This window comes from Manihot esculenta, chromosome 3 (genome assembly GCF_001659605.2).
Source record: "Manihot esculenta cultivar AM560-2 chromosome 3, M.esculenta_v8, whole genome shotgun sequence".
Classification (NCBI taxonomy): Eukaryota; Viridiplantae; Streptophyta; class Magnoliopsida; order Malpighiales; family Euphorbiaceae; genus Manihot; species Manihot esculenta.
Window position 1 is genome coordinate 25936360 of NC_035163.2, and position 70500 is coordinate 26006859.

At 33.8% G+C, this 70500-nt stretch overlaps 8 protein-coding genes across 14 annotated transcripts; 4 read left to right on the forward strand and 4 right to left on the reverse strand.

Annotated features, from left to right (window-relative positions):
* The first annotated feature begins 9113 nt into the window (after positions 1-9113).
* On the forward strand, positions 9114-10089 carry LOC110612435 (stigma-specific STIG1-like protein 1). The gene has a single exon (XM_021753221.2). The coding sequence runs from the start codon at positions 9265-9267 to the stop codon at positions 9754-9756; it is 492 nt and encodes a 163-aa protein (XP_021608913.2). The 5' UTR covers positions 9114-9264; the 3' UTR covers positions 9757-10089.
* Positions 10090-12504: 2415 nt separating this feature from the next.
* Positions 12505-13071, reverse strand: LOC110611637 (stigma-specific STIG1-like protein 1). The gene has a single exon (XM_021752025.2). The coding sequence runs from the start codon at positions 13069-13071 to the stop codon at positions 12505-12507; it is 567 nt and encodes a 188-aa protein (XP_021607717.2).
* Positions 13072-13770: 699 nt separating this feature from the next.
* On the reverse strand, positions 13771-14403 carry LOC110610290 (stigma-specific STIG1-like protein 1). Its single transcript, XM_021750148.2, has one exon. The coding sequence runs from the start codon at positions 14343-14345 to the stop codon at positions 13875-13877; it is 471 nt and encodes a 156-aa protein (XP_021605840.1). The 5' UTR covers positions 14346-14403; the 3' UTR covers positions 13771-13874.
* Positions 14404-14997: 594 nt separating this feature from the next.
* Positions 14998-19029, forward strand: LOC110610613 (pyridoxal phosphate homeostasis protein). The gene is made up of 7 exons (XM_043954574.1): positions 14998-15280; positions 15367-15433; positions 16274-16320; positions 16447-16534; positions 17082-17215; positions 17521-17619; positions 18788-19029. The coding sequence occupies exons 1-7, from the start codon at positions 15059-15061 to the stop codon at positions 18866-18868; spliced, it is 738 nt and encodes a 245-aa protein (XP_043810509.1). The 5' UTR covers positions 14998-15058; the 3' UTR covers positions 18869-19029.
* A 2241-nt stretch (positions 19030-21270) lies between these two features.
* On the forward strand, positions 21271-32851 carry LOC110611636 (1,4-alpha-glucan-branching enzyme 3, chloroplastic/amyloplastic). Of its 2 annotated transcripts, XM_043954947.1 has the most exons (21): positions 21280-21669; positions 21834-21905; positions 22128-22192; positions 22435-23118; positions 23270-23442; positions 23513-23602; positions 24184-24259; positions 25099-25206; positions 25448-25538; positions 25697-25798; positions 27772-27874; positions 29178-29315; positions 29471-29542; positions 29678-29791; positions 30121-30198; positions 30335-30445; positions 30833-30913; positions 31363-31467; positions 31719-31804; positions 31900-31954; positions 32222-32851. In XM_043954947.1, the coding sequence occupies exons 1-21, from the start codon at positions 21380-21382 to the stop codon at positions 32252-32254; spliced, it is 2727 nt and encodes a 908-aa protein (XP_043810882.1). In that variant the 5' UTR covers positions 21280-21379; the 3' UTR covers positions 32255-32851. The 2 variants fall into 2 exon arrangements, 1 of the variants encoding a protein (XP_043810882.1); XR_006350208.1 differs by lacking the exon at positions 32222-32851 and having other exon boundaries at positions 21271-21669; positions 30117-30198.
* Positions 32852-34033: 1182 nt separating this feature from the next.
* On the forward strand, positions 34034-42990 carry LOC110610994 (CCR4-NOT transcription complex subunit 9). Of its 2 annotated transcripts, none has more exons than XM_021751082.2 (9): positions 34034-34350; positions 37127-37198; positions 37920-38009; positions 39056-39098; positions 39253-39359; positions 39634-39729; positions 40576-40766; positions 40897-40966; positions 42688-42990. In XM_021751082.2, the coding sequence occupies exons 1-9, from the start codon at positions 34171-34173 to the stop codon at positions 42796-42798; spliced, it is 960 nt and encodes a 319-aa protein (XP_021606774.1). In that variant the 5' UTR covers positions 34034-34170; the 3' UTR covers positions 42799-42990. The 2 variants fall into 2 exon arrangements, with proteins under 2 accessions (XP_021606774.1, XP_021606773.1); XM_021751081.2 differs by lacking the exon at positions 37127-37198 and adding an exon at positions 37245-37316 and having other exon boundaries at positions 34041-34350.
* Positions 42991-45063: 2073 nt separating this feature from the next.
* LOC110611635 lies at positions 45064-46065 on the reverse strand. Its single transcript, XM_021752023.2, has one exon. The coding sequence runs from the start codon at positions 45781-45783 to the stop codon at positions 45184-45186; it is 600 nt and encodes a 199-aa protein (XP_021607715.2). The 5' UTR covers positions 45784-46065; the 3' UTR covers positions 45064-45183.
* Positions 46066-47338: 1273 nt separating this feature from the next.
* Positions 47339-52770, reverse strand: LOC110611450 (uncharacterized membrane protein YuiD). Of its 5 annotated transcripts, none has more exons than XM_043955214.1 (6): positions 52419-52770; positions 51317-51473; positions 50970-51020; positions 49716-49808; positions 48181-48395; positions 47339-48069 (listed from the first exon to the last, which is right to left on the reverse strand). In XM_043955214.1, exons 1-5 carry the CDS (start codon positions 52577-52579, stop codon positions 48276-48278), a joined length of 582 nt encoding a protein of 193 aa, XP_043811149.1. In that variant the 5' UTR covers positions 52580-52770; the 3' UTR covers positions 47339-48069; positions 48181-48275. The 5 variants fall into 5 exon arrangements, with proteins under 5 accessions (XP_043811149.1, XP_043811150.1, XP_021607501.1 ...); XM_043955215.1 differs by having other exon boundaries at positions 52446-52767; XM_021751809.2 differs by lacking the exons at positions 47339-48069; positions 48181-48395 and adding an exon at positions 48859-49311 and having other exon boundaries at positions 52419-52759.
* Between the last annotated feature and the right edge of the window lie 17730 nt (positions 52771-70500).

The following is a 70500-nucleotide window of genomic DNA, read 5'->3' on the forward strand; positions in this document are numbered from 1 at the left end:
TGTGTATATGCATAGTATATGTACATGCCAAAATGAGTTACAGCTATGATATGGTTCTGATGTAAATCTCTTCTTTTTGTGTTTAGGTCATATATAAGATGTCATCTGACTCACAGAGAGCAATAGATGAGGAGGTAGAGAGTCATGCTCCCTCTGAGGCAGCTGCACCTGCTGCTACTCCTCCACCTGCTGCTGCTGGCGGACTAGGGCAGGATGCATTATTTCAGCAAATAGCTGAGTTGCTTAGGAGGGTTACACAAAATGTACCAGAGGTACCACCACCACCACCTGTAGCAGTCCAGGTTCCCCCACCTGTGGTAGCTAGGCCTCCAATAGAAAAACTCAGAAAGTATGGTGCAACAGATTTTAGAGGTAAAAAGGAAGATGATCCTTCAGCTGCAGAATTCTGGTTAGAAAGTACAGAAAGGGTTTTACAGCAGCTACAGTGTTCACCAGTAGATAGCTTGATGTGTGCAGTATCATTGCTAAAAGATGAAGCGTATCGATGGTGGACAACTTTAACACAGATGGTTCGACCAGAGCGCCAGACTTGGGAATTCTTTTTGTCAGAGTTTAAGAAGAAGTATGTTGGGGCCTTATATATAGAGGAGAGAAGGAGGGAGTTCTTATACCTCAGACAGGGCAGGCTTACAGTAACTGAGTACGAGCGAGAATTTGTCAGACTTAGTAAGTATGCCACAGAGATAGTTCCTACAGAGGAAGAAAGATGTAAACGCTTTGAGCAGGGATTACATGCTGATATCAGGATGTACCTCACAGCTATGCATATTAGGGAACTTTCAGTTTTAGTATAGACGGCCCACAGCCTGGAGCGAATTAAAGAAGAAGAGCAAAGTAGAAGGCAGAAAGGGCAGCAGAAGAGGAGTCAGAGCCAGTATCAGGGACAATCCTCTGCATCACAGACAAGTAGTAAGAGACAGAGGGAATTTCAGCAGACAGGGCAGAGAGGACCACCTAGGCAGATTCAGAGACCTGGGCAGAGTTCAGTAGTAAGGTCTGGACAGCAGACTACCTCAGTATCCAGTACAGGAGGACCAGGCAGAGGGTTGCCACCAGTATGTGAGCATTGTGGCAGGAGACATGGTGGAGTATGTAGGAGATTGACTGGGGCTTGCTACTTATGTGGAAGCTCAGACCACTTTATGAGGGATTGTCCTAGAGGCCAGTCAGTGCAGCCTATACAGACAGAGAGATCTTTGCCGACAGGGTCTAGAGGCAGAGGTAGAGGTAGAGGTGAATCTAGCAGTGCTCAGAGTCACAGAGTATCAGAGACAGTAGATAGACCAGACACTAGAGCACCTGCCAGAGCATATGCCATTCGTGCAAAGGAAGACCAGGACAAACCAGATGTTATTGCTGGTAAATTTTCTATCTTTGGCAAATATGTTTATGCATTAATTGATCCTGGTTCCACACATTCATACATCAGCATACCCATCAGTAATGAGAAGGGAATGCAAGTAGAACCCTTAGAACATGACATAGCAGTGATCAATCCCTTAGGACATCTTGTGATTGTGAATAGAGTTTATAGAGATTGTCCTATATGTGTACAAGGTCATACCTTTTTAGGTGACTTGATAGAGTTACCTTTTAGAGAGTTTGATGTGATTTTGGGTATGGATTGGTTGTCTAGACATCATGTCATAGTTGACTGTAAGTTAAAACGAGTTACACTCAAAACATTAGAGGGTTCTGAGGTTATAGTTGTGGGCGAGAGGTCAGATTACCTCTCTAATGTCATATCTGCCACTACAGCTAGGAGGTTGATTAGAAAAGGCTGTACAGTCTATCTGGCTAGTGTAACTGAAACTAAAAAGGAAGGGCCTAATGTGTCAAACCTACCCACAGTATGTCATTTTCCAGATGTATTTCCTGAAGAGTTGCCAGGGTTACCTCCAGAAAGGGAAGTGGATTTTGCTATAGAAGTTGTGCCAGGCACCGCACCTATTTCAATTGCTCCTTATAGAATGGCTCCTACAGAATTGAAAGAGTTGAAAATACAGTTACAAGAGTTACTTGATAAGGGTTTTATTCGACCTAGTGTTTCACCATGGGGTGCACCAGTGTTGTTTGTAAAAAAGAAAGATGGATCTCTTCGATTGTGCATTGATTACAGACAGTTGAATAAGGTAACTATAAAGAATAAATATCCACTGCCCAGAATAGATGATTTGTTTGATCAGTTGAAAGGGGCCAGCATTTTCTCTAAAATAGATTTGAGATCGGGTTACCATCAGTTGAGAGTTAAAGGGGCAGATGTGCCTAAGACTGCATTCCGGACACGATATGGACATTATGAGTTTTTAGTTATGCCATTTGGGTTAACAAATGCACCTGCATCATTCATGGATCTAATGAACCGTATCTTCCATCCATATTTAGACCAATTTGTTGTGGTATTTATTGATGATATTCTGGTATACTCTAAAACTAGGGAAGACCATGACAGACATCTAAGGGTAGTATTGCAGACTCTGAGAGAAAAGCAACTTTATGCCAAGTTCAGTAAATGTGATTTTTGGCTCAATGAAATAGCATTTTTGGGACATGTTGTATCAGCAGAGGGAATCAGGGTAGATCCTCAGAAGATTAATGCTGTTCTGGAATGGAAGCCACCAAAGAATGTTGCAGAGGTCAGAAGTTTCTTGGGTCTAGCTGGGTACTACAGACGGTTTGTGACAGGGTTTTCACTTATAGCAGCTCCATTGACTAAATTACTACATAAGAATGTTAAGTATGTTTGGGATGATAGATGTCAGGAAAGTTTTGATAGATTGAAGACTATGCTCACTGAAGCACCTATACTTACACAACCTGTTTCTGGCAAGGAATTTGTGATATACAGTGATGCTTCTCACAATGGACTTGGATGTGTTTTGATGCAAGAAGGTAAAGTGATTGCCTATGCTTCCAGACAACTGAAGCCACATGAGAAGAACTATCCTACCCATGATCTAGAGTTGGCGGCCATAGTTTTTGCACTAAAGATATGGAGACATTACTTATATGGTGAGAAATGTTACATCTATACAGATCATAAAAGCCTGAAATACTTGCCCACACAAAAGGAGCTAAACCTGAGACAGAGAAGATGGATGGAGTTACTGAAAGATTATGATTGCATTATAGATTATCACCCAGGCAAAGCTAATCTGGTAGCCGATGCACTCAGCAGGAAATCCTTATTTGCATTAAGAGCAATGAATGCGCAGTTGACTATAGCAGAGGATGGAGCTATCGTAGCAGAATTGAAAGTTAGACCCAACTTACTGCAACAAATTAAAGAAGCACAGAAAGAAGATACAGAGATAGCCTTATGGACTAGACAAGTACAAGAGGGGAAGAAGCAGAAGCATGTGATAAGTGATGATGGTTACTTGTACTATGGTAACAGAGTATGTGTACCTAACATTGGAGAGTTGAAACAGAGTATTCTTACAGAGGCACACAATAGTCCATATGTTATGCATCCAGGTAGCACTAAGATGTATCAAGATCTGAAGATGCACTATTGGTGGCCAGGTATGAAAAGAGATATAGCTGAATTTGTAACAAAATGTTTGACATGTCAACGAGTAAAAGCAGAGCATCAGGTTCCATCAGGGTTATTGCAGCCTATCGCTATACCAGAATGGAAATGGGATAGAATTACCATGGATTTTGTGACAGGATTGCCACTCACACCAAGGAAGAAAGATGCCATATGGGTAATAGTTGATAAGTTAACTAAATCAGCGCATTTCTTGCCAATCAGAATGGATTATACATTGGAAAAGTATGCAGAATTGTACATTGATGAAATTGTGAGACTACATGGTGTCCCTATCTCTATCATATCAGACAGAGATCCAAGATTCACATCCAGATTTTGGGAAACACTACATGACGCTTTAGGGACAAGATTGAATTTTAGTACAGCTTTTCATCCTCAAACAGATGGCCAGTCCGAGAGAGTAATTCAAGTTTTGGAAGATATGCTCAGAAGTTGTATAATTGAATTTGAAGGAAGCTGGGAAAGATATCTCCCACTAGTGGAATTTGCTTACAACAACAGTTATCAGGCTAGTATTAAGATGGCCCCTTATGAAGCATTGTACGGCAGAAAATGTAGAACCCCATTGTGCTGGACAGAACTCAGTGAAGCTAAACTTGTAGGTCCAGAGTTGATAAGACAGACTGAGGAGAAAGTGAAGATTATCAAAGAAAGATTGAAAGCTGCAACAGATAGGCAAAAATCATATGCAGATTTGAAAAGAAAAGATATAGAATTTGCTATTGGGGATAAAGTGTTTTTGAAAGTTTCTCCGTGGAAGAAAGTGCTAAGATTTGGCAAGAAAGGTAAGCTAAGCCCTCGGTTTATTGGTCCATATGAAATAGTTGAGCGTGTGGGTCCAGTAGCCTATAGGCTAGCTTTACCTCCAGAGTTAGACAGAATACACAATGTCTTCCATGTATCCATGTTAAGAAGATACAGATCTGATCCTTCACATGTCATTCCAGCTGAAACCATTGATGTACAATCTGACCTAACTTATGACGAGGAACCAGTGAAAATTTTAGCAAGGGAAATGAAAGAGTTAAGAAATAAGAAGATTCCCTTAGTGAAAGTGTTGTGGAGAGATCATAATGCAGAAGAAGCTACATGGGAAAGTGAAGAAGTGATGAAGCAACAATATCCCCAGCTATTCACAGCAGGTAAAATTTCGAGGTCGAAATTTCTTAAGAGGGGAAGAGTTGTAACATCCTCAAACCCATAGGTAGAGTAGTGCCATCGTTAGGCTATTTCATTCCTAGAGTAAGGGGCATTAGGGGAGGTGCTAGCTTAACTCTAATCTGCTAATAACTGAATCATAGAAAACTTAATAAAAGAAACGGACATATCCAGAAATAAAGCAGACAGTGTGATTAGCGAGTCGGGAACGAGTCACTTTAGGGAGGTGCTTAGGGTTTCCCGACGTGCTTGCTTGAGGTGCTTGTTTATATCCATCATGCTTGCTTAAGTGAAAAGGGCTTCTAACGGCTATATGTATAGTTTAGTAGGTCAATCTATGATTATTGAAAGTTTAAAAACTAAATTGACACATGGTAAAGAGTTTAGTAGGTCAAAGTATAAATATGGAAAGTTAAAACATAAAATTCATATTTACTTTCCATATGTCACCTAAGTAAGGAAAGAAGAAATGACAAAGCAAGTTAAAAAGGGATTGCCTTCTTTCTTTCATTCATGTTGCCGTAGCTCACCATTGAAGAACCAAGAATTTGTTTTGTTTTTCTTCCACCAAAGCCAAGCCAAACTTCACCAAATCAACTTCTTCCTTTAACCAAAATTCATCCTAAGATTAAGAGCTAAAGGAACAGCCATATAGTGAAAGAATTGAAGAAGAAAAGTTTAGGGTTCCATATGCACCAAGCTTGAAAATCAAAGGTAAGCTTAGAAAGGTGTAGGAAATAACATCTACTCATTTCTTCATGCATGAATTTGACTTCTAAAGCTTTAATTTACAATTTATTCAATCCTTCCCTAAGATATAAATTGACATAGGTGAAGGAACATCAAAAGGAAAGGAGATAGCTAGAGAATAGAAGAGGAAAAGAAAGAGGAATTCAAGAAAGGTTTGGTGTTTCTTTGATTTTCTGTTTTCCTTTGATTCTGCCATGAATAAGTGAAATTAGAGGTTGATTTTACTTGCTGAAAATGTTTCTCTGATTGTCTAAATATGTTATATGGATGTTAAAATGATGTTTGAAAGGCTTAGAGTAAAGAAATTTAACATGGGAGCTAAAGGTGTAAATCTGGCAGAATAGGTTGTAACAGGACAGCTTGTGTTACCAACTTCATAACTTATTTTGTATATATTGAAATTAGGCCTAAGATATACCAAATGAAAGCTAAGACAAATATCTAAAACTTTCATGAATTGACAAAATTCTGAATCTGTAGTGAAAATGATGAAAATTGCAAGTGAACCTAAAATGGACACAGTGGTAGTGCATCCGGAACAGAGTCTATTGATTATACCATAACTAATTACATACTTAGTGAAATTTGTTAAGACCTGTGCCAAATGAATCTTAAGAAGTATACCTAAAACTTTGTAGAAGACATTTAAGCTTGAATTTGTATGGAAATGTATGAATCTGATAAGTTTTGTGATACTATTCACAAGTACCAATACTGGACTGATTAAGACCTTATTGAGCAGCTTGTTAAGAAAAATTCATAACTTAAGCTAGGATAATCAGATTTGCATGAACCATACCTTGTTGGAAAGATAAGACATAAATATACATTTCTTATGAAGAAACTGAAGTTAAATTGTAACTCTAAACTGCTTGAAAAGTTTATGCAATATATGGCAGAATGTAGTTTTCTATATTGAAATGCTAAGTCAATAAAGTTTTGCACTATTTGCCATGAGTTTTCCATATTGTAAACCTTGGCATATGATATATGTACTTTGGAAAAAGAAATCAAATAGCTTCAAATGACATGCATTTACATTGATACATTGAGTTAATGATACTTGGCCCTGGTAAACGTAATAGGAGTCGAGGTTAGCTTAAGGGTATGGCATGCCATATAAATATACAGAGTTCGCAGTACTGCTACCGATACATGATCTATATTAGAGGTTACATATCTGGTACCTCATAAGCATGGCCACAGAGCCCTGCTATCACAGTTTTGGCCTCTGAGCCTACCGTTCGGCACCCTGTGCCTACCGTTATAACTCCTTATCTACCTAGTCGATCCTACTATGTGGTTATAAGGGCTAAGATCTTAATGAAGATTGATACTTGATTTTGTGAACTTATTGGTGAATGTTAACATGTTTACAGCTACTAGCTTGTAATTATTTACTTGATTATCTATTTATGCGAGCTTGTTTGTGTTATTCTGTTATTTGTTGTTATCACCCACTGAGCATTAGCTCAGCGTGTTGGTTTTTACCTCACGCAGGTTGTAGATAACGTAGGCACGTGCAGTTCATCAGAGGTCTACATCAGATACCAAGGCCATTATCATAGCTGGTTGTTTTGAGTCTCTGAGTCATAGTGCAGTTATAATTTGGCATGTACATATTTAATAGAGTGAGTTGTAAAGGTTATGTAATCAAAGAATAGTAAGATGTCAAATGTCAGTTGATAATTTTTCATGTGTTTTTCATGTGCTACAGTTTGAAATATTAATGAAACAGATGAGACTCTGTTAACTTTTTGGTTTAAAATCTCACATTTATTTGATGAAATTTACATGTATTACCTTAAAACTTGGTGTTTACAGATAAAGGTAATTGAATCTAAAAAGGTATAGTTTGTGACATTCCTTGCTCTGTCTACTCTTTGATAGGGTAAGGGGTGTTACAACCATCTAGACCATAGAGGATATGCTCAGAATGTGTGTGTTAGACTTTGGCGGTTCTTGGAGGCAGCATCTACCTTTGGTGGAGTTTGCCTACAACAACAGTCATCATGCTAGCATAGGGATGGCCTTTTATGAAGTTTTGTATGGGAGGAAGTGCAGATCACCTGTTTGCTGGGAAGAAGTAGAAGAGGCGACTCTTGCAGGGCCGGAGTTAGTTGAGATCACCAGCAGAGTGGTGCCCATGATCAGAGAGAGAATCAGAACTGCTCAGAGCAGACAGAAAAGCTATGCAGATATCCGCAGGAAGCAGTTAGAGTTTCAGGAGGGTGATATGGTATTGCTGAAGGTGTCTCCAATGAAAGGAGTGGTTCGGTTTGGGAAAAAGGGTAAGCTAGCCCCACGATACATTGGACCCTTTGAGATCTTGCAGAAGATCGGGAATATGTCGTTAAATTTTTTACTTTTAATATTTGTAAAAATATGTTCATTATTCAAAATTTCAAATTTTATTTTTTAATATTCAAAAAAACTAGATACAAATTTATTTATATTTTATTTGTTTTGAAGTGTTAAAAAACTTAAATTCTTTAATTATGATACCTAAAAAAATATAAATTTACCAAATATTATGCTACTCAAACTTAATTTATACCACTGAGGACGTGCATGCATTGAATCACTCCAGTTATCAATAGAGTTTGACGTCGATGTGTTGCTTTCGAAATAAAATACTCATTGTTAATTACTTGTAATTTACATTTAACATTGACTGATCGTTCTAGTGGTTTCAAATGTAAGTTGTAATTAGTTAATACAGTTAATCATTATAATACTGCCAAACATAAATATTATATACATTATTCTTTTTTCTATATAGTATGCATACCATAATCAACCTAGCCTTAGTTGTCAAAACATTATATTAATATTTGAAAAATTATCATACTATTATTTTTTTTTTTCAAAAAAAGAAGGTCAACCTAGCTAACTCTTATATTGACAATTAGAGCTATTCATTCAATTTGTAGTATTAATATTAATGCATTATTATTTTAAGGGGTAAAATGGGTTGGCGCGAGTCTCTTCTATTTTAATTAGAAATTTAGAGTTCGAATTCTAAATATAGATTATTTTTGAAAAGAAAAAAATTTATTCTCTTAATAGGTCTGTCCGATGTAAATCATATATATATAGTGGATACACTTATTTTTCTTATGTTATGCTTATAATCTTAATTAAGAGCTACTTTACTTGCATTTATTTTATGATAAATAAAATTTAGGGATGATTTGTACAAAGACCAAGCTTTGTGGTGAAGTAATGATTTAATAAATGAGTTGGCTTAGCAAGATGTTAAGGGGTCCCTTTTTGTTCTAATTATGGGGTATTGGATTTCTTAATTAATACACATATGCCACCCACCACTTTGCTTCCCCTTATAGCGTGCCGGAGTTTCTTGAGGTCAGCATTTTTGGACACCGTGTGTGGTGGCCATGGAATTCTTGCTTTGGTGTTAAGGGCAGGAATGTGAATTTGTGAGGAAGAGTAGGAGCAATGTGAATGATCAAAAGCAAAGGTGGACCAAATGTGAATGAGCAAAATATTAAAAAAGTGCCAACAAAAAATTTAAAAATAAATAAATAAAACCACACTCTTCGTAGCACAACCCCCACTACTCCTGCATCAACCATTCCCTATATTCTCTCTATATAAACCCTAACTCCAGCCACCCCATTTCCCCCACCGCCCTCTCCCAAGCATTCAACACCACTAACACCTCCTCCTCCACTTTCCTCCTCCCTCTCTTTGAGATTCTAAACTCAACCCCTCTCTCTCTTTCTCTATCTCACACAGAGATTCTGAACTGAATACCCATGGAACTAACGAAGATAATCTTCTTCATAGCCATAACAATGGCTGTATCCATCACTGTCACCATCAGAAGCATTGGGGAAGTAGAAGAGAAGCCCCCATTATTTCCTCGTAGCATCAATGAGGGTTCATCTTCAAACACATTGTCCGAAGGGCTTACAATGCAAGAAGAAAATCGAATAATGCCTTCTAAGAGACTGAGCCGTTTTCTTGCTGAAGAGAAAAACCCTAGAGCAGCTGACCATTGTCGTAAAGACAATGAAATATGCAATCTTTTGGGAGGAAAAAACCAGACTTGTTGTAACAACAAGTGCATGGACTTGTCTGAAGATAGAAATAATTGTGGTGCTTGTAAGAACAAGTGCCATTTCTCACAAACTTGTTGCAGAGGGCAATGTGTAAGCCTATCTTATGATAAGAGACATTGTGGGAGCTGCAACAATCGGTGCGAGAAAGGAGAATACTGCGTTTATGGCTTATGTCACTACGCTTGATGACATTAAGTCCTTATTAGCTCATTGTGGATTTTTCTTGCTTATAGCCGGTTCATGGTGGATTCAGACCTAAGCTGTGCTGGAAAAATTGAATCCAAACAAGAATTTTCCAGCGTATGGTATACGGATCAGAGATTCGTCGATTATTTATCTTCATTACAATAAGAAACCACATTGTAGTGGTTCTCAAATGATTTTAGCTACTTAATTATACAATTATAATTAACTGTTACTCATTTATAGTTAATCCTCAAGGATTTATAATCATATATGTATCAAAATGTCTAAAGAGAGAGTTAAAGTATATTATATGTAAAAGCTTGTTGAATGTTGTTGTATACAAATCTTTTACTGTTGGAGATAATACAAATACCAGCAGTTACGTTTAGGGTGATTATTCGGTTGATTCGGTTCAAAATTAAATCGAACCGAATAAATCGAAAATTGAAATTTTAATATTTATAAAAATTAAACCGAATCGATTTTAATTAAAAATCAAATCGAATTGAACTGGTCTGATTTAATTCGGTTTGATCGATTTGAATTTTTAATAATTTTTTTATTTTTTATATTTTATTTTTAGTATTTTAAAATTTAATTAAAATATTTTAACCTTAATATGATCTAATTGAAAATAATATACTATTATCATTAATCGATTCGGTTCAGTTTTTTAAATTTTTTTCTAATTAAAATTGAACCGAATTGAAATAATTAAAAAATTAAAATTAAAAAATAAACCGAATCGAAATAAATAAAAAACTGAATCAAAATTTTAAATTAATTTAATTCAATCGATTTTTTGTGAATACTGATCACCCTAATTACATTTTATAGCCAAAAAGCTTTTTTTCCATACTTTAGATTAATGTTTTTCTTTCATTTTGGTTATTTAATTATTATGATAAAACTATATATTATATCGGTTTTATATAATTTTCTGATGTGTACCAACACAAACTAAAAAGAATAATCTGCATTGAGCCAAGAGAAAGCTAACTAAGTTATCTCCAAAACGGTTGGTCGCTTGCAGTGTACAAAAACAGAAATTATAAACTCTTGCTGTAATTTGCAAAACTTGAAGGAGAGAATTGAAATAATGCATAGATAGCGCCGTTTTGTGCGTAACATGCATGTGTTTCATCACATGCGAGCTTTGTACACGTAAAGCCAACGCTTCTTCATCTTTGAAATTGAAATCAGATTAATTGGCTGGTTTGGCTGGAACCCAATTAGACTGCTAGTTCATGTGCTTGGCCGTGTTTCAAAATCTGACTATTGAACATTAGACTTGCTATTTTGATAGGGGATTGAATCAGTCAAAATGGGTATGATCAATTTTTTTTTTATTTTCTATAAATATTTAAATTCAACACCTCATGAAATTAAAAAAAAAAAAATTAAATTACCATATAATAATCACTTCAACTACTATATATAATAATCAGGTCAGCGTCGTACTGTTGCTATTCATGTGCTGCTAATTTAAAATAAAAAGAATATATGTAATATTAAAAATTATTTTTTAAAAAATTAGAAAATATATTTAAAATATCATTATTTTTAGAAAATATATTTATTTTTTTTATAATACCCTTCACCTTAATTTTTATATTAATTTAAAATAAAAAGAAAAATTAGTGCATTTTATATTAATTTAAAATAAAAAAATATGCATCCTTAAACATATAAATATAATTATTAAAAATTGTGTTTTGTTTATTTAAAATCTATTTGCACATAGAATTTTGTAATTTTTTTAAAAAAATTATATTTTTTTAATTTTTTCAATATAATGAAGAAAATATGGAAACAGATTTTATTATTTTTTATATTTTTATAAAATTTAGAAAATAAAAAATTTATTTTATGTTGAATTAGAGTAGAAAAAGTTAAAATAAACCTCTTTTCTAATTTTTGAAAAAATAATGAAATAAAAAACAGATATATTTTCTGTAACCAACTCTAATATTGTTTATTTATATTTATATTTAAGTAATTTTTTAACATATTAATTAATTCATAAATTTAATTATTATTACTTAAGTAATAACTAAATTTATTTATTTCATTAATATTTTACTCATTAATAATTCATATTTTAAATTATAATAATTCCATAAACATTTAGATTATATTTATGTAAATATAAATTTTACATTCCATTGATTATCATATAAATGAATTTAAATAATAATATCCAATATAAAAAAAAATTAAACAGATTCAATATAAATAATATTTGTGAAAACTCAAAACGGTATCAAATCCTATTATATAAGTTAGAATATATAAAGTTTGATTAATTAAACTACATAAAAAATATTTAATCCATTGTGATAATCTAATTTAACTTGTAATTAAAAAAATATAATTCATCTAAAAATTTAAATTCGAATTCACACCTTTTTAATTTTTTTAAAAAATTAAAATTAAAATTATCATACTTTTAGATAAAGCCAAACATTCGATCAATTTAATTCAAAACCGAATTAAATTAAATAAATAAAAATTCTGTTCGGTTAAATTTTTAATAAATTTTTTATTTTTTATACTTTATTTTTAATATTTTAAAATTCAATTAAAATATTTAAATTTTAATTATAGTCTAATTTTTTATATTATAAAAAATAATATATTAGGATGTTAAGAGGTAAATTAATATTTAAAAAAAGAAATTGATGTATAATTTAAAATAAATAAAAAAGGAAAGCAATCGTATTTTTTCTTTTTCTACTACAAAATTCTTTAAGCATAATTGCAAAGACCAAAAGCACAAAAGCTTCCATTTTTACATTTGTTGTTGCAACCCCCACAGTGTCTTCTATTAAAAGAAGGGTTAACACATTTCCCATTGCAACATATCTGATTGTATTTGCATTTCTTCCCACAGGCTCCACAGTTAAAGCGATCCCTTAAAACATTCACACACTTCTTCTTGCAACAATAAGGCCCTGGACTTCCCTTTGCATGGCCAATCCTAGGGAATTTTTTACAACTCATGCGAGCACGTGCTTTTCTTTTCCTTTGAATAAGAATACGACCAAATCTATGTTCTGCACTAAATTCAGATGTTTCGTCTCCATAATCCATGTCAGCACCTTCTTGATCTTGCTCTTCTTCGAGTGTTAATGCAGCAGCACTAATGGCTAGAGCCATGACAGCAACTACAATAATAAAGAAGGCCTTCAGTAACAGCTTCATATTGTGCGAGAGATGAGAGGCTGAGTGTTGAGAAATAGAGAGAGCTTGCGGGTGATGGCGAGAACTGTCGTGAAGAGATAAATCTTTATATAGAGAGTTTGGCAATGGCATGTGTTCTTCCACTCATTTGCAGAGTCCATATTCAACAGCAAATGAAGAATAAAAAACACAAAAGTGGCAAGATTTTTCAATCTTTTTCATCATTAAAATAATGAAAAAGGAGAAATCATGATGGTGGGAAAAGAGAGAGAATAAAATTAGAAAATCATAAACAAATTAAGAGGTCAACAAGTGTAAATGAACTAACTAAAAAATCTCAATTGTGATGCTTAGTGGGCACTTAATGCAACATTAGCTAGCTTGTTTCCCAACATCCTGCGGCTTGTTTCTCTTGGAGCAAAGGCTTCAAACATTATAATAATGGACGCGTCGACATTTGTTTAAGGACATGAGTCTATGTTCCTAGAATTAGAGAATTCATGTGATTCAAATGCTAGTCTTTGCTATTCTGTATTAATGGCTTAGTTAAATGTATTATTTGATTTGTTGCCTACCAGACATAATCTTCGTATGTGATTTGCAGGGCATCTGAGTGCTCTCTTATTTTGTATGCGACCAATTAGAGGCCACCACTTCAACATAGGCCTATGGAGTTGGCAGGGGTTGGAGTATCTGCCTATTATGTGCACTTTGAAATATTAATTTCTTCGTTTCGGAGAACATATAAGACAATGTTTTCTTTTAAAAAAAAAAACTTATTTTTCATTGATATTGTGCTTAAATAATTAAATAAGAGCAACACTAAAAATATTGGAAAAACCAAATGGTGGGAAACCTTAATTCTTTTTTGTTCTACAAATTCTGAATATAAAAAATAAATAATATTTCTAATTTTCTCTTTTACTTGAAAATTCCTATGCATAATTGCAAAGACCAAAAGCACAAAAGCCTCCATTTTTACACCTATTATTGCAACCCCCACAGTGTTTCCTATTGAAAGTTGGGTTCACACACTTGCCATTGCAGCAAATTTGGTTATACTTGCATTTCTTCCCACAAGCTCCACAGTTGAACCGATCTGTCAAAACATTTACACACTTCTTCTTACAGCAAAAAGGCCCTGGACTTCCCTTGGATCGACAAATTCTAGGAAACTTGTTGCATGTAATACGACGAGATTTTCTTTTCTTTTGAGCAAGAATGCGACCGAATCCACGTTCAGAACTAAAGTCGGCTGTTTCGTCAGACAGTTCAGTCAACTCATAACCCACATCACCATCATCATCAGCAGCAGCAGCAGCTTCTTGCTCTTGTGGTAATGCAGCAATGCTGAGGACCAGAGCGAGGACAACGACAAGAATCAAGAAAACCTTTGAAAGCTTCATAGTTTTTTTGTGTTAGAGAGATCAATGAAAGGAGGAACTGAGGATGTTGGTGTAGGGAGGCTTATGGAGTGAAGCTTTTATAGAGAATTTTGGTTATTTGCTTTGCATGTGTTATTGAAGCAGTCCATATTCAACAGCAATATAAAAATCAAAAGTAAAGAGTTAGATGATGGGAATATCTATGATATGCTTATATTTTTTAATAGAATTAGACAATGTGATAAAAATTTTACAGCAAGAATGTAATATTAAATTAAAAAACACAAGTCAAACACTTGGAAAGTCAGTCTTAGGCCTTCGTTTTTTGAAGAATTGTTGACTCTAAAGCTGCATCTCAAGGTTTTCAAATTCAGACAGAACAATAAAGATATTTCCATAAAAAACATGTGCTTATATATGTGTATGTTTATATGTGAGAAGAAAAATGAAAACATAACTCCATAAAATAGCAGAAATATATTTAATATTTAATTAATCAATAATAGAAAAATTAATTTAACTTTTTAATAATTAATTTTTTTAGAAAAATTGAATATGAGTTGTTGATATTGTAAAAATTACCAGCAGAGAAAAAAAAATCAATATTAGTTTTAGGCCACAAATATTGTTTTAATAAAAAAAAAAAAAAGAAAACGACCATTAAAATTAAAATTAAAATAATAGAATAATGGCAAGCGAACAAAAATAGTGTAAAAAAAAGAGTGAAAATAATCATGGCTGCTCCAGCCATTGAGGGCGTGGCCGTCACGGCTCTCCGGTCGGTAATGTTCCGGGTCCGCCAAGCTGCAGAACGAGCCGGAAGACGACCCGAACTTGTACGAGTCGTGGCCGTGTCCAAAACCAAACCCGTTTCCCTAATCCGCCAAGTCTACGACGCTGGCCATCGTTGCTTCGGCGAAAACTATGTCCAAGAAATCGTCGATAAAGCCCCACAGGTTTCCACACACGCGTGTACTGTACAGATTCCCGCATTTATGCATCTGATATTATTTGTTTGTATGATTAAATCGAGTGTATGCAGCTGCCAGATGATATAGAGTGGCATTTCGTTGGGCATCTGCAGAGCAACAAAGTTAAAACTCTACTGGGTATTCTTTTATTTTTGTTGGTTTTGTTTTGTTTCATTTTCTTTCTTCACCCCCAATTTGTCAAAGAAGAGAAACTGAACAGGCACGCTAGATTAGCTGGTCTTCTGTGCAATTTAATTTTCCTGGAACCAACTTCAATTCCATTATTCTAGATTAGATTCTCTTTTATGCTTATTAGTCGTGAAATTGAAGAAGAATTCTTTGGGAAGAAGCAGCAGAAGAATGGGGTTATGCAAGTATGTGTTTATAAGAGACATTATGACTTACTGTGTGCTGTTGAATTTGCAACTTCTTGGTTGCAGAAGTTTTTTTATTTTCCCTCTTCTCCTTTAGATTATAAAAGGATTGATATTATAGTCTGTCAGTACGCAGCATCTGTGTCTTGCGAAAGTTAACTCAAGATCTGACTGATGAAAGTCTAATGCCATTTGATGGTCTTCATTGCTCCGTGCCCCACTTTATATTTTTTCCCTTTTTTACTTTTGCTTGATATGATAAATTCCTTTATGAACTCTAGAACACTCTCATGGTTTATCCGATTTGGCTGACTAAAATATCAAATTAACTTTGGTACCTTGTCCATTCTTGCGCTTTGAATGTACTGGAAATTTTGTCAGTTATAGGTCAGGATTGAGGAAGGGAGTATGTGCACATTTGATTAGATTTATTTCTTTGCTGTGAGAGGTTTAGATTTGTTTGGTGCTTGTATGAATTTAATGTAACTCTCAATGGAGTGATGATGATGTTAGGCATGCATTGTCTTATTCCAAGGTTTCTTCTTTTCCATTGTATATTTGTATGATACTGCACTCTTTTAACGGGTTTTGTTTCTATATGCAGGTGGTGTCCCAAATCTTGCCATGGTAGAGGGTGTAGATAATGAGAAGGTAAACACTTTATTTGATTGTTATCATATGGTCATTTATGATCTCTTTGAGACAGCTTAAGTTTCGATTGTTAAAGTTAATGAATTCACTCTACGAATATGCTGAAATTATCTTTGTATGCTACAGGTTGCAAATATTCTTGACCGAGTAGTTTCAAGCCTTGGAAGAAACCCTTTGAATGTCCTTGTCCAAGTGAATACCAGTGGAGAAGCATGTGGGTAAACTAATTAAGCGTTATATATTCTTGTAATAATCCCATTGGTAATTTAGATAACAATGATATCAGTAGTATTTGAATTGCTCAAAGTGTCATGTTTTCTATACTCTTTGATCCCTTTGTGCTCCCAAAATAAAGCAGGCAGAAGTCAATAAATTGCTCTCATGTTCATTGAAACTTGAGTATGTCTATTGCAACCAGTGTCAGCTTAACTGTTCTTGTCATCTGATTGTTGCATTTAATTCCCTGAAACTTAAACTCTCTTTATCAGACAACAGCGTATATTAATCCCATTCGTGCAAGTTCTACTTCTTGTTGTTATTATTATTATTATAATAAATTTGTCGTGCATCTATATTTCATATGTATTTAAACTATGAGGACCCTAATCTGGATTACTGGTGCTGTCACCAGTGCAAAATATCCCCCCCCCCCAAGGTGCTTTTTGGCTTCTTTTTCTGAAAAAATTTAGAATAGAATGTACTTGTTCTGATTTTTTCATTTGCTGGATTGATCTGCTGATTGACTTGTGATGTTGTTTCAGCAAAGTCTGGACTTGATCCTTCAGGTTGTGCAGCCCTTGCAGAACATATAAAAGTGTGCTGCCCAAATTTGGTTTTTTCTGGCTTAATGACAATAGGGATGCCAGACTACACATCAACTCCAGAGAACTTTAGGGTAATGCTTTGCTCCTATTTTTGGTGATCACATTAAAGATTACGCAACTATGACTTCATCATTTGGGCTTGAATTCTTGAAATAATTGAAAAAGTTGGGTATTATCTAACATCATTCATCATTTTATCTGCTTCTTTATTGCATGCACTTAATTTAGCTTGTTCAGCTTATTATATCCATGTGATGTGGGAAGCCTCTTTGTGATATAGAGAATAATCAATTTATATACGGTCCCTCTTTTTCTTTGTGTCTATAATTTTTAAGGAATGTCAGTCCGTATCATCTTACTAACTTTCATGCAACAGACACTATTAAACTGTAGACGTGAGTTTTGCAAGGCACTTGGAATGGAAGAGGACCAGTGTGAGCTATCAATGGGCATGTCCGGTGATTTTGAGCAAGCGGTAAGGTCACTTTTTTTGTGGGGTTAAATAGCACTGAACTTTCATGGACTCCTGGTGCTGTGGTGACAGCATCAAGTATAACTTTCTCACTCCTTATAATATCATAATTTCACAAAATTGAAACTTGAAAACTTATTTTGAATTAACTAAATCATAGTTTCTTGAAAGTTGAAAAACTTGAAATGCATATCTTGCCAAAAAATGGGGAACATTTTCACTGAAAAATGGTTTTATAAGTTTGGCAACCTTATGGACTATGTGTGGAAATATTCCGAGCATAGTCTGGAAATGTTTGGAACAGTGTCCTTGATTTAGAAGTTTTTAATTTTTTATTAATCGTCAGTACAAGTTCCTTTTTGGATTCTCGTGTAAAGATAAATGGTACATCTTTTCCTTCTTTTCTCCGATTTTTAGCAGATCAAACTGAACTAAAGGGAGAAAATCCAAATGAAATCAGTTCATTTTGTTTTGATTCTATTCTGTTGGCCTTTTCTAGTTGGAGTCATTTCAGATCTAATTTCAGTTATATGTCCTAGTTTTTAAGACCTAATAACAATTAATTATATATAAGAAAAGCTGTTCAGTTCTGTTCTTTTTATTTTTTTTTTGCTTTTTTCCCTCAGAAAACCAAATGGAATAGACTGAATTTCTTGTATAAAAAACCAAATTGAATTGATTTACGGAGAAAACTGAACCAAAATCTACTTGATCGGTTATTTTTGATTGGAATGAAATGTTGTTCTCTCCTAAGTATTAATGTGAGAATTGAAGCATCATTAAACTAGGGCTTTATTGTTACATTCAGAAGACTAGGATTCATTAATGGGGCGATTCACAGAAAAATCTAGTCGGAAATTGTTGGATTGCAGCCTGTTACTTCCACAGTCTTTCCCTTGTTAAACGAAGGCTTTAGAGAGAACCTTCCGATCAATGAGCGATTAGAAGCTCAACCTTGAACAGAAGTTTTCTTCATAATTTTATTTCTAAATGAAGTGCTTTAATACACAATGATTCCTAACTGTACTCTACCCAGGAATTTACTCGTTTATTAATTAGGAGTGTATATTTTAATTTCCGCATGTGCGAACCTGTTATAGAATTGCTGAAGAATCTCTGGTTTGCTGTTTATTCATTTCAACTGATGAATATTAATTTGTGATTCACGCAGATTGAAATGGGAAGTACCAATGTGAGAATTGGATCAACCATATTTGGACCCAGAGAATATGCAAAGAAACAGCCTAACTAGTAGCTTCAAGGTCTTGTACTAGTAATCTGTATATTCAGTAAACATTGATACTGTATTCAGCAGACATTGATGATACTTCAATTTTAGAGAAAATATTGATACCATCTCATTGTTATTGATCTTATTCAGAATAATTTGATAAAATTATTTATTTGAATGAATTTATTTGTTAAAGCAAAATATGGAGCTCATTAGTTGAACGTATTTTGTTTCCTTTTTTTTATATAGGGAATTTGGAGGATTCCGCTTGAATTCATTAGGTTGAGTTTGCCGGACTGATGAGAGGCACGTTAGTCATTAGTCATTGCTATTATTTGCGTGTCGGGTTTTATATTTATAGAAATTTATTAAAATATTTTCAATCTAATTAATTTATTAATAAATAAGTCATTTCATTTATGAGAAATTCTCTTTTTGTTAAATACATATGAAAAAGATTAAAATGCCTTTAATTTCTATATAGACGGAGTTTCTAATCGGATAAACTTCTTTTTTTAAATCTTCAACTCTACTCTTTTATCTAAATTGACAAATCTCTCTTTTTTATATTCTACGTATAAATTCATCCCATTTAAATCAGTGAGAGAGTCACCAACATAAAGTCTATCAAAGTCTTCTCACCCAAGGAAGTTCGCAGCATCTCATATTTTTTATTAAGATTTTGGTGGCCAAGGCTTGGAGATTCTAAGGGCATGATGTAGGTAAATTGAATCATCTTATCTTCCTCTTCTTCTTTTTCTTCTTTCTTCTTCTACATCCTGTTTGTTCTTTTTTTTTCTTCTACATTCTCATCCTCCTCCTTTTTATACTGCCAATCAAATTTCTCCCACTCAAACCTTTGCTGTTCTATCCTAATTTTAGAAAATAAAATAACCTCCCCATACCTCCTCATCAACATCATTGACAATGAGTCTATTAGCCTTGCCATGCCTTTGACACTTTGATTTTGAAACATATCTACAAACTCGTGATGCAAATATGACTCTCTTTCCTTCACATCATCCTCAGAGCTGGAGGTGTCATCATCTATCAATTTAATCAAGTAAGTGAGGCTACGTTCTTAACCTTCACCAACCTTGGCTTTGTGTTGAAATTCATACTTTTCTCATGTTAATTTCGATCCATATCTCTTTAAAAAGACAATATATAGTTGTGTTGAATTGAAGCTAAATTATAAGAAAAAATTAGAAAAGGATTATAATTGCATTACTATAGAGAAAAATTATGAGAAAAAAATTAAAAGGATTGTTGATGTTTCTGGATTTTGGAAACTAATGTTTCTTTTGGATTTATAAATTTTAATTAAATGGTTATTGAATTTGAATAGAAGAATGATATTGGTTTGAGTTTGGCAAGTATATAGTCTGAATACATAAGAAAGTTTTTTTGAATTCTAATTAGAATTCTATTATATAAGAAAAGTAATTTAGAATTTTAAAAATTTTTCTTCTATTTGACACAATTTTAATGGAAAAATAGTTTAAATTGAATTAAATTTATTTTTCATGTATTTACAAATTTAATTTAGTGATAAATATATCGAAATAAATTTAATAGATCTAAATTCTACTCCTTCAATTCTCAGCTCGAAAAAAGAAAATTATTTTTCATTATTTGAGTACTTGAATACTTTACTATAATAAATAAAGAATAAAATTTCTCTTTTAATATAATTGCGTGAATGTTATGAATTGTAATTTTATTTTACATGATAATAAAGATATTTAAGTAATTTAAATATACACAGTATTTAATTATTTTAATTTTTCTTCAAATTGAATGGAAATATTTAAAGTCAATAGATGGAGTACTATTATTTTTCTTTTATATATGATTGATATTATTATATAAAAATATGAAAAAAATTATTATTTAGTTTTTATAATATAAAAAAATTTAATTATTTTTTTAATTTTAAAAAGTATATTAAAATATTTTTAATTTTATAAAATATATATTAATTAATTCATCCCGTAATTTTAATAGTTAAGTATTATAAAAAAAATTTAAAATATCTTTAATATAGAGAAATTAATTAATAAATTTTTTAAAAATTAAAAAATAATTAATAAATTTTTAAAATTATAAAAATTAAATAATAAAATATTTAATAATAAAAAAATTAATTAATATATTTTTAAAATGTTAAATATATTTTTTAAAATTGAAAAATTAATTAATAAATTATTTTATATTATAAAAATTAAATAGTAATTGTTTAAAATATAATATATTTTAATCTATTTACTATCAGCTAAATAGTTTTTTTTGAACTTATAATTCACTCTGATTTATTTGCAATTAAAAAAAAGTTCACTTTTTAGAAAAAAAATTCATTTTGATGGACAAAAAGGAGAGTGAGTTGGGTTGAGTTGTCTCGTTGTGATGCCCAATGTATCTCTTCTCCCCGAGTCAACTCAAAAACCCCAAATACAACTCGTTGCGCGCCTTCTTATCTAAAACCCCAGTATACACTCGGCTTCTCGTACTCTCTCTCCGTCTTTCTTGAAGATGAGTTCACTTCTCTCGACCGCGCTCTCTCTTTCTTTCTATCCAAACAGCCCTTCTTTACATTTTATTTCCCAAACCAAACCTCAATGCGTCAATTCTTTTCCCAGCAAAATCCGATTCCAAATAACGTGCTCAGCCACAAACCAACCACCTCCACCATCAAAACAACAAAATCGCTCCAAGAAGAGCAAGAAAAATGAAAGCAAAGGCGAGAAAGGAATTGACCCTGTTGGGTTTCTCACTAGACTTGGCATTTCACATAAACAATTCGCTCAGTTTCTCCGTGAAAGGTACAAACTTTGAGGTGTTGAGCTTGCAGAATTTTCATTTTATGGCTGCACAAGATAAAGATACGCTTAGTTTGAGTATGCGCAGAGAAATTATTGGAAACGTGCAAGTTTTATTTCTTGAAACAACAGTAATTTGGATTTTGATTAAATGCTAAATTTTGCAGACATAAAGCGTTGAAGGACCTCAAAGAAGAACTTTTCAACCGAAACCTTATGATCAAAGACATTGCTTATGGGTACGTTCAACTAAAGCCTTTGCGCTTGTGTTAAAAAAAAGGGAAACTTCCGGGTGGTTGGCTTGAACATTAGTAGTCGTTCCATGATTTATAAAAAAAATTGTAAATATTTGCTGCTATTGATAATCTAGTTTTGGGTTTGTTTTAGCATTATTTTACCTGATACTGAGTTGGTGAGAGTAATGTTGAGTTGATTTCGTAATTGTTGGTGTTCTTATCCAGGTTTGAGTTGATGGGCCTGCATCGTCACCCAGAGCATCGGATGGATTATATGGAATGGGCACCAGGTTTTACATAATGCTTCTATTTTGATACACTTGGACATAATCTAGATCTGAATTCAACAATTTATCTATAGAAAATTTCTGCGAAAATTTTGTTTTGAATTCAATTCTACTAGTCATTAAATTATTTTTCTTTTCTGTAAATGTTAGCTAGAAATGGCCATCATTATCATTCTCAACTTTCCCATACGCCAGCTTCCTTCATTTGTTTTCTAAAGTATTTGTCTATTTTGGTGAATATTCAGGTGCTCGCTATTGTGCACTAGTTGGTGACTTTAATGGATGGTCACCAAGAGAAAATTGTGCAAGAGAGGGTCACTTGGGCCATGATGACTATGGGTACTGGTTTATCATTCTTGAAGATAAACTAAGGGAGGGAGAAGAACCAGATGAACTTTATTTCCAACAATATAACTATGTGGATGATTATGATAAGGGTGACAGTGGTGTTAGCATTGAAGAAATCTTCCAGAAAGCAAATGATGAGTACTGGGAACCTGGTGAAGATGAGTATATTAAAAACCGGTTTAAAGTTCCAGCAAAGCTGTATGAGCAATGGTTTGGCCCTAATGGACCTGAAACAGAAGAAGAATTGGATGCAATACCATTACCAGATGCAGAAACGAGATATAAGGCCTGGAAAGAGCAGCATAAAGATGATCCACCTAGTAACTTACCTCCATGTGATGTGATTGATAAAGGAAAAGAATATGACATATATAATGTCATAAGTGATCCTGCATGGTTAGAGAAAATCCGAGCTAAGCAGCCTCCCCTGCCTTATTGGTTTGAGATGCGTAAAGGAAGGCAAGCATGGTTGAAAAAGTATATTCCAGCTATTCCTCATAAAAGCAAATATAGGGTCTACTTTAACACTCCCAATGGGCCACTGGAACGTGTGCCTGCTTGGGCCACTTATGTACAACCAGGTAAACTCACTTCTTTTGAATCCAATTTGTTGCATTCTTGGCATTTTGTTTAACATTACATCCTGCTCAACCACTTCTCCTCCTCTATTATGGCAATTATATTTTCTATTACTATTCACTTATTTCATCTGAATTTGGTCATCATTGCCAGGCACAGATGGGAAACAACCTTTTGCTATCCACTGGGAACCACCCCCAGATCATGCTTACAAATGGAAAAACACTCACCCAAAAGTGCCGAAGTCATTGAGGATATATGAGTGCCATGTCGGAATTAGTGGCTCAGAGCCAAAAATATCTTCTTTCAATGACTTCACAGAAAAGGTAGCTCTTTACAGACTGTAACATGTGAGATCTTCTTCCATCTTGAACTACATTTTTTTTTTCATAACAGGTCCTTCCACATGTGAAGGAAGCTGGATACAATGCAATCCAGCTTATTGGAGTTGTTGAGCACAAAGATTATTTTACTGCTGGTTATAGGGTGAGTTAAACATTATTCTATATCTTTTTAACATTGAAATTCTGATAAATTTAAGGTTCCTGAATTGCAGAAATCCATATTTTGCATTGTTGATTTGATGGTAATGACTAGAAATCTTGGTTCTGAGGAATTGTTAGGTTCTAAATGAAGGAGACTCTACTTCTGAACATTTCTTATTCTACTTGTGGCTGGTTCTAAACTTTGTTCGACATTTAGACCTACGAGTAAAAGTTGCTGTCAAAAAACTGAAATTGTGTGATAAAAAATATGTTTACATTTTTTTAATGGAAGTTGGAACTGATTGTGAGCAAATACTGCTCAATGTTAATTGCTATTGCAAGCTCTTGTTATTTTATTTTTCTTGTTTGTTATCACTATTGCTGTACCTGAGATATGTCCCAGGCTGACTAATTACTGACCTTTTTACGCATCATCTGCCTGTGTTTTATTTTTTATTTTTAATATAATTCATAACCTTGATTCATTTTTCCTTCTTTCTGAAACTAGGTTTTAATTCCATAAGGCGTATTTTGCTTTAACAAGTTTTTTAAATGTGAGCAAGCATCTCTGTGGCATTGCAGGTCACCAATTTGTATGCTGTTAGCAGTCGATATGGCACTCCTGATGACTTCAAATGCTTGGTTGATGAAGCACATGGTTGTTGTTCATCTAATTGTGTTTGTTTGGTTCATTAACACTAAAGATTTAATTTATGCTTTGTTTGGGCCCTAATTTTTTCAGTCATTTTCTTATATGAGAAGTTGAGAACTGTGTTCAAGTTAAGGGTGAAATCCCAATGGATCTGATTCTAATGGCAGTTATGGAAAATAGCAGAGGTAGAATAGAAAGAGAAGTAGAGAATCTAGGAGAGATGAGTGAGACTAGAGTAGAAAAAATAAGAGAGATGGGGAATTCTGGATACTCTTGTTAACGATTTTCTGATTATCAATACAAGTATTCTCAGCTGCTTTTTATACATTCAGTAACCGCTATTAGCTATACCAGCGGGATAACTGTTCCTGCCAAGATCTGCCTCAAGCAGCTCCTTCTACTACATTCTCCAACCAGCTAAACAGCTCCAGCTCCCTTCTAGCTCTCACTAGGCCTCTTCTTCACTTCTGCTATTATCCAGTCCTTCTAAATGTAATATTTCACTCACAATTTTGTGTTGCAGCCATAGTTTATGATGAGATGGAAAATTTTTGTGATGCATGGTATTTATTCTTTGTTCCAAGATCCTATGTGGTGTAAAAAAGACTGACCTGAGGATGGAAAATGATCACAAATTGCAATATTTCCTGCAATTGGATCTTGCTTTGAGATGCTTATAGATATACAAAATTTCAATTTCTCATATCTAATTGCAAATTTTTGTGAATTTATTTTTCTCTTTCATGTAATATCGGCAGAAAATATTCTTAACAGGTTTTGTCCTTTTTAGTATTCATTCCTTGATTTCAATTTTTGGAGTCTGAGTTGGATTTTCTTATTTACAGGATTAGGATTGCTTGTGTTCTTGGACATTGTTCATTCTTACTCAGCTGCTGATGAGATGGTTGGACTCTCACTTTTTGATGGGTCAAATGATTGCTACTTTCACACTGGTAACTCATTCATGCATCAGGAAATTTAACTGACTCAGAATGTACTTCTTGCATCTTATATGTGATGTAAAGCATGTTTCACTTGATCGTGCTCTGATTCTATAACAATTTAGAGTCTTAGAATCTTTTACTAAAGAAACATACTGAAATTACATTGCACCATTTGAAATTACAGAGTGCTCAATGAACCTTGCTTATATCAATATTCTGCATTCCTTGTCTTCTTTCCCCTTGTAAATAGGTAAACGCGGGCATCACAAATATTGGGGTACTAGGATGTTCAAGTATGGGGACCGTGAAGTACTGCATTATCTACTCTCAAATCTTAACTGGTAAATTTGAAGCATGAGCAATTTATCAGTTTTCTAAGTTACAAATATTACGTGTTTTTAACCCAACTGCGACCCTTCTATCTTTTATATTGTTAGCCATTGGCTGATCCCTTTGGGTAGATTTTTTTGGTATTGCTTCATAGATGATCTTTGAGCAGGTGGGTTGTGGAGTATCAAGTAGATGGTTTCCAATTTCATTCACTCTCATCAATGCTATACACACACAATGGTTTTGCTGCTTTTACAGGCGACTTGGAAGAGTAAGGCATCGGTTGTGTCATTCTTCATTTCCTAGTTTTAGTTTTGTGTTCATACATTTCTATAAACTGTTCAGATAGATTCTTGGGCCTCATGAAAGAATCTTAATGCCTCAGTATGACTGAATTAAATGGAATAGCAACCATATGTGCATTTGCACCCCTTGAATAGCGGAGCTGAATACTTGTTTTGGTGCTGCCTCTCATCGGCATTTTATGATAAATGCCATCCATACTCGTACAAATGAGGATAAATGAAAAGCAAAAAGAGAAAGGAAGACATAATTTTACTGTGTCTGTTAAGATGCATATGTTTGCAGAATCACTTAAAAATACAACTGGAAAATGCAATTGATTTTAGGTTCTCTACTTCTCATAATATGTCACTATATGAGTTATAGAAATCCATAAATCTCCAAATTACCCCAGTTATGTAAATTTCACCCGAGATTCAAAATTGTTTCTTATTCATACCTGGAGCTTTAAGTATACAGTACCCCATCTCTAAATGTGAATCATAATCTCAACATATGATCATCTAAGATGATTGGACAACATATGTTGAAGTGCTTACATGTTATGGACCGGAGTTGCGGATCGCGTCATGGGATGATTGATAGGTAAGGAGCTCAGTAGAGGGAGCTCTTAACACCTCAAGACTCAAAAGGAGAGAGTCTCAATCTCATAATTTTTAGAATGAATCTATTGATTTTATTGAATAAAATGAACCCCTTTTACAGTGGAGATTCCAGTATTTCTAATTAAAGTAGAAATCTAATACAAGTAACCATTAAATCTAGGATAAGATAATAAAAAATATGATAAGATAAAATAATGAGAAATCTGAAAGAAACTACTAGATAAATAAAATATGTTTGTTATGGATATGATTTAGGCTATCCATTAAAGATCAAGCTTAAAGGTAGGATATGCAGTATGAAAATAAATGATACTCCCATGCAACTTCAAATTTAGGACAACATTGTCAACTACCTTCCACATCTGTGCATCTGAATCAAAGACAACTTTACTTGAAACTAAATCAAATTCTTTCAAAACATGATCTACTACCCCACTCTCGTGTATCAGAATGTAGGATGATAATGTATCATCTGTGCCATCACACTATGAAAAATCAAGCTTGTCATTTTGAGGCACTATAAGTACCTTTATCCTCTCATTCGCTTGTTGACCAACTTGGTCTATCTTGATTTTGGTTCAAACCCTATTCAAAGTTTGTACTACTTTAGAAATTTGCTAAGCTAAGTCATCCGAACGTGCCTAAAATTGTTGCATGAAAGAATTCAACTTCTCTTCTAAATTTGTTGAAACACCCATGACGACAAGCTTTAATATCAAGCTGTTGTGGCCCTGTTATGACCCCAGATTGCAGATCGTGTCATGGGATGATTGACAGGGAAGGAGCTCGTTAGAGGGAGACACCTCAAGACTCAAAAGGAGAGAGTCTCAATCTCACAATTTTAGAATAAATTTGTTTATTTTATTGAGCAAAATAAACTCCTTTTACAGTGGAGATTTTAGTATTTCTAATCAAAGTAGAAGTCTAATATAAGTAACCATTAGGTCTAGGATAAGATAATGGAAAATATGATAAGATAAGATAATGGAAAATCTGAAAAAAACTACTAGATAAATAAAATCTGTTTGTTATGGATAGGATATAGGCTATCCATTATTCATAACATTACAACAATGCTATGGCATGTTGTCATCAGAAACTAATAGCATCTAGGCCTTGGATTACTAGTGCATATTTGATTTTCATCTAACATTAAAGAAATAAAAAATTATGCGAAGTAGGCTTTTGTTGGGTTATTTGGTGCACCCTAGCATCTACTGTTATGTTCAGATCTTAGTTTAATCTCTGTACTTAATCTCACAATACCCCTCAAATTTTTGTCGCTGTACATGATTTGGTATGGCTGCAAGAATTTATTTGAAAATTTTGACTTCAGGTACTGCAATCAATATGTTGACAAAGATGCATTATTGTATCTTATATTGGCAAACGAGCTACTACATACACTTCATCCTAATATAATAACAATTGCAGAAGATGTAAGTAACTATGGTTTGCGACTCTTTTCTTTGGAATTCTGCTTCTCATGTTAAATTCAATAGTTTCTCTTTTTCAGTTGTATTGTGATTGATTACATATGAATCTTGCTGCAAGTAATAACTTGAAGTCAGCTTACTACTGTAGGACACCATCTTTATGCAGCAAACTTCAATTTATGGTCTCCATACCTTTGAGCATCAGTGCATAATTATTTTTCAATATAAATGTTTTTGGTGCTTTGACGTTTTGGAGAAAGGTTTTTTTATATATATATATGTATGTATGTATGTAATTTAAAGTGTATATATTGAAGCTTCATATAGTTTTGACTGATGTCATCAAATTTATATGCCATGTCGCATGTATATTGACAACCTTTAAAAATAAGTCTCCATATGCATGTATGAGAAGGTACGGGTCCATGGATTCTGTGAATGGGCCCATTGTACTTGGCCCCTGTATATTAGTAGTATTCAAAGTATAATACACAAAAGACATGTAGAAATCACTTCAGACCTATCACATCAAATTGTGCCTCTTAAAGTGCACGAAAACCCAAAAAGTATAGTCTCTTCCTTACTTAGCCGGCTTAGCATTAAATAACCGACTACCCACCACAACTGCAGAATATGGACAAAGCACGCCCACTAAAACCGAATCATGTTGATGTCAGGAAAAAAGGTGAATGACATTGTAGCAGACGTAACCAAAGTCATGGAGAAAAGGAATAAAGAGGGAAAAGGTGGACAAGAGAGCATAGTCTTCATCCTCCAAAGAAAACCTAGAATTCTCAGAAAACAACCCAATCTCTGTGCATAAAGGAGTCTATTTTGCATTGCATAGATTGACATTGCCCTAAAGAGTTCTTATAGCTAGCCTACTTTGCTAGGTTTACAGCTAGTTGAGCTGTTTGGAGTGCTTGGATCAGTAGAACTACAACTAATAGGTGTTGCATCAACATCCAATCCTTGTTGTTACATACTTACCAATATCTTATCCAGCTTTAACAAAACCTTTGTGTTATTTATTCCATTCAGTAATTGTGTCTCAGAAAATTCTTAGATGGACCTGGTCCATTATGAACTCAAGACACATGAATGTGGGCCCATGCAATTTTTTTATGGAGGACCCACATTCATGTGTCTTGGGTCCATGTAGACCGAGTCCAGTTAAGTCTTTCGTCTTTCCCTTGTGTCTCAATGCCTCTGTTTCCTTTTAGCAATATAGTTAGCCTGGTTAACTATACTGGTCCATGCAATAATTATGTGCCTTTTCATAAAGTTTTGTTTCTTTTTTACCTAGGCAACATATTACCCTGGACTTTGCGAGCCAACTTCACAAGGGGGATTGGGATTTGATTATTATGTCAATATTTCTGCATCAGAGATGTGGTCCTCTTTGCTCAAGGATGTTCCGAATGACGAGTGGAGCATGAGCAAGGTTTTATTGTTGATTATAACCAAACCTCTCATCATTAGATTTTTGTTTTTTAATTATTAATAATGATCCATCAACAAATATTTTATTTGCTCATAAAAAGGAAACTTTTTCTATTCATTATTCGTATGTTTACCATGTGTACTTTCATGCTGCAGATTGTCAGTACATTAATGGGAAACAAACAATATGCAGAAAAGATGCTTTTATATTCTGAAAATCACAACCAAGTAATTGTCCACTTGAATCTTTTTACAATAGAAAAAAAAAACAGTTTGTAGTAGCATAGAAAAAATTTCGTTTGAGATTTCATTGTTACATATTTACTTGATAACTGCATCCTTCCAACGCATTTTGTATGCCAGTCTATATCTGGAGGACAGTCATTTGCAGAGATAATGTTCGGTGAATATGAGAACCATTCTCCTGAATCTCTTGCCTCTAAAGAATCATTGTTTAAGGGATGTGCCCTATACAAAGTAAGCATCATTCACTCTCATATCTTTGCCTGTGCCTCATGCTTTTGATGCATTTCTGAAAATTAAGCTGCTTTTTTTATTTCCCTGGCACTGAAATGTAGAAAAACCTATTTTTGGATGTCAAAATAATAGTGTCTTTCCTGAATCAAATTCCACTGTCGCTTTGAAATCTTCACAGAGCATATTTTCTTTTTTGTTTCTCTCTATCAAGTGTATGCAAGTTTTTAAGTTAGACTGCATGAAGAATCATTAGCATCATTTTTTAAGAAAAAGAAGTCTCCATTTATTATTTGCATTATAGTTTCTAAATTATTTTCTTGTTAAGCCAGATGATCAGAATGATCACTTTTACAATTGGTGGTGGTGCTTACCTCAATTTCATGGGCAATGAATTTGGGCATCCGAAAGTAAGTTTCTTTTTCTTTTTCAATAGTTTCCTTTTTAAATATTTTCTATGGCTAAGAATAAGGTTAGTATTGCTTTCACATCCTTTATTTATTTATTTATTTTAATTTATTGTGGCTAATAATCTTCTTATGTTAGAGGGTAGAGTTCCCGATGCCTAGCAACAACTTCTCATATTCACTTGCTAACCGTTGTTGGGATCTGTTGGAAAATGAAGATGTGCATCGCAATTTGTTCTCTTTTGATAAGGTTAATTTTTAATCACTTAATGTTACATTCTTATTGTCAATGCATTTACATGCAGTGGATCTAATATTCTAATCCTTTTGGAAGTGATTCGGAAAACTGTAGTAGTTTTAGAATGCTGGAAGTGTATATAGTGTTTTATGCAATTTGATTATAGAATTAATTTTGCCTGCAATTAATGCTGCTGTGTATTCACAATCAAGTATCAACGCTGAACTGCTGTATGCTTGCATTTGGAAGGTCATATTTCCCTGTTATTTTGCACTATGCGTGTTTTTGATCTTGATCTTGATAGTAAACAAGATCTTTCTTGAATTTCTGTAATCATGTTGGCTATTGAACAGCAATACTTAGATTGCTTTGGCAGAAAACTAACTTCTAATATTCCAGGATCTGATGAAGTTGGATGAAAATCAAAGGGTGCTTTCAAGGGGTTTGCCAAGCATTCACCACGTGAATGATACTTCCATGGTATTGCAATACATCCTTAACATAATTACTTTGAAAGACAGATGCTAGTCGCTCTAAAAAAAACTTGGCCTTGTCATGTAGGTGTTAGTTTTCCAAACTGAGCAAGTAATGTTTGACCAATACTAATCTGGCCTTTATGCTCAGTTAACATTGATCATGTAAAAATCAATCAAGATTGGCTATATAATTCTTGGAAGATGCATCCTTCTATCCTTGCATGTTCTTAGTTTGTAGAAAATTTATAAAAGCTTTTAAACTGACGTGTATGAATTGGTGCATCTCTCTCTCTCTCTCTCTCTCTTTCTCTGAATGTGAAATTGCTGTGGGTGTGGCTGCTGTATCTGGGTAGGTAGTTACTTAGAATTTCTGTTTGATTGCTATAGGCATTCTTCTACATTAGTTTTTCATGGATGGTAATGTCATCAACAAAGATACTTTTTGCTATTCAGGTAATATCTTACATAAGAGGTCCTCTTCTCTTTGTATTCAACTTTCATCCAACCAATGCATATGAAAGATACAGCGTAGGTGTAGAAGAAGCAGGAGAGTATCAAGTAAGTTCTAGTTTGATTCCGTGTCCTCTACTGTATTTAATGGCAAGAATATGGTGCCCATTTGGCAGCAAGTTTCACAAAAGCTGAGACATCATGTTCAAGTTTATGTGATTTAGACTGGTCGTGCCATATACATGCAATTCTCTTTGCATTTCAATTCAATTTGGAGTTTACTGATCCTCAAAGAGGCTTATCATCCTATCTCACACACATCCTTTAGTTAAATTTGAGTGTTATTTGTAATGGCACAGATCATACTAAATACAGACGAGAAGAAGTATGGAGGCCACGGGCTTATACAGGTTGACCAGTATCTTCAAAGAACCATTAACAAAAGGCAGTATCTTTCCCCATATAGAAACTTGTTCTCTACATTATATATTTGCTGATTTTCTTTATAGTTATCTGGATCTCACCTATCTGTACCGACAGAGTTGATGGCCTCAGAAACTATTTGGAAGTGTTCCTGCCTTGTAGGACTGCCCAGGTCAGTAATTATTTAAATTTTGCATCTTTCAAGCTGTTTACATCTCGAGAGCAGTAGTGCTTTCTCATCATGGAATGCTGTTGTCTGGACCCTATGTTTTATTTGAAGCCAATGTTACTGATCGTTGCAACCTGAGACCATCTAGGACCAGAACCAAACTTCTCTGCTATCGTCCATTCTAACAAAAATTCCACTCGTGGGTGTTCCCTTAAATCACCATCTTCGTGAATTTTGTATGTTTTGACCAAGCTGTTTCATTTGTTTCAGGTATACAAATTAGCACGTATACTACGGATATGAGCCATTTTCATCATTTTGGTTTCTCAAGAAACTTACAGGCTGGAATCTCAGAAGATCAACATTAATACTCACTGCTCATACATTAAGCATGCATGGGTATCAGCATGCGTGGGTATCATATGATTTCCCTTGCAGATGTTTATTTTGGAGGCAAGTTGCATGATCTACCAACAAAATAGACATGAGATGTGAAGAAGCATCCGTCAACTCTGTTAGAGTGCTATGAAGAATAGCAGCACTTGCAGTTAGAAACATTGACCTTGATGATTGAACTGGCGGTTTATGAGAAAAATCTTCTCATCCATGGAGGTGTTCTTTACTTCGTGGATTCATGCAATTTTTAAATCTATTGAGAAATATGTGCTTGTAAACAAGCATTTGTGATGGTGATGGACGGAGAAGAATCTAAATTTGGTAGTAGCATTTAGGTGGAAGAGAAAACTCTGTGCTTCAAAGCAATGAGAAAGAGGACTGGCATTCAGTGGTTGTAAAAGACTGGGTTATGACTCAATATTTAAAAGCAATTCCATATTTGTGGACTTCCCCTGTACTTGAACTCATCGTCTCACTTTACAAATCAAAGGAATTTTACCGTTACACCATAGCCACTCTCCTTTCAAATAATGTTATATCATATGAAAAATAAATTAATTATAAACTTATACACTAATTAAACCCTAACAATGTCAGAAAAGAAAAACATAAAATACTCAAATCAATGCATGCGTCCCTTAATCAATGATATATTTGTTTATTATATTCATTTATATCTTAATATATTTTATGAAGATAAATTCTCAAACAAAAAACAAATTCATTAAGATACAATTCATTAGAATTTCACAATGCTGTGGGATTATGGAGGAAAAAAAGAGAGCCAAGAATACAAAGAGTTTTATTATTAAAACTATTATTTAGAGTTTATCTTATAAAATTGTATATCCAATAAAATTAACAAATTTTACTCATTAAGCAAATGCCATCAACCTTTAAGTAACCTACAAAATAATAAAAAAAAAAATAATCAAAGATTTATCAAAAAAGTTTTCAATGAAAAATTCTTTAACATTCCAATTAGATCTAAAGAAATTTATATGAGAGTATTTTATAAAAAAAGTTGCAAAGAATAGAGTGAAGAGAGGAAGAGGATGAAACTTTATATATATAGAAAATTGGGTATATAATTTAGCATATTTGGGTACATTGTTTAATTTTTTTACTGGGTGTATTTTTTAGCTTAAATAATTTCTCTAGTTCAATAGATTTATCTAAGAAAATTTTTTACTGCATTAATTTATAACTATAATATAAGACTGATTTGCACAATATAATATCGATGAATATCTTCTATAATTAAAAGGACTTCTATGTAAATTTTACATGTGGTTATATATTTTTTTCTGTCGTTTAATGTTTTTATATATAAATTGAGATTTTTATGTATGAATTAAGGAGGATAATAAATATATTATATTTTATATATTATTCTTCAATGTACATACGTACAAATAGAATGAATTTAATTAATGAATTCCTCATTTATGGGAAGGTAAATAAAAAAATATTTAATTAAGTATTGAAATTATAAAATCACAATTTTTTTTTTTTAAAAAAAAAACAGAGATATTCTTAAACATGGGACATATTCAACTTAATAGCAAACGCATCGTCGTTTTGGCGATACCATTACCACCTTTCCGCTATAAGAGAGTCAGAGACCCAAGTTCCCAAGAGCGAGGGCTCAGACAAAACCCCCACGCGCATGTAAAGCACGTGTCCAATGCGTAATAAAATTAACTGAAACTTTCCTGCATAAAAATCGAATCCCTTCAAACCGGTAAGCCAAAAAAGAACCATCCTGTGAAACGACGAACTGCGAAAAACTGAAAGAAACTTGAGACGTTTGCGCTTCGCTCATGGCGAATCTTCCTCAATCTCTCTCCATGAATTCACCTTTTGGTGTCCCCAGCATGTCCACTCCTACTGCCGCCGGTGCTCCTCCCAACAAGGACCGGAAGATGGCTTCGGCGGAGCACTTGGTGCTTGACCTAAGTAATCCAGATCTTCGTGAAAACGCCCTTCTTGAGCTCTCTAAGGTAAAATTTAGCCATATCTTTAGCGCTTCCAGTAAATTACTGTCATGTCTCTAGATTTTATCTAAATTAACTATTCAATCTCTATTTGAAGATCACTCGATTAAAATGTCAATCAAACGCGTTAATTCTTCTGGCAAATGATTAGAAACTTCCTTTAGTGGATCAGAATTAAATAGCACGTATCTTTAAAACTACAGTATTATATAATATATAATAACTAAACAGTATAAATATTAAGTTTAAAAAATAAGTTTGTTAATGATTTGTTTGGTAGAACGATTACAGGATTTAATTTTACAAAATGAAGGACACTTAATTGAGTTATTTTGAAATAGGGATTAAGTAATTGATTTGAAAAACACATGGATTTGATAATAATTCATTCTACTGCTTTTTATACTTCGATTCAAATTTTTAGGTTTTATAATTGAGGAAGGATATGGAGCTGTAAATATTACATTTTAGTTTTTCCATATAATGTGCAGGAGGGAGACAGAAAATCGTGAGAGGGAGATGAAATGGAAAGAAAAAAAAAAGGAAAAATTGAATCCTGTTCGGTTGTGTTTGAATGTTAGTTTACTAGATGGAAAGTTTATATCATAGCCTTTGAAGGAAGATTCTTATTTGTATTGATAAAAGGTTACCAGTGGAAGTTGAAAATTTGGAACTTAGTTTTTTTTTTCTTTGGATCTCTCTGTTGTGGGAGGAAATAATATGTGGATTATTTTATTTCCCATCCACCTTTCATTTCTCCTGTTTTCCCTTCCTCATCTGAACACCAAACAAAAGAGATTAGATTAGTTTCCTTTTCCTCTTCCTTAGTTCCTCTATACAAACATGCTATTTTTATTTAATTATCAATGCGCTGTTGTTTCAGTTTCCAATATTTATTTATGAAATTGTGTGGTGGTCCAATGGGATAAATTTTGCCACTCGCGAATTGGAGTTGTGGATTTGGCATCTGGTTCTTACATTACCAGTGGCTTACTATTTTTCTGCCATATTTTTGTCTTCAAGACTGCTAAGATGCTGGTGATCTTATTAAGTGGCTTTTTTTTAAGTAGACTAGTTTTTATAACCCAAAATAGGTAGAAGAGGGAAGCTTTGAAGGAAACATCCTCAGTTGCCATGCTTTATCTGGATGACACTTGAATAGACAGTAGTATTTAGTCATCTCATCTGAGCCGTTTGTGCAATGCATGCACATGTCCATTGCACTTGCATTTGGGCAGCTGGATGGTGGCTGCGCATGACTGCCCTTGCTGTTAGCCTCAACTTTAAAGGAGTGTCACTTTCTCCTTTATGGTCATTTTGCTCTTTATTTGAGATTGAGGTGTTCATGATACAGTAAGGGATATTTAACTTAAACAATTAACACACGGGTGTTATTAAGGCAAGTGGCAGGGCGATGACCTTTTTAAATTGAGGCCATACTTATATATATACATGTATGTTTGTATATATACGCGTGCGTGTGTGTGTGTGTGTAGATTTATATGTATACATTTATGCATAGATATTGTATTACTTGTAAATTAGTTAGCATAATTATAAGATATATATTTCTAATTACTAATTAGTTAGCTTAATTACAGGCATACTTATATAAATATGTAATCTTTTTCAATATTAGAATATACTTGAATATTGGAAGTCAACTATGCGGACATAATATTATTTCTTTCCTAATTAGTTAGTTAATGTGTGTGTGTATAATATATATCCTTAATTGCCTAGCATTTATCCCTATTTAGTTAGCATAATTATCGGGATACGCATCTCTAATTAATTAGCATAATTATTGGATGTAAATCCCTAAGTAATTAGCCTAATTATGGGGATATATCTCCTAATTAGTACCTAAAATTTAGTCCTCCAATCAGCTATTTCAAAAGGAAATATAACAGGGTTGGTGTTTAAAAAGACCAAAAAAAAGCACTGCATGTTATTTTCAAGAGGCAACACCTCACGTTGCCTCGCCTCGCTCCTCAATCCAGGCGAGGAAAGGAGGCTCTTGCCTCTTGCAAGAGCCCTCGCCCAGCGCCTTTAATAAAGCTGTAACATGCATATCAGGATTGGCAATATTTAACCATGTTACTGGATCTCAATTGTATTTTGGTGTTCCTTTCAAAAGATTGATCAGTTTTGGAAGAAACATGTGTGACAAGTTTAGTATCCTTTTGTGCCAACTTATGGCTGTTTGCCTAACAACCTTTTTCTCTCCGGATATCTCAGTCTTCCAGTGGCACATAAACCATTTTAATTTAGAATCATAATCATGGATCTGTTAAGTGTTAATAAATCCAGAAGTTCATTCAGAACTTAATTAATCACCTCAGAATATGTATTTTTTAAGATTGCTGCAATGTATGGCTCAATGAGATAAATAGTGGTAAGGGATTGTGTTGTGAAGACTTTTCACAAGGTAAAACTTATATACTGGCAAGGCTTTACGTATCTTTTTGGGTTTCTTACCAAGCTGCTCTTCTTTTTTGGTAAGTGACTGCAATCATGAATAAATTCCAATAACATGTGGGCCAAGGAGACCATAAGCTTGGTTTTTCATATAAACTTTCTTTCTCCTCCCCTCCCCCTTTTTTATTCTGAGAAAGAAATAGAATCATGGTTGCATTGATTTACATTTCTTCATGACTGCATTAGTCAATATTCATATATGAATTTTGCCAATGTTTTTGCTTTAAATGGATGCAATTTGATGCTGAGCATTTGTGCGCTTTAATTATAAACTGGTGTCTGCCTTTGCTTTCATTTTTAGAACAAGGAATTATTTCAAGATTTGGCTCCTTTCGTGTGGAATTCTTTTGGTACTATTGCTGCACTCATGCAGGTATGCCTAATAAACTTGTGTTTTGTTTTGGTTTTTATTTTTTTAGAAGAGAGAATTATTTCAAGATTTGGCTCCATTGTTGTGGAATTCTTTTGGTACTATTGCTGCATTGTTACAGGTATGCTACTTGAAGTTGTTATTTGATCTTGTTTCTTTGTTTTGCCTCTTTCTTATTCACATTTGAAACTGAATTGTTACAGGTACGCTACTTGAAGTTGTTATTTGATCTTGTTTCTTTGTTTTGCCTCTTTCTTATTCACATTTGAAATAAAGTCAGCCATCTTGTTATTCAATTTATTTGAGCCTGACTTCCTCGAATTCTTCTAACTTCTCTCCTCAAGCTGATTAATATGCATTGCTTACTATCTCCTGTGACTTTTTTGTGAAGTAAATAATTACAGATTTGTTGTCATGAAGTCCAAAATCATAGATTTATTGTTATGAATCCTTTGCTACTTGACAGAATGGAAGAAATATGGTGCTTGGATTGTGTTTTTTTTTTGTGGATTTTTTAAATCAATTTTCCACATGCCAGTTGCAAAGTTTTGGGTTATTTTACTTGGAGACTAGTAGGCAAAGTTTACTGGCAGTTTTTATGTAGTGAGCTGTTTAGATATCACCTGTTTTTGTTAGGAAGTAAATATTGTTTAAGCTTTTTATCCATTAGTTTTATTTGTACCTGCTATTTTTGTAATGTTTGAATTATATTTCCTACTTGCAGGAGATAGTTTCAATATATCCTGTTTTATCACCACCAAATCTCTCTCCTGCACAATCAAATCGAGTTTGCAATGCCCTTGCTCTTCTACAGGTCAAATATTTCCTTCTCTAATTGTTTTTTTAAATAGCTTTTCAATCATCATATTATCATTTCTATCTTCTTTTGATTATATAGAAAAGAAAAGGAGGGGAGGTCTTTTGTTTTGGTTCTCACTTAAATCTCGTGACAAGATCATCGTGAGCAAAAGAAAGGTCTTTCATTTCTTCATCACTAGAATAAGAAATTTTCAACCTCAAATTTCATTTTATAGCAATCTACTTGTTCACTTTCTCTTGCTTTGGAAATTGTTGAATCCCTCATCAGTCGTGGAAAGGAAAAATGCACCCCTTATATGGGTTATAAGCAATCCTCCCCTTTGAGCTAGCTTTTGGGGTTTAACATGGTATCAGAGCTACCCTGGGTCAGACAAATTGTGCAGTGCTAGTGGACCTGCGAGGAAAGGGCTACCCGTGAGAGACGAGGTGGAGCTGTCCGAGGTACTAGCAAACCATAATACCCAAGGGTCCGGTCCTGGTTAGCAATTGTATTCGATCCAGTTGCAATGAGGACGTCGCAAATTTAGCGTCGCAAATTTAGCGGGACCGAGTGTGACGGTAGCTTGCGGCTTCCGTCCCACATCGTCGGATTATATAAAATTTAAATTGTATATAATAGCTAGCATAAATACTAAATAACTTGGGTTAACCATTTTGGGTCAAGTGGAAAATGAGTCCAAAAGTTATTTGGGCCAGTTTGGAATTGGTTGTTTCACATGGTATCAGAGCCTTCCCATCCAATGTTGGGCCTCCCATAAATGTGTCATGCACCACCAGTAAAATTCTGGGCGTGAGGGGTGTGTTGAATCCCACATCGGTTATGGAAAGGGGTAATGTGCCCCTTATATGGGTTATAGGCAATCCTCCCCTTGAGCTAGCTTTTGGAGTGAGGTAGGCCTGGCCCAAATTGAACAAAAATCATTTGCTTGTATGTTTTGGTTGAAACTTTAGTCTTCTGAATTGCTGTATGGTTTTGTATTTTTGGTTTGAAGACATTATTATTGTTCATTTGCGCTCTGATCTTTTTATGTTCTCTTGCAGTGTGTGGCCTCTCATCCAGACACGCGGATGTTGTTCCTCAATGGTAATTTTCTTGATTCCGTTCTCCCCAGGCTCATCAGCATAGCATTTTCTTATTCTTGATTGCATCATTTCCATTCCGCCAGCCCCAGGGAGATGATGTAGTCTGACTGCTATGATATTAATAATTCTTCCAACTGATGCTTTTCCCTTTTCAGCACATATACCTTTGTATCTTTACCCATTCCTCAACACAACTAGCAAGTCAAGGCCTTTTGAGTACTTGAGACTTACCAGCTTAGGTGTCATTGGTGCCCTGGTGAAGGTACATCCTTGCTGATGTTCTCTTACTAGATATCATTTCATTCATTTTTTTTTTATCTATTTATTCGTTTTAATTAGATAATGCAAGATCAACACCCATTATGTTTTTGTTTGTGATACCTTGACAAGTTGTTTGTATTCCGGACAAATGTTCTCAGAGTCACTTATTCACATGAAAGAGTATTGCATATTCTAGTTGGTGCATAATCTCTATGCTATGGTTAACATGTTTATTAGTTCATTTCTGATTAATTTTTTATCTTATTTCTTAACAGGTTGATGACACCGAAGTTATTAGCTTCCTTCTCTCAACTGAAATAATCCCTTTGTGTCTCCGGACCATGGAGATGGGCAGTGAATTATCAAAAACAGTTAGGTGTTGATTTACTTATTTTGTTTTTCCAATTAGTTAGAAACTACTACTAAACTTGTGCTCCTTTTATTTCTTTTGAATTTGAAAAAAATATATATATTATTTACCTAATTAAATTCATGAGCATCTTTGAACGTCTGAATTTTGTACAATATGGTTCCTAAAGTGTTTTTTTTTTTTCTGAGTTCAATTTGGTTCCTAAAGTAAATTTCTTTTCAGTCATTATAAGAATGTCTTTAAGTTTCTCATCAATATTATTAGTATTTGGGTTCTTAGTGTAGAGAACATTATGATTCTCTTTTTAGAATGTTTATTTGTGTTTCCTCGTATTTCCTCTTCCAACCTGATTTATTGAAAACAGTGCATTACTTGGATGATACTTTAGTTTCTTCAATTGCAGTGACTTGTTATTTGAGGCCTGGTGTACAGAGGATATCACTTAACTTTTGTCCGCTCAAGTGTGTTGTTTTCGATAGTGCAGATAAGGAGGAGTGAACCTTACAATATTTTGCTTACTATCTCCATATATTAGATGGTGGTCGTCTTTAATGTACTTTAGAATGAGAAGACATAATTTACGTTTGTTGTTGCAAATACATTGCCTCTTCTGGTAATAATGATGTGAATGCTAAGACGAATCAATATCTTTGTTTCTTACCAATTAGCTGATAATAATTTGTTTCCTGCTAAAACTGTATGAAGCTAATCGTTTAAAAACCCAAAACAGCAACAAGACACAATTTGTGAGAAAGCAAAATTGCAGACATGCATATGGTTCTTGTTTTGGTATTACAACTGTTAGCTTACTCCAACAAATGCTTAGAAAACTATTTTCTGATGACAGGTTGCTACATTTATAGTTCAGAAGATTTTGTTGGATGATGTGGGCTTGGATTATATTTGCACTACAGCAGAACGGTTTTTCGCAGTTGGCCGAGTTTTGGGGAACATGGTTGCAGCTCTTGCTGAACAACCCTCATCTCGGTTGTTGAAGCATATTATTCGATGTTATCTTCGACTATCAGATAATCCAAGGTAGTAATGCTAAATCATTAGCAACTCCAAGAAGTCTGCTATCACACTTCTTTTTCTTCTTCAGCTGTTATAAAACATTCATTTCATTCATGTTTACTTTTTTCTATACTCTGTGGTCTTTGAAATTCAGGGCTTGTGATGCACTAAGGAGTTGCTTGCCAGACATGCTTAGAGATGCTACCTTCAGTAGTTGCCTTCGTGTAAGTACTGCTTGTGAAATTTGTGATGTTGAAACATAAAATTCATGATCTGCTGGTGATATGAAGTTTTCTTTCTCTAAAAAATGCACTTTGGTATGCCTAGTTTTATAGTCTGTGATTTTGACTGCCAAGAATGTTCCAAAACCTTTTAACGTTACTGATGCCATGCTAGGAGGAAACAAACAAGTATACCTGTTGCTCGGTTTTTGCCATTACTCATTGTGATTCCTTTATTGAGTTTATAAGGCACCATAATTATTATAGGAACACTAAGACCCAAAAAGGTTATGGGGCAGGTGAGGCGCAAAAAAGTAAAATAACTTGAGTAAAAAATTAAAATTAAAATCAAATAATTATAGATTTAGCTCTTTCTAACCAAATTTATCAAAAGTACTAATATGCAGACTACAAAGCATTAGTAAGCATAGAAAAAGACATAAATGAATAGACTTCACTTATAATATCTTTTTTTTTTTGGGAGAATTACTAGTTGGTCCTTGGATTTTTAGAAAATTCACTAGTTCATTGTTATTTCAAAATCAGTCAATTAAAACGCCCTCTTTATTTTGTAAAATCAAACTATTTAGTCTTTCTATCAAAGAAACGGTTAATCAATTTATTTTATCCTTAATCAGAGGGAATAAATAGTATGAATTTATGAATATTTAAAATTATAAGAACTAAATAATACATATAATTAAAATTATAAGGATTGAAAGTATAAATAATTCAAAGCAGCTAATGAGCTTTTTAACAGAAAGATTAAAGAGTTGAATTTTACAAAACACATAGCTATTTTAGTTAATTGATTTTGATATATGGATGAACTAATTATTTTCATAAAAATTCAAATTTACCCTTTTTTCTGTTTAAGAGAACACTATGAGGACTAACTAAAAAATAGAATTAAAACCAAATTGTGGACATCCAATAACAAACCCCAGATTTTATATCCACAAACAAACACAACACAAATAACACTGTTTTTTTGTTAGAAAAAAGAAGGGGAAGGGGGGTGAGCAATTTTAGATAACCTAAAAACCTAGGACCTAAATAACAAGTTCGACGATCTCCTATTCTTTTAAATCTTCTTGTTCTTGTTGTTCTTTTTTGTTTCCACAAAAATTCACATTATCTTTTATATATATATATATATAAAGGATTGGCATCTAGCTGAGGCACGATTCTTGTACAAGGCAAGGCACATGCCTAGGTGATGTTGCTTGCCTTTCACCATCATAACTGCTGACAGCTGTGCCTGGTGCCCCTTGTGCCTCACAGGTGCACCTTTAACAACAGTGTGAGGTAGGTAGTGTTTGTTATCCTAGACTCCTAGCGTTGGGGTGCATGACTGAACACAGGCAGGATTGGACAACTGACTAAAATTTCAAGCACCAATATTTCTATGTTTAATCGCAACCTGATTTTAGGTCTAGATTGGTGTATAGTGACTCTTTAGAGGTAATGATTGTTTCTTAGCCTTTTAAGTCCTTGCTATGGGAAATGTGTTAAATTTATAGCTGTCTTTAATTAAGCACGTCCATAACTTGGTAACATTTACAGTTCGATGATTGCATTTGCAATTACTATACTTTAACTATTTGCTTGGGAACAATTTGAGTTGCAGTTGAAATTTTTTCCCCCCTTCTTACAAAATGAAGTATTTATACTGGAAGTTCAAAGGATGATACTTGTATTTTTGGTCTTTCTAATGCATCCAGGAAGATCCAACAACAAGACGATGGCTGCAGCAGTTGCTTCATAACGTTGGAGTGAACCGCGTCCCAGGGTTGCAGGCTGGGGGAGGATTTGACCACATGCTGGTAAACTAGACTAAATTGCATAACCTTCTTATTGAGACTGCTTTTTGCAATTTGATTTTAGATGCAAATGGTTCATCATCTTTTTTTTTAAATTTCTATGTGAATTAGCATCATCAGATTAATGTAATTAGTGGACGCGTTGCTCTGACAAAGAAGCCTTACGTGTTGTGAGAAATGAGAAATCCCGAACTTGGTTTCTTCTAATGTATTTATTTATTAATTTTATTATTCTATTTATAAATTAAGTTTATTTTAATTGTATTCAATGAATTTTAGGACGCTATATTATAGTATACTCATGACGTACAAAAGTTTGCACGTGAGCTCAGAGTATTAAGAATTAATGTTATTGTTATTATTAAAAAGAAGTCGATAACAGCTCCTGGAGTGCAGTGTTACGCTTCTATCAGCATTCAACATTCAGCAGCTGTATTTATGGCCTGTAACGAGATAAATGCCATGGAATCCTGCAATATTTGCCAACTCACCAAGTCTTGTAGACTGATGAGCTGGATCGAAAATGGTGCCAAGCAACTCAAGGAAGATAGGGTCATGATCTTATTGATTTCATGGAATAGGTTTTTTGTGAAAACACCAAAAGAATTACTTCCGGGACATGGTGAATGAAATATGACAAGGTGAAGGTTGGCGGAGTTTCCATGTAGTTTCTGAACTAGTGAAGACATAGTCTGGATGAAGGTCAGAGTGGCAAGAAAATCCAAGAGAAATACAATAAATACGAGTGGTCAAAGGTAGAATACAGAAGCTTCGCAGCAATCCTGTTTGTCTTCTCCATTTAGCAATAGCACTACCTGACATCCAATTTGAAGAGTACGAAGAAAAGAATGGTGAAGTCTGAGGTACAATGGTGAATCATCAAGTTTTTCTAGTATATTGCGGGGGTAGCTAGAGCTTGATATAATGTATTTGATGATTCCACCTACGTGGTTACCAAGTTCGAGAAAGAAAAAGAGCATATCCTATCACACTGTAATAATTTAAGGTGGTCCATTACAAATCCTCATCGTATGCTGTTAGATTTTATAATGAAAATGAAAAAGGAAAAGAAGATTCAGACAAAAGAATAATAATAAAGAGGATACCCAAAACAAAATAATCGTTTGCAGGCATTGATATAAACTTACTCTATTTGATTTGAAGTTTAAATTCATAATAATTTCGGAGTTTTAAATAAAATGTAATTTAAAATCCTTCCCCTGAGCTAGATTTTAGAACGGAATCAGGCATATTTTATCAACATGTGTTATATTACATTTATGATTTTCAATGCTAAATCAACAAGATTTTCAACTAAAAATCTCATAAGCGGAAGAGAAAAAGAATATATGCAAGCAGCCTCACCAAAATGGTCCCTCCCCCTTTTGGTCACAGAGAAATGGAATTTTACAAGCTTAAAGGCAAGAAAAAGAAATAATGTCCTCTTATTATTATGATTGTTTCTAAATTCACCACCATAGAGTCACTGATAAAAAGTGAGAAAGACGGAAAATTAAAGGAATTCACCTTTATAACGAAAGGGGAGAAACATTGAAAAAGTTGACATCCCTTTGAAAACACACACTCCAACAACATTCCTGGAAACTTACCCCTCACTGACACAGCTGCTGGGAAAGACCCTTCCTTAGAGAAATTTAACACCATCTTACATTTCACATTACTTTAGTACATGTTTCGTATATGTTGGATCGATGTATCTCCTAATTCTTGATAGAATTTAACCTCCACTTTCCATGAACATGCATGCACAGCTTTCTCTCCAACCAGCCAAAAGATGATGTTATCATGTACTCAGCACCATTAGCTATAGGCCAAAAAGATGTTATTACTAGTTGTTATATATATATATATATATGTGTGTGTGTAATTGAGAATTCTCAAATTGATTAACCATATGTTCATATGATTTATTAAAAGATATATTTGGAGTTACCGATAAGTGTTAATTCAATACTAATATTGGTTTTGAAGTTGAAATTTCAAAATTCAGAGTCCCAAAAATTTAAAAAAAGTGAAATATATTCAAGTAAAGCATTTTCAAAAACTAAAGTCTCCTTGGGCAGAATAAAAACAGAAATAACACCATACAAGCTTACATCTAATAATATATTTTGCATTCAATGTTCATAACACCCAATACATCAAATCTTGTTCAAGTGTCATGAGTATTACATACTATTAAATGACTAATTACTCACCTGTTATATGTATATATAACAACAGGAATTGTATATGTGATAATAGCAACACCAACTCTATATAAAGCTAGCAGTAGAAACTTAATTAAATTATGTACAAAACCCAATAGAAGGAGATGAACTATGAATGAAATGGCTGTGGTTGTCCTCTAGCTCTCTGCCTAACCATGATTAATCCTTAAAAAGCTTTTTGATAAAAACCATGAATCCTCTTCCAAGATTCTTCCCTTTGCATCTTCAATTGCTTGTAGAAGTTGCCAATGAATGTTTCTGCTTTAGTGAACAGCTCTTGCCCGCTGAGTCCTCCAGCTTCCTCCTCTTCTTTGTCTTCTTCTACTTGTTTTTCATTAGCTACATCTTCTACTTCTGTCTCTCCACCTCCTATGAAGAAAAGGCTTGGCATGGATGGGCATTTCTTCACTTTCTCCTCCACCTTCACAGAGCTAACAATCTTCTCAGACGCTGATTTTTCAACAACTCTAGCTTTTTTTTCACTGCATGCAGGAGGAATTGCTTTTGCTTCAGGAGATGATGAGACTTCCGAGGCTGTTACCACCTGGGATTTTACTGAAACAGGAACAGCAAGCTTTTTGTCGTCAAAAGGTTTGGAAAATACTGCAGAAAGAAGGCCAGCTTCAGCTCCAAGAGCTATAATAAGAAGATTAATGATGAAGTAGAGGTACTTAGGCCTTAATGAAGAAGATAAAAGGGGTGTTACAAAGAGAAGAGCAGCTAAGAGAGAGAGCATTACAATTTGAGACTTGTTGAACTTGGTCATGGCTTTTGCTTTTCAGGTTAACTAAAATTTGAAGAGATGGTGGAGTTGATATAGAAGAAGAAGAAGAAGAAGAAGAAGAAGAAGAAGAAGAAGAAGAAGAAGAAGAAGAAGCTTGTGGTAGTAGAGTTGAGGAACGGGCTTAAAGGACATTTATATAGGAGGCAAGGCTAGGAGATTATGGATGGAACTTGCCTTTTGGCAAAAGACTAGACATCTGTTCATTATTAATCATCAGTACAAGAGAAAAAAGAATAAATTATTATCTTATATTTTAAAAAGCTCAATAAAAATATTTTTATATTTTATAAAATTAATTTCTCTTGACCATTTTGTCTAAACATTATTAATTAACTTGTTTAAATTTCAGTTAAAGAAATAAATTAATAAAAATTTCTTATACGCTTCCAATCTATATTTAATTAATAGAATATAAATAAATACAGGACCAGATATAATTTTAATTTATTTATTGATTTAGTGCAGGTATATTATTAAAATTATTGAGACTAAATAGTAGAAATAATTAAAATTATAATATTTAAATAGTATAAAAAATCAAAACTAAAAGGAATTGACCGTAGAGATTTTACAAAATAAATGAGGTATTTAATTATATTTTTAAATAATAAAAATTAAGTAATTAATTTTATTAAAATACAGGTACTCAGCGAAATCTATATCTCATTTTCTTTAAAAATGAAAAAAAAAGAATTTAAATAAATTCTAATAAAATTATATATAATTTTATTTTTTTTAAAATAAAAATTTTATAAATTAAAAATAAAAATCTTGCATTTTAAATAAAAAATTTAATAAAAAATAAATTTAATTAAATTTTTATTCTAAATAGGAATAATGAGATAGCACTAAAGAATTAGATCTAATTTAAATATAGAAATGGAGGAGGGAGAGCATGTAATTAATTTGGCCATCAGATTAATGTCCAGTCTTGATTAATTGCTTTTTATAATTAAAATGACATTTTCAATAGAGTAGGTCTCATTTTCAATCAAATCCTAAATTAGGTCGGCCTATTGTTTAGGGTTTAGATTTTCTGTGTATACTATAAATGATCATACTCTCATTATTCCCATTGAATCCATAACAGTAATTTTTAGTTTATTAAATGGACAATACAGCAAAGCTCAAATCAAATTTGAACATCATTAATTAGGACCAATAGTTTTCTTCAAGCTTAAAAATTTTATATCCCAAAAATAATAATAAAATTTTATTTTATTTTATCAAAATTTACCTTTATTTTAAAATTATAATAAATGATTATTTTGATTTTTTAATAATAACTTAAAATACTTAGATCGAAAATTGATATTCAATACTTTATATATAATTATGGAGTAAATTTCGAATAAATGTTGGAAAAGCAGAGTTGGGCAGGGAGGGAAGAAGGCTAGGGACAACAGAACATGGAGAGAAGTAGGACATTGGAATATAATTGGACAATGGCTGATAAGGTCGGTGAAAGCATATTCGTGAGCCCCAGCTTTCGTTCTTTCACTTTTCTTTTCTTTTCTTCTTTTTTTTTTTTTTAAAAAAATATATATTTGAACAAAGACCAATACACCAAGGTGGTCTATTCCAGCAAGAACCTGACTCCCAAGCAATGGGTCCCTTATCAGGACATCTGGTGTGGGTCGTACGTCTTCTGAATCTTTCATTTTTACAGCATCAAGAATATTTCTCCCCAACGGAACCCACTTGCACAGTTGCACTAGTGCCAAAGTGGTCCATTTCAATGGCCACCTGCCTCTTATATGGGTCAGAATATCTGATCAACACGGGCCAAGTTTTCAATTTTCTGGGAAAATTTTGCAGCCAAACAAGCTTATCATATGATGTAATCTTGCAAATCCAAAGTGGACCTCCAAGCTTGGTTTCCTGCATACAAAATGTGAAAGAACTTTTGCAATGTCAAGTTTATCCATAATGTATCACTTTATCTCTGTCTTTAGTGCAGTAGATAATCCATGGACAAACACTAGCGCAGCCCATTACAATGTATATTAGCCAACGACAAATGATGGGGGCCACATTGGTATGTTCCATAATGGAGGCAAGATCATACAGATGATTAGAGCCATAAGCTGAAGGAGCTAGAGATTCCTATGATGTCTTCTTTTTCCTTAGAAAATCTCACCAAGTAATCTACGTTGGATATCTCTTCTTTTAAAATGGCAATCTCTATCAAAAAAGGCCATCATCTTCATGCAATGCACTGTAGATTTTCCTTTTCGAGCAAGTAACTTCACTTCGATTTTCATTGTCCTGTGAAGTAAAAATATACACATATATATTTCACGTTAGAAAAGTACAGTCATCCATACATAGGTACGATGAAATTTATCATTACAGCATCATGTTTATGTCAAAATATACCTGCTTTCCTTGTTTCAGTTTTAGGTCATTTTCAATTGAGCAAGTAGAGCTCAATTTCATCCAAGAACCAATAATACTGTAATTTACTAAATCACCTAGATAAGATTTCCTTGGTTTATCCTGCAGACGTGGCCTTTAGTGCCTTTACCACTACAAGACAAACTAGAAACTTTGCTTGTAGTTCCAGGTAAACCTTCAAATGGCAAACTTATTCCCTACAATACATCATTTGGTTAGTGTGTTAGAGAAATTCAATATGCATGACCGCACAAGGAAATTTACATTCAATGAACAGGAACTCCCAATTCTTACCAGCAAAAGTCTGAATACAAACAATCAAGATCTCGTTTACATCACAGTCTTGCTTACTAAATCATTTCCCTAGCGTAAATATCTCAAGATAGTTTCCTACAACGATGGGTGACACTGGGATATTATCCCACATCAAGAAATGGAGTATATAAAAAATATTTAATAGCTAGACTCGTATTAATCCATTGCATACTGATAAATGAAAGCACACTTTGTATCACAAGGAAATTCTCAACATACTCATAAAGAGCATAGCATTCGTGTATTGGTGTCTTTTAACTAATATTTATTTTACGAAAAAAAAATCCCACTAATACCAATCAGACTCTTGAGGAAATGGATACAAATTATTAAACAAGAGGGTGATGAAAATCAACTTATACGTCATCTTCATGTATCGAGCAGTGTCAACTTTACAATTCTCTTACATTACATGGATATTTGATTGAAGCATCTTCTGGTCGGAAGTGAAAAGCCCCCAAAAAAAAAAAAATTCAGCCTACAACTAAATTTATACAGTGTCTCAAGTTCGAGTTCAAGTCAGAACTAACTATATACATACACACACACACACATCATTCAGTCAAGGTATCCTGCATGCCAACAGAAGACCTCAACCAATAACATTGTTTCCAGCGCCACAAAGCATAAAGTTTGATCCTTCTATGGAGGAGCAAATATATTTGCAAGAGTAAGAGCCTGTCAAGCGTTCAGTGAATTGATCAAAGAATCACCATTAAATATTAGTGATATCGTCTGCTAGCTGGAACTTCTCATGAAAAATGCTACAATGCTCCCCAACACAGCACCAGCAGCAACCTGGTGCAGTCCGGTAAATTTAATTAAGTATAATTATATTCAGTTAATAGCTTTACTGGAATTTCAATGCATCCACATTCAAAAACAAACATTTTTCTGGAACAGAATAGAATCATGGCAATGCAAGAACATTGTTCCATTGTTTCAACTGTTAAAATAGTGGAATTGAAGCTTTTACACCTATAAATGTTTAGCATTGTTTCATGGATTTCCAGTTATTAGTGTAGTAATAGAAGTGCAATCTCATTTGGTTAAGTACACAATTAGCTAGCTCTATTGGATCTTACCAAAATGCCAGTTCTCAAAATGAATCATTCAAGTTAACCTGTTTAAAAAGAATAGACATCCCAAAAAAAAAAAAGAAGAATAAACACCCATTAAAGAGAAGTGCAACTACCACTGACCTGGAGAGGAGTGTGACCTAGTGAATCTCGAAGAGGTCTGAAATTGGATACAGGGTGTTCAGGAGGTAGCTCACATACAATTTGATTTAGTAACTGCGAATTGCAAAAGGATACAAGTTAGCCAAGAGAAAAATATAAAAATGCATAGGTAAAGCATTCTACCCAACCACATAGATTACTTTGGCATAGAGCAAATGGTGGCCATAATGGAAGTAATGTTTAGCAGCAAATAAATGTTCAACTTATGGCACAGAAAAAATTGCAACAGAATGAACACAGCCAAGCAAAAAGTGGAGGAAGAACTTAATCAATTGTAATCATGAAACCTCATAAGATTTATGCACTTACATGCGAGGCATACCCCAAAAATGATAAAATGCATAGCTTAGTGAGATTCACAGCCAATTCAGGAAAACCAAGCTTATGCTGTGTATTACCTTCCTCAGAATATCATGGAGCAGTATGAATGTGCAAGAACAAAAATCATAGACATTTTGTAGAAAAATATTATCAACTTAAGTTCTTTTTTACTGTTATGACACCACTGTATGCATCCCACACATAATGCCCTTCTTAAAATTCTCTTCCGCAGGCAAACTTTTTAAAATACTTGTCCGCAGGCAAAGTACACTGATACAAATGGCAAAACCAGAAGAATTAAAATCAATACAATATCAAGAATTGGCAAATTACTACAGCATAATAATAATCCTATCAGATCTATTTTACTTTAGATGCTTATCGATCATAAGCACCATATGAATGTTAACAGCAAAACTGTATCCCAACCTCTCGTATGTTGTACTACAAGTTAAATATTAAACAGGTTAAATTTCAATAACATTATTGTAGCTGCCCTAAAATCAAAGAATGTCAATGTCAGATCAATGCATGTTTCCAACAATCAAATTTGACAAAACGACATCATAAATAATTTAAAAAAAAAACATTGAAATGCATGTTTATCCTATTTAGTATACACAAGATGAAATTTAGGGGGAAGATATCATTTAACATTTATTTCAGAGAAAGAAAATTGAATTGAAGAAAGAAATATTTACCATTAACAAGCCAATGATAGTAGACAATGCAAATACATTCTAGCAAGCCATTAGTTTAAATTAGATTGTGCCTGGAAAATTTTCCACATAATCCATGCTTTATTAGAGAACTTCACCAGATTCCAAGATGAATTTGATTAATTCAGTTGACACATATGCATGTAATAAGGTATAATGCAGTAAATGATCTTACTTCAGCTTGGCGGCCAGCATGAAGTCTAACACCAGTGGCATCATACATAACCTGCAAAAGTCGCACATTATATAGGAAGCTTAACTGCATTGAAATATGGACATCGCTAATTATCTAATAAGCATGGAAGTCAGCAAAATAACTAATGCACCACAAATCACAAAAGACTGTGCCAGCAGCCTAATTATGGAGGGAGGAAAAAGCAAACTTTTTCTGCAGGAAGAAATCATTTGAGAGAACAGGACATGAAAGTGCAAGAAGAGAAAAAAATTTATTTTCTTCAAGATAAATACATAATCAAGCATTTCAACACGAAAAATGGACGACACCCAGCTAACAATACATACAACACATGCCAAAACCAGCGCAATAGCAAAGGTTGGAGCTCCGCTTCCTTCTTGTAGACCAATGGCAATTGCAAGAGCAGTCACAGTTGCTGTATGCGATGAGGGCATTCCACCTGATGCAAGCATCCTTTTAGAATCCCATCTCTTCTCTTTGAACCTGCACATCTAGGATGATATATTGGAAAAACACCAAAGGAAATAGCGGCAATAGGGAATGCTTATTAAACAAGATTTTTCTTTCACTAAAATTCCATGTTTCTCCAATCATACAAATGAGTGCACATACAGGCCACAATCCACATTACTTTGAATCAATAACATCAGTTATTATACTCAATCAAACAAACAAAGAAACTTATCATAAAGTAGTCCACATGTATATAATTATGATTTACCAGTACCTGGAAGCAAGAAGAATAAAAATTAGATACACAGAATGTTCAGTTTCCACTTTCCCAACATAGCTTAACCTCACATAGGTAATGAAAAATTGCGCACCATCTAGCTTCTTTACTAAAGCTATTTACTTTATTTGTACAAAAGGCTCGGAACAGTTCAATTTAGTCCCATATTACCTGAGGTCATCTACATAAATTCTTTCCTTCCCATCTGCTCTCTCTAGACTCATACTTAGAAAGATGTTATTGAGAAATCAAATCCTTGCTAATAATTTCAACCCCAGGTCTCCTATGGTGTATCTTTTTCACTTTCTATCCTCTCTACTTGTTTGCAGTCACTCTTCATCACTGGGATACCTAAATGTCTGGTTTAATTTGAAGTGCAACAAAACAAAAATAGTAACAATTTGTAACTACTCGCATAAATATAGTTTACATTTTAAAGATTTTTTTATATAGACAATGCACAAGCCTTCAAACTTCAAATTCATTCACCTACTTTATCCCATTAATGCTAATCAAGAAGAAGATTATATCCTTATACTAGCTAAAACATAAATGGGTACAGAATTTCCTAACATTACATTACCCACACGGGCCCATTGAAATCAACCATAACATAAACACCCAAACCCAATAGCATAATTTTATCAAGTACTCCACTAATCATAGAATCCATTAAAACAAAGCAAACGAAAATTTACAGGAAAGAAAAACAGAGAAACCATAACCAGGTGGTGAAAAGCTTAAGGAACTGAGCGAGAGCGAAAGCAAGGAAAGCGGAGAGTAGAGGGGTGTTGGAGGGAATAATGGACGGCTGCGAGGGTGTTGATCGGAAGCTTGATGATGCGTCAGAGCCCGCCATAACTTTGTTTATCACAGCAAATGCGTGGGGAGGAAGAAAAAGCTTTAGAGGTTTACCTTGGCTAGAAGAAGAAGAAGATATTCGAGGTGAATTGAGTCGGGAGCAGGGAATCGGTTGTGTAGGCAGATTCGTATTCTGATTCCGTACATGTTTTTATGATTCATTTCCAGCCCACCCATGACGCCACAATCAACGGTCGAAATTATCATTTTATCAACAGTACTGCAAGCCCTTTTTTCTTTTTGGGATGGATCGGTTTTGATCCGGTCCAACCCAAAAAATGGCCACATATACTGATGTTTTTAGATTTAAAGAGAATAGAATTTAAAAGTGTGTTAATTTAGTGTATCAAAATAGACAGGCGTGTGTAAGCTTACTTTTAAGGGCAGTGTATTCCTCCTTTATTCCTTTTTCCTTTATCCTTTAAGGATGCATAACTACTATTTTATTATAGTATCACATATTTTTTTCACACAGATCCATACGTATAGACGTACCAATATATCTATCTCTATTAGACGGCCATTTAATTCTCTTCTAATGCACATGCTGATAGAGTTACGAGATAATTGGACCTGTTCTTTTACCTTCCGTCACACCATCGAGTTAAACTCTCCTCTGATGGATTCAAGCCTAAAGCCAGTTCGACCTATTTTAATCACGAACTGAATGGCGTGACAATGAATCAGTCTACTCAGTGGGGTTTATTAGATTTTGAATCTGTTTTTTTCTTTGAAATCCAGTTTTAGGCTGAATATCAAAAATTCAGCGTTGATCATATATATTTTGCAATAATAGTGGACCTAACCTAAACTAATTTGAAATAGAAATGCAAACCATATCAATCTAGATTTTAAGTTAAATTGATGGATTTTGATGTGGATGTTGACTTAACTTGTGCATTATTTTGGGCTAATGGGCCCAATACTTGGACCACTTTAAAGAAGCCAGTCCCAACTTCTCAAACTAAGCCTCCATTTGGCATTTACATTACATAAAATATTTTTTATGTATAAGAAATTTAATAAAATTATTAATTTATTATTTATTTGATTATTGAGTTCATTTTAAGCACTTTAAATATTTTATTAAATTTCTATGTATAAATTTATTAATATATTTTATTTTTTAAATTAAAATTAAATAGTAAAAAAGAAATTATTTATTTGAGTATAATATTTTATACGTTCAAAAATATTTGAATTCATTTTTCTCAGTTTTATTTGTTTATAGAAAATAATTTAAAAAATATTTTTGAAGAAAATATTTACTTCCTCCGATCAAACATTATTAACACTTGGGGAAAAATAAAATTGTCCATGTCAGACCCTAAGCATTTAGAAAATGGTGAGTGATGTCTCAATTACTACTTTTTTATGATTAAGATATTATAATTTAAATTTATTTTAATATTAAGGGAGATTTAAATTTAATTTTTGAACATTACCATTATTAATAGATCAGTCCTTATATTTTAAAAAATATATTAAAATGTCTTTATCTTTCCTCTCTATCAACAAAATATTTCTTCTATCTATTTTTACCGTTAAAAATATAACAAAAAAATTAAATTATCCACTTCCTCTTCCTCCTCCTCGTTTTCCTCCTTTTTTTTCGATTTTTCTTTTTATTCTTTCTTTTTCAAAGAGGAAGAGATTTTTCTTCTTCATTGATTATTCCTCCTCTTCTTATTCTTTAGTTCTTCTTTTTTTTCTTCTTCAATTTTTCTTTTTATTCTTCTTCTTTAAAGAGGAGGAGGAGATTTTTCTTCTTCTTCTTCTTCTTCTTTTTCTTCTTTTTTAAGGAAGAGGAGTACATTTTAATAGATATGAGAAAAAATAAAAATGTTTTAATAGATTTTTAAAAATATAGGGTCTGACTTGTTAATAATAGCAATATTTAAGGACTAAATAAGGAGTTTTATTTGAGAGTAAAATTAAATTTTAAAAATTTTCTCTCATCCTTTATCTAATTTTAACAGAAAAGAGAACGAAAAAACTATTTTATTAACGAAAAAAAATAAAAATATTTTAATAAATTTTTAAAAATATAAGAACTGACTTATTAATAATGATAATATCTATAAACTAAATTATAAATTTTTAATATTAATTATATGATTATGCATATCCATAGTTATTTTTTTATTTTCTCTATTTTGTATCTACTGGTTGTCATAATCATAACGTCGGATTACTCCTCTTTTAATTTATTATTTATTTAAAAAATTATAATAATTACATTTTCAAATTATATAAAAAAAATTAAAAAATACGTTTCCATTTAGTTATTTATAGATTAAAAAATAATAAAAATTTAATTATTTATTATCTACTAACAGAAGGAACCCACTCTCCTGGCAACATTAAAGGAAATTCAAGCAGAGAAAATTAATATACAGCAAAGAAAAGAGAGACAGAATCTTAAAAGAGCATAGAAAAAGTCTTCAAAGATTAAATTTAAATCGTTAAGAACAGTGAATTTTATCACTATATTTAATATTAATTGATATAATATCATTTTTTATAAAATATTATTAATTATTTTTTGAAAAAAAAATCCATATCGTTTACCTAAATCCTTTGGAAAATTTGTTCTTGGTGACGGCTCAACTACTAATTTTCTGATTAAGATATTATAATCCAAAATTCTGATATATGTAAGCCATAGTCTTTTTCTTTTTTTTCTTTCCATTTTATATGCATTGGTCGTCAGAATCCCAATCTTGGATCGACTCCTCTTTTATTCCCCCTTTGGGCTTTGGCTTGTGTGAACAAAAGTCATTATCTTAATATATTTTTTTAATCAAAATATCAGATTAAGTTTATAAGAGAAAAATTTTTGATTTTTTTTTTCAAATGGAAATGGAAAATAATAATTAAAGCTTGAAAATGAAGCATTGACGAGTATTGTATTTGGGAAGTTTTTGGAGAAGTAATTGTCCCCATGCAGAAGAACGTTACAAAAAGAGTGGTTGCAAGCTTTTTTCTAAGAAATTTCCTCTGCCTGACGACTGATGCTAACCAAACCCCACTCGCAACATGAAGCTCTTACGCGCGTGGGAGAAAATTATTAACTGTAGTTTAATTTTGAAGGTTAGTGCATTAATTTTTAATTCAATTTTAAGCTTTTTTTAATAAAATTTTCAATTTTAATTTAAATTATATATATATATATATATATAATCCTCCTAACACATTTTCACATGTTTTAATCATTTTTTGTGAAAATGAACAAAAGAGAAGCTCATTATTATCCTCCTATTTTCTTTCACTTTTTCTGCCCATCTCTCTTTATTTGATCATTTTCTCCATTTTTTTCATTATTTTAATTTTTATCTCTCCATATCTCCCTTCTATTTCTCTCCCTCACAATTCTGTATTTCTCTCTCTTTTCTATCGAAACCAAACATCCCATAAAATTTAAAATTTCAGACAAAATATCAAAAACCCAAATCAAATTTATATAATTTTGATATAAATGCCATGACAAATTGAAGAAATTTTAAGAATTTGAATTTAAAAAAGCTTTAATACACACTTAAAAAGAAAATTTTAACATAGCAATTGAAAGCACAAATTGCATTAAAAAAAAAAAAGAAAAGACCATTAAGTATCATAGCCTAAAACTTAAAATCCCCAAAATACAATTTCACTTTATAATTTAAACATTTTATTTTTTATTTTGTGATTTCAAAAATTTTTGTTGGATATAATTTTAGCGTAATTTTGATATAATATCAAATTTATTGTTTGTTGATATAAAATTTGATTATTTAATTTATTATAGTTTAGGTTTTTAATGTATTTATCCAATTAAATTTCACATGTAAGGTATATTTTCATTTGAATATTAAATTTAAGGTATTGATTTCCCAATTAGGCTATATATAATTAAAATTATTGGAATAATAAATTTAAAATTAAAACTTTTGCATTAAAATGTAAAAAAATTAAAATTTTTTAAAAATTTTTAAATTTAATATTTTTACATTTTGACTTTATTAAATTAAAAATTACTCAGTGAAAATATTACATTTTTCAGTTTAATAAAATTAAAATATAATTACTAAACTATTTATTTTTTAGAAATTGAGATACATAAATACTTATTTTGATGTAATTTTAATATTAAAAAGTAAATATTTATAGTTATTTGATGTTTTAAATATAATTAACAAAAAGTTATATAGAATCAAAATACATGAATTTATTAGTAGTAACTAATTAACTTCATAGTTTAGTGCTTTCTATTTTAGTGCTTCCATGTTCTTATTTAGCGACTGCATTCTAAAACCTATTTATGGGCTTTTTGTTTTTAATTTTATGAATGAGATTTCACTTCTATTTGATCTCTTCTTATACTGCACTTACTATAATTTTACCTTTGTCGTGTTATTGAAAAACGTTGCTAACAGTAGTATCGAGCCAAGGTTAAATTGTAGCTTTTTTATTCATTTTTCAAATATTGTCGATGGCATCTAACAGTTTTGTGCAATCTGCGATATCTCGCTTCGATGGTTATTATGATCACTGGAGTATGTTGATGAAAATTTTTCTCCGATCAACAGAGTACTGGCAAGTTGTTTCGGATGGGTACTGGCACCAGCAAGTGGAGTAGCAGTGACTAAGGGGCATAAAGCATAAATTGAAGGACTAAAGTTGAAGGATCTCAAGACAAAGAATTATTTATTTCAGGCAATCGATTGTTCGATCTTGGAGACCATTTTGCATAAAGATACTTCCAAATAAATTTAGGACCCCATGAAAAAGAAATATCAAAGCTCTGCAAGAGTAAAACGTGCACAGTTTCAAGCCTTGAGAGAAGATTTTAAGACTTTATAGATGAAGGACGATGAACCTATCACAAGCTATTTTGTGAGAACTATGGAGATAAGCAATAAAATGCGATTTCACGATGAGGAGATAGAAGATATCACCATTGTAGAGAAGATCCTATAATCTTTGACACCAAAGTTCAATTATGTTGTCTGCTCCATTGAAGAATCCAAGGATATAGATACACTTTCTCTTAATGAATTGCAGAGCTCATTGTTAGTGCATGAACAGAAAATGAATCGAAGTTCAACGATAAAAGAGCAAGCTTTGAAAGTATCTACCTTTGATCACTCCTCAAGCTTTAGAGGAAGAGGTAAAGGAAGAGAAAGGGGAGATCGTGGCAACAGAAATGGGAACATAAATTTCAAAACTGATGATGATCAATCACACAAAGGGAAATGACGGTTTCAGCAATTTGATAAATCCAAAATTGAATGCTACATGTGCCATAAATTTGGTCACTTTCATTCCTAATATCGTACCAAAATATCAAATGATAGAGAGAATAGGGAGAAGTCAAACTTTATGGAAAATGATGAAGCTAAAACTCTATTAATGACTATTCAAACCGATGAGACAGTTGATTCTAGTGTTTGATATGTTGATACAAGATGTATGTGTGGTAGTAAGTCTCTCTTTTCCCATTTAGATGAAATTTTTCATTCAACTATGAGTTTTGGTGATAGTTCTAAAGTGAATGTGATGGGAAAATGTAATATTAATATTAAAACTAAGAATGATTTTGCAGAGACTATTTCTAGCGTGTTTTATGTTCCTGATTTGACAAGTGATTTACTTAGTACTGGTCAATTGCAAGAGAAGGGCTATGTGATAACCATTTAAAAAGGAGCTTGTAAAATTTATGATCCTTTAAGAGAAACTATTGCAATTATTAAATAAGCTCAAACAGGTTGTTCCCATTGCAAATTCAAGTTGCCCAAACTTTTTTGATGGCTGAAATGAAGAATCCATCTTGGCTTTGGCATTTTCATTACAACCACTTGAATTTTGGTGGATTAAGAACTCTCCAACAGAAGAATATGATAAATGGTCTTCCTCAAATTACTATTCCATCTCAAGTTTGTGAAGAGCGTGTTATTAGCAAACAATATCACTCTCAATTTCTACAAGGAAAATCAAAAGATGTTATAGAGCTAGTTCATTTTGATATATGCAGTCCAATCAATCCAATTTCCGATGGGATAAAAATATTTAATTACTTTCATTGACGATTTTTCTCGAAAGACTTGGGTTTACTTTTTGTAGCTTAAATCAGAAGTTATTTGTGCATTTAAGAGTTTGTGCATGTTGAAAATGAATCAGGAAAGGCAATTAAAACTTTCCATACCGATCATGGTGGATAATATTGTTCAAAGAAATTTGAACAATTTTGTGATGAACAAGGCATTCAAAGAGAATTCACAGTTGCCTATTCACCACAACAAAATGGTGTATCGAAAAGGAAAAATAGAACAATCCCTAATATGGTGAGAAGCTTCCTAGCTAAAGGCAACGTTTCAAAGAACTTTTGGCCTGAGGCAGTCAATTGGATTATCCATGTACTGAACAAAAGTCTAACATTTTCAATACAAAATATGACTACAGAGGAAGCATGGAGCAGACGAAAACCAGCTGTTGATCATTTTTGAATTTTTGGTTGCATCGTATATGCACATATATCTGATGAGAAAAGGAAAAGTTAAATGATAAGGGTGAAAAATGTGTCTTTCTTGGCTTAAATGAAGTCTCTAAAGCTTACAAGTTATTCAATTCAGTCACTAAAAAGGTTGTGATTAGTAGGGAAGTGATTTTTTATGAAGAAAGCACATAGATTGGGTTAAAAATAAGTCACAGCAGCAACCTATATCAGTCTCCTTTGAAGAAATAGAGAAGCAAAATGACCAGCATGTACAATTTCTAAAATCTGACTTACAACATCAAATTGCTGGTGAAAGTTCATCGAAAACTCAGCCTATTGAAAGAGTTCAGCCTCATTGTAGAAGGAAACGAACTTGGTTGATAGACTATATAAGTGGAGATGATTTAACTGATAATGATCCAACTATTTATTTTACTTAATTTGCAAACTATAATCCTCTCACATTCCACCAAGCTATTTAAGATCCAAAATAGCAACATGCCATGAATGAATAGATGAGATCTATTGAGAAAAACAAGACGTGGAAGCTAGTCGACCTTCCGAAAGGGCAAAAATCCATTGGAGTTAAGTAGATTTACAAAACCAAGCTGAACAAATATGGGTATGTTGACAAGCACAAGACATGGCTTGTTGTCAAGGGTATAAACAACAATTTGGTGTGGATTATAAAGAGGTGTTTGCTCCAATTGCAAGACTGGATACAGTTTGATTGATTCTTTCTATGACAGCTTAGAATTTATGATTTGTCTATCAATTAGATGTGAAGACAGTATTCTTGCATGGTGAGCTATTGAAAGAGCTATATATTAACCAATCTCTTGAATATATGAAAGAAGGGAGTGAGAAAAGGTATATAAACTGAAAAAGGCTTTACGCGAATTAAAGGAAGCTCCAAGAGCTTGGTATAGTCAAATAGAGGCTTATTTTAGTAGAGAATTTTTTTAAAATATCCTCATAAACATACTATTTTTACAAAATTTAGTGATAAGAGATTAATATTTATTGTGTATTTATATGTTAATTACTTGATAGATACTGGAAATAATTGTGATATGCTTATGCATTCAAAAAGAGTATAATGTCTAAATTTAGTATGACTGAATTGGGGTTAATGCAATATTTTCTTAATTTTGAAGTTATGCAATCATCTGATGGTGTTTTTATTTCATAAAAAAAATATGTTCTTAAGCTTTTACACATTTAAAATGATGAAGGAAGTTTGAACTCCAATAATATTTTATGAATGAAATTTCACTTTTATTTTATCTTTCTTATACTACATTCACTGTAATTTTATTTTTGCTAACGCTGCCAACAGAATTAATCTAGTTGATATATATATATATATTAATTTTGCCTTACATGTGACATATAAAAATAATTTATTTTAAATTAAAAAATAAAAATAAAGATAATTATCAAAATAGAGTAATGGTGAAAATATCAGCATTGAAAGCCAAATAGGTGAGAAGGCAACGAGTGATTGGAAGATGGAAACAGTAAAAAGGAGAAGCGAAAGAGAAGGGTTCCAAGCAACCCCACTTAAAGTTGAAAAAATCACGAGAAATTGTACGAGTTTGAAGTTTTGGCAAGTTGGGTGGACACGTGATGACGACACCAGGATACAGATATCGGCCGACTTGGCTATTGGAACCAATCAAGTGGCTCCAAATTATCGGTATTCAATTCAAATTGAAAAAATTGGTCAAATCAAATTAAATTAAAATTTTAATTTAATTTTTTATATATTTCAATTCGATTTAATTTTTAATTTTAAAAATTTCAATTATTTCAGTTCGATTTGATTTTGTTAAAAAAAAAATTGAAAAAATCGAACCGAATTGATTAATAATATATTTTTTTAATCATATAGAGAAATTAAATTATATTAAAATTAAAATATTTTAATTAAATTTTAAAATACTAAAAATAAAGTGTAAAAAATAAAAAATTATTAAAAATCGAAATCGATCAAACCGAATCGAATCAAATCGAATCAGACCGGTTCGATTCGATTTGGTTTTTGATCAAAATCGATTTGATTTTTATAAATACTAAAATTTCAATTTTCGATTTATTCAATTCGGTTCGATTTTAAACCGAACCGACCGAATGCTCACCCTGTACAGGAGATTACCTGAACACGGCTCCCTGCCCTCTCCAAGATTTTTCTTTGCTTCCATAAAATTTTCTTTTAATTTTTAAATTTTATAATATAAGCCGATCAACGCTATTCTAATTGATTATATTCAATTTTTATATATTTTTTAAAAAATTAATAATATATATAAATATATTATTTTTAAAGCTCATTTTATTAAGTTAAATATTTTATATCCATTAAAAAATATATTTTTTAACAAAATTAAAATATTAAGATTAAATTATTTATTTTAAAAATTAAAGAATATAAAGATTAATTTTACATAATTAAATGATGAAAATAATATATCTTTAAGGATAGTTTGATTATTATTTGTATGATTAATGAAAAATTAACATAAAATTGAATAAATAAACTTTCAATATAATTGAGCTAAAGTATATTAATTAAATTATTAAATTATAAAAATAAAGAAATATATATATTAATTTTCTCTGTATCGCATTCATTTTCACGTGTGGCATTCCTCCTACGATTATCAACCACCAAGTCAAGAAATTTCCTACGCTGGACTTTTTGTATCAGTATCGTGCCCCACAATCTTTTCCGTTCATTTTCATGTTTCATGCGATGTTATACACAAAAATTCTACTATTTAATTTTTATATTATAAAAAAATTATTATTTAATTTTTAAATTTTTAAAAAATACATTAAAATATATCAATATTTTAAAATTCTATTAATTTATTATTTTATAAATTTTAATTATTAAATATTATAAAAAATTTAAAATACATTTGAGTAATTAACAGACTTTTATAAAATTAAAATATTAATTAATATTTTTTTAAATTATAAGAATTAAATAATAAAATATTTAACTATTAAAATTAATATAAAAGTTAAATTATATAATATAATTATATATTAATATATAAAATAATAAAAATATAATAATATAAAAAATAATATATAATAACAGATAAATATAATAAATATAAAATAATAAAAAGTATAAAATTAAATAATAATTTTTTCTATTATATATACATATATTACCCGCAAATAATTTACATAATGTTTTAAAATAATGTCTTTTCCTTTTAATATAATTTTTAGTTATTTACGTTGGGGATCCATAAAGGGCTTGATTATAGTTTTATAAATTAATTTAAAATTTAAGTATTTAAAATTCTCAATAATATTTACATAATTAAAATATTTATAAGTGCCGAGTATAATTTTTCATAAAAGATATATTTATTATTAAATTAGTAAAAGAAGATGCTAAAAAAAATTTATATTGAAATTTTAAATTACCTTGTAATTATGGTAAAATATATGATCAAATATTTCATAAGAAAAAAATTATTATTAGATTTTTAAGTTTTATGAAAATTAATTAGTTAATTTTTATAATCTTTAAATATAATTAAAATATTTTTTATTATTTTAAAATATAATTAGGAGTGTAAACGAATCAAACTGTTTATGAGCTATTCGAATCAAACTGTTTCTGAGCTATTCGATCCATCTCGATAAAGACTCAATCAGACTCAACTCATTTTTTAAACGAATCGAGTTCGAACTCACGTTTTAGTCTCGTTTAATAAACAAGTCGAGTTTGAACTTAATAGTATTTGCGTCGTTTAAACTTATGAATTCGATTCATTTTTAAATTTATAAACAAACTTATGAGCTACAAGCTCATGGGCAGATTCGATCGCCAACACCAATTTCAAATCCAAAGTTCAAAAAATATAGAGGATTTTAATTTATCTATAAAAGGACAATCATTTTATATTTTTTTATTAGTTTTGAATTTGAAAATTTTTAATTAAATAAAAAGTTTTAATTTAAAAATATTTTAATAACTTTATGATTTAAATTTTATTTTTAATTTAATTTTATTTATAATTTAAATGAATTTGAATTATATTCAACTTATTTATAATATAATCGAGCTGAAATTCGAATTTAAATGAATTTAAATTTAAATTTTTTAAATGAAATTTGAGTTGATTCGTTAATATAATAAATAGACTTATTATGAATTTAGGTCGAATTTAATATTTATTTTATGAATGATCTCGATCTTATAAATAAAACTCGAATCGAATTCAAATAACTCAAATTTTTAAATTTATTTTCTTATTGAATATAAACTTATTAAAAATCGATTCGATTTGATTATAACAGTAAATATATAGATATTTAATTTTTTTATCCCACAAATTAACTAATAAATTTCTCATGTTTAAAACAAGGATTAGGGTTGTTTTGTAAAAGAGAAATAATTTCATTTTTGCCATTTGAGAAATAAGCAGCGTCTAATTCACTGGCTAAACTTACTCAAACATTTTAATTTATTATTAAATTCTCCCTTTTTTATAGAAAACTTAAAATAACAAATTTTCAAATTTAATATTAATATTAACAATTATTTATTATTATGATTAATTAAGAAAAATAAGAATAAAAAAAATAATTCATAATTAGTATTATTATATAATTTTATAACATTAAAATATAAATTAATATTTTATTGTTAAATTTGAAAAAATATATTATTTAAAATTTTTTTAAGCAAACAGATTTAATTTTGATTTTAGATCAAAATGTAATAGCTCAATATAAATTAACCATATTAATATTGTGAAATATAAAAATAATAAATAATTATATTTAATATTGATTTTGCTGGTTGATGATCTGAAATCCAGAGAAACAGGGTTTTTACGATGGGCTCTATAAAACTAGAAAAAGCTTAAACATAGAGAGGAATATTTCTCCTTTTATATGTTTCCTTTTGTCTGCTAGTGACGTGCTAACAGAACGAGTATCATTAGACCACCTGTCCCTGCTACACTGATACGGACGTACGAGGGAATCAGATCTCTGCCCCATGCGTAATGGCCTCTGATTCTCTCTGTGCGCGTGTAGGCGGGTCTACGAGGCGGATGGATGAATCCTTCTTCGGGTTCCGGGCTGGGCCGGAGGATAGGAACAAAGCTGGGCCCAAATGGGATCGGCCCGAGGTGCAGTGAAGACCATGCCGACCTGGTGGAGAAAGCCAGATGAAGCCCGGTTGTGAGGCTGAGCGGACTGGACCCAGTTCGCGTGAGTGGCTTGAGGATTTCTAAGTAATGGGCTATTTTCATGGGCCTGGCCCTGGACTGGGGTGAGTTGAGCCCAGAGGTCATCAATTGCCCCTTTACCTTCTCGGCAGTTATTACCCCAACTGTCGAGGGGGTAAACCCCTAGAATCATTATGACCGCGCCTGTTTGTATTCAGCTTGCCCTTTCATCTTATCGTGACTTGTAGCTTTAAATCTTCTCTGTCTTTTTTTCTATTTTTAGCTTTCCTCTGCTCTTTGTGCACACTGTTATCTTCACTTTCCTGCTTTTATCTTCCCGGTATGCTTTCTTTCCTTTCTGGTGAATAGCCTTTAAGGATTCTGATGCCGCTAGCCTATGGTATAAAGTCGCCCTGTTTCACATTAAAAGCTCAGCCTCTGGCTATATATTACTAACACTTCCTTCTCATCCTTGGGATCCTTAACGGAACAGCGAGATCTCTCTTTTCGATCTTCCTTCCTCTTGTTCAACCGATCTCCCGAAAGATGCGGGTTTAGTTTTCTTTGTTGTGTGAAAGGGGTATGGTTTGCCCTTCCCTTGCTCCAGCTCGGGCTTCCATGCCGAACTCTCGAGGTTCTGAATCTTCAAGGCTGTACATCAGTGTCAAGTCAGTCTCAGCTGCTCTAATTATTCGAACTCTCAGGTCCTCTCGGACTTTGAGATCAATCGAGGACTTCAGGTCGACAAGAACAAAGCCTGCCCCACCTCCTGATGATGCCTTTCCACATATGTTTCAGGATATTGAAAGTTTAACCTACAAGCATATAAGTAATGACAATGCATCAGGGTCTTCGTTTGAATTAGGAAGCAGGGGTAATCTGCTAAAATTAGTCCAACATAGTATGTGTGTAGGTTCGCAATTTTCACTTGTTCTATTGCTCTTCAGAATGCCTCGCTGGTTTTCCTGGGTGTGCACGAGTGTATCGTGCATCACACCACGATATCACACTTGGGCGTAGGTTTGCAACATTCACTTGTTCCATTGCTCTTTAGAATGCCTACCTATGACGGAACGGTGAGGGATGCTTATGGGGATCGGCCTGTTCAGTTCCCCTATAATAATGAGACAGAGCTCAGCCGGCCTGTGAAGCTCATCTTCCGAACTATGAGAATTCTTCTGAATCGAAGGTTAAGATGGTGGGATAGGTGTCAGTGATGTAAACATAGATGATGATGTATCCGGGCATGTAAATCCTTTAGGGATAGCTTTTTATCCTATAATGTAGGTATTTGTAACATGCTGTAATGTATTTTTCTTTTAATGAAATTTTTACTTTTCGTTCATACTCAAGCTGTTCTTTCCTTATCATGAGTGAAGTATTTAGATTGCGTGCTTCATAATTTTTCATGGGGAATTCGCTGTAGCATTTGTTCCTTCTCGCCTTCTAGCCAATCAGAACTAGAGTTGGTTTAGCCAACTGAGCTTTTGGCTTACTCTTTCCGAGCTGGACTAACTGCTTTTGGTTTACTCTTTCTGAGCTGGACTAGCCGTACTCGCGAGCTCTGTTTTTAAACCGTGAGCTGAGCTCTTGACCTTCTTAGGTGATGAGCAGGTATGATCTTTATCGTGCTTCCATCTGCTTGCGTCTTTGAGCTTTTTATTTAGCTAATTTGTCCGAGTTGGACTAGTCGTACCCGCGAGCTCTGTTTTTAACTAGTGAGTTGAGCTCTTGACCTTTTTAGGTGATGAGCGGGTATGGTCTTTATCACTGGGTGAGAGGTCCAAGTGGAGCCCGGTTTTAAGGTTTGGGCGAGTTGGATTTGTTTTAAGCAGATAGCATGTGGGCTTTCGGGTGATAGGCTATTGCCGTGGGCCCAACCCTTGACAGGGGTGGCGAAGTCCAGCAGTCGTCAATTGCCCCTTTACCTTCTCGTCAGTTATTGTCCAACTGAGGAGGGGGTGAACTTCGAGAGTAATTAATGACCGCTCCGCTCCAAGACAAAATTGTTCAGAGCGACACTTCGTCTCATTATTGCTTTTCATTTCGAATTCTCTCTGTCTCCTGAAGAAACTTGTTCTCGTCTGCTCTCTGTTTTCCTTCGACTTCTTCTGCTTTCTTAACCTTATTGCATTTCAGGTACGCTCTCTTACTCTTCCATGGAGGGTTCTAGGCTTCCTGATGTTGCTAATCTCGAGTCGCACATTACTCCTTCTTCCATAACTAAGTATATTTCTCGGAGTTATCTAAACACTTCACTTTACCTTATTCGAGCTCCTCTCCGAAATGAAAGGATAGTTCTTCCAAACCCTTCCCCTCCTGGTTTGATAATCCCCAAAGGGGTCGTTGCATAGTCTTCTTTCTTAAACAGAGGGATTTCGGTCTGACCTTCCCTTTTACCCCTTTCTTCATCGAGATTTTTCAATACTTTAGGATAACCCCCCGGATGTTGTCCCCAAACTCCATTTTGTTCATGTCTTGTTTTGAATCTATCTGCTTGAGTTGGGATTTTACACCAACGGCGTGTTTATTCGTCACTTTCTTCCGCCTCGTTAGGGCGATGCAGAATTTTTACTATTTTTCCCCCCGTAGTGGATTGTCTCTTTTCACGGGCTACAAGGACTCAATAAAGGGATGGGTAGAGAATTTCCTTGTGGCGGAGCTGAGAAAAGAGACCAACTTATCGTGGGGAGTGGGGCTAGACTGGGAGGATGTCCCCCCGGGCATCAACGACCTGCCCCAACTAAGCCTCACCGAGCAGGTGGGGTATCTTCGACTGACTTCTGTTGACAAGAAGTATGACGTCGAGAAGTTTATGTTCGTGTCTAATCTTAGGGATATCCGGGACACGGGTATGTGCCTTGCTTAGCAATTCTGCTTTTTCCTCGTGAGTGATATTAAAAAGTATGCTAACTCTTTCTGGTTTTGTGCTTTTTGGCAGCTTCCAACGTTAAAATGGACGAGATCAAGCCCCCGAAGAACTTAGTTCTGTCCCGGGAGAGTATGCACGCCGCCTTAGATGCTCTTCAGGCTGGACGCCGTGTGTCTGAGGTCGCTACAGAAGTGGCTCAGACTGTTTCTGCAAAGAAGGTTAGTCGGCCTCTTGTTAGAGCTTCTTCTAGGGCTCCTAAGCCGAGCTCCCACGGCGCCAGGTCCTCTCGACCATCTGGTCGCGGGAGGTCGACCTCTGCTTTGAGACCTGTTCAGGAGTCTAAGTCTGATCAGGGTTCTACAGAGAATGTGCTGGAAACTTCTCTGGTTGTTGTGGAGCAAGTAGGGGGCGTTGAGCAAGCGAAGTCGGATCTTGCTCTTCCTTCTGAAGGGGTGTCAAGGGGGGAGCTTGAGTCCCCCGCTATTGAAGAGGAGGCTCCTGGGAGGGGAATGGAGGTCATCCTTGTGGAGGACGATGTTCCAGAGGCTCCTACCAAAGATGCCCCTGCGGAAACTGAGTCTGGAGGCGCCATAGTGAAGGCCGGGGACAAGCGTCCAGCCCCTCCTGAAACATCTGCCCCAGCTCCTGCTCGGAAAAAGTCCAGGGCTTCCAAGGAATCATCTCCAGCCCTTCCTCCTATTGGGAAGGAAAAAGATGTCCCTGCTGTACCTCTGTTGTCTACTCCTGACAACGATATTCTGAACGCGGAGGACATCACCCATCAATCTCCGGCGAGTGTAGTCGCCGAAATTCTCAGAGAACGGATGTTTGGGAGGACTACAGATGCCTTAGATCAATGTCTGCTCGCTCTCACTAGTCTTCTAGCCAGCTCTACTAGGGAGCAAGCTTCGTTCCGGTCTCGATCTCGAGAGGAGATCGGGGATATAATTAGGGAGATGCTTCTGATGGTAAGTCGTCTTTCTATTTTTCTTTTGGTTCTCTTTATTTCTTTCTTTTAATGGTTGTTCTTTTTGTGCTAGGTGACGGGCCTCTTCATGGAGGTAGATGCTCGCGATCATTCTCTTCGGGAGTCTGTGAATCGCCGGATTGAGGAGGCACGCTTAGAAGAAAACTTATCTGCTACCGGCGACGCCAGAGGCAATCTCACAGCTGCTCGAGAGCACTCCCAATCTCTTCAACTCGAGCTGCATACAGCTTTGGAGGCTCTCAAGAGGGATGATGTGAGAACAGCCGAGGCGCATGATCACGCCAAATCCCTGGAAGCAGAATTATCTCACACCCCGGAGATTTTAAAGGAATCAGACGAGAGGGCAGCTGCAGCTGAGTTCCGCTGTGAAGAGGTTTTGAAGCAGCTGTCCTCTATGGTGGAGGCCCTTCGTGAGAGGGATGAGGCTATAAGCCAGAAGGAGGAGGTCGAGCGCCAGTATGAGGCCCTGGGGGCTAATTTAAAAGGACTTCAGGTTCTTCTGGAGAGGGCGAATATTCAAAAAGAGAGGGCCCTGGCTCGGGTGGAGGTCCTTGAGCAGGAGCTGAGCACGAGTTCTGAACGTATCAGAGACTTGGCTTCATCGGCAGAGGAGTCTATACTTCGTAATCAATAGCTTAGCCATGAAGTCAGGACTTTAGAACATAAATGTTCAGCTCGAGGTGGCTAGACATGCTGAGGACAAGATCCAGCTGGAGTGCGAGAAGCGTCTGGGGGAGTACCAGGAGTCGGATGAGCTGAAAAGAAAGATTGAGCAGGCCTGTGAAGCTCACCTCCATGACTATAAGGATTCCCCTGAATTGAAGGCGGTTATAGCTAAGGCCTGTGAGTCACATCTGGCGGAGTATAAAGCCTCTACGGAGATGAAGGTTGCTATTTGGCAGAAAGCCTTCCGTATGTACAGGACTGGCTACAATCGGGGTTTAAGAGAAGCCAGACATGCTCCTGATACTCCTCTGGCAGAACTTCGAGTTGCCGAAGTGGATTCTGATGGTGAGAATGTTTTATATGGGGAAGATGATTTCCCCTTGCCTAGAGGAACCTCTCGCGCTGCAGTTGGGTCTTCTGGGGAGGAATCCAAGCTGGATGGGGAAGACATGGAGGCCCTCAGAACTGAAGGAGAAGTGTAATACCCGGCTAGACTCCGGTATCGGAATTCCTACCGTCCGGTGGAATCTTGGATGTCGGAAGCCTCTAGTAGGGTAGAAACATGTTTTCTTAAAATGTTTTAGTGTATTTCATGATTTTAAATAAAAAGGAAATGAGTTTTTGCATGAAAACAACCTTGGAGGAAAACCCAGGTTCGGCCGCCGAATCTCAAGTTCGGCCGCCGAACATGCAGGCATTTCGGGTGTGCCTTAGGCCCCCGAAAGCATAAGTGAGGGAAGTCCAGGTTCGGCAGCTGAACCTCAAGTTCGGCCGCCGAACATTGCATGCATGCGGAGGCACGTTCGGCCCCCGAACGTGGCCTGGCCAGCCACTATAAAAGGGTCCCTTAGCCGAAATGGGCGAGTTTTTCTCCCCATTTTCGGCCAAGGTGAGCTCTCCGCCGTCCCTCACCAATCTTTGAGTTCTTCCTTCAAATCTTTCACGATTTTCACAAGTTTTCATCTTGTTTTGAAGATTTTCAAGTTTTGAGCAAGTTTTGAGCTTGGAGACCCAAGGAAGTTGAAAATCTCCCATCTCCAAGATTAGGTCGTCTCTCTCTCGATCTTCAAGAGGTAAGAGCCGATCTTAAGCTCATTGCATGTTTTAAGTAAGTTTTATGTAGATCTATGGGGTAGAATGCATGTTTAGCTTATGGTTAGGTTTATGAGGTTATGTTGTGTTTTTGAACAATGTGGCTTGCCAATGCATGTTTGATGTGTTGTAGAGGGGGTTTTAGATAGTTTGAAGCCCCTAGGAGCTTGTATGCTTGTGTATGTGTGTTGTAGAATAGGTTTATGCATGTTTGGATGGAATGGGAGGCGTATATGCATAGAAGAGCTGAGTTTCTGCCACTAAGGGAGAAACCAGGTTCGGCAGCCGAAGGAACTTTCGGCCGCTGAACATGCTTGTGGAAGCAGCCTTCGGCTGCCGAAGCTTGCCCCCGAAAGGAGACTTTCGTCTCTGTCTGGGAGTTTCGGCTGCCGAAAGTGCCGCCGAACATGCATGAGTTTTGCCTCTGTCTGGGAGTTTCGGCCGCCGAACCTGCCTGACTTTCGACTCTGGAGGGACTTTCGGCCGTCGAACCTGCCGCCGAAAGTGCCCTGTCCAGCCTTCCTTTGCATGTTCTTGCATGGATGTTTTGAGGAGTTTTAGAGGGTTTTTGGGGGATGTTTTTAGAGTCATGTTATAGTATGTTGGTCCCTCATTTGAGTCC

Bases quoted from the DNA above. Each gene is read 5' to 3' on its own strand.
- LOC110612435 (XM_021753221.2), top strand. From the start codon at position 9,265: ATGGAACTAACGAAGATAATCTTCTTCATAGCCATAACAATGGCTGTA.
- LOC110611637 (XM_021752025.2), bottom strand. From the start codon at position 13,071: ATGCCATTGCCAAACTCTCTATATAAAGATTTATCTCTTCACGACAGT.
- LOC110610290 (XM_021750148.2), bottom strand. From the start codon at position 14,345: ATGAAGCTTTCAAAGGTTTTCTTGATTCTTGTCGTTGTCCTCGCTCTG.
- LOC110610613 (XM_043954574.1), top strand. From the start codon at position 15,059: ATGGCTGCTCCAGCCATTGAGGGCGTGGCCGTCACGGCTCTCCGGTCG. The intron at 16,321-16,446 runs GTAAACACTTTA...TGTATGCTACAG, and splicing joins AGGGTGTAGATAATGAGAAG to GTTGCAAATATTCTTGACCG. The intron at 17,216-17,520 runs GTAATGCTTTGC...TTCATGCAACAG, and splicing joins CAACTCCAGAGAACTTTAGG to ACACTATTAAACTGTAGACG.
- LOC110611636 (XM_043954947.1), top strand. From the start codon at position 21,380: ATGAGTTCACTTCTCTCGACCGCGCTCTCTCTTTCTTTCTATCCAAAC. The intron at 24,260-25,098 runs GTTGTTGTTCAT...TCTTATTTACAG, and splicing joins CTTGGTTGATGAAGCACATG to GATTAGGATTGCTTGTGTTC. The intron at 27,875-29,177 runs GTAAGTAACTAT...TTTTTTACCTAG, and splicing joins TAATAACAATTGCAGAAGAT to GCAACATATTACCCTGGACT.
- LOC110610994 (XM_021751082.2), top strand. From the start codon at position 34,171: ATGGCGAATCTTCCTCAATCTCTCTCCATGAATTCACCTTTTGGTGTC. The intron at 39,360-39,633 runs GTACATCCTTGC...ATTTCTTAACAG, and splicing joins TCATTGGTGCCCTGGTGAAG to GTTGATGACACCGAAGTTAT. The intron at 40,967-42,687 runs GTAAGTACTGCT...TAATGCATCCAG, and splicing joins CCTTCAGTAGTTGCCTTCGT to GAAGATCCAACAACAAGACG.
- LOC110611635 (XM_021752023.2), bottom strand. From the start codon at position 45,783: ATGACCAAGTTCAACAAGTCTCAAATTGTAATGCTCTCTCTCTTAGCT.
- LOC110611450 (XM_043955214.1), bottom strand. From the start codon at position 52,579: ATGGCGGGCTCTGACGCATCATCAAGCTTCCGATCAACACCCTCGCAG. The intron at 51,474-52,418 runs GTAAATTTTCGT...CTAGATGTGCAG, and splicing joins TTTCTCTGTTTTTCTTTCCT to GTTCAAAGAGAAGAGATGGG. The intron at 49,809-50,969 runs GTAAGATCATTT...TGCAATTCGCAG, and splicing joins ATGCTGGCCGCCAAGCTGAA to TTACTAAATCAAATTGTATG.